Source organism: Notolepis coatsorum (genome assembly GCF_963971535.1).
Source record: "Notolepis coatsorum genome assembly, chromosome: 16".
In the NCBI taxonomy this organism is placed as follows: domain Eukaryota; kingdom Metazoa; phylum Chordata; class Actinopteri; order Aulopiformes; family Paralepididae; genus Notolepis; species Notolepis coatsorum.
In genome coordinates, this window is record NC_140180.1 from 115,046,354 (window position 1) to 115,118,442 (window position 72,089).

Here is a 72,089-nt window from a genome sequence, read left to right on the forward strand (position 1 = left end):
GTAATGGACACTTTAGTACCAGCATCTGTATTTATTCACGTTCATGCCTAGAGCTAACTTGCTCAGTCCTTCACTCCACCTGGTGTGTCACGCCGGGGCACATCACCCCGGTGTAACCCATGCTCTAGGTTAGAGCTCCGCCTACAGGCCTAGTGGAGACACCACAATGCCTCATCGGGTTGTATTGCTATTCAAACAGCGAGGCATCGAGCTAACGCGGCTAACAACAATGGACCCCCTCCCCACCTACCGTCACGAGACCTCCGCCATCTTAGCGCCACCCACCCAATGGCTGATTTGGGTCACGAGACCTCCGCCATCTTAGCGCCACCCACCCAATGGCTGATTTGGGTCAAAGAGTAATCTATAAAGTATTATATTTTACTCATACAGTATGTACATCCTCTGGCCTGTTTGTAGAACTTCCCTGTGTTGTTGACAAAGCTAACCCTATTGATATGAAGTCTAAATAACATGAGAGGATGCTGTCATTATTGCACTACTGTACTGAGTTACTTGCTGCTATGTTTCAATATTATAAGAAGAATTATAATAATACTTTTGAGTTTTATATTGTTTAAAACTTCAACAGCAGAAGCTTATATATATGCTAACCATCAAAACATTAAAGAATATTTGGAGCAATTCCATAAACCTTTCAATATCATAGCAATACCCGAAACTTGGTTTAGCTCTGAGAAAATAGTTGATTGATTGATTGAAAACTTTATTAACAGATTGCAGAATGGGTACAGTACAGTACAGTTTACAATTGTTAAGGGGATGCAGACCAGAGAAAGACTTTCGTCTTGTTTACATCAGGGTCCCCCATTTTCAATTCATCATAGTTGACATTGAGTTAAATGGATATGAACTCAATTATATTAACAGGATTGGGAAAAGAGGTGGGGGTGTAGCCCTTTATATAAAAAATAGCCTCAAATATAAGGTTGTAGAATGCATGTTGACTACCATTGACAACTTGATGGATTGTATCTCAGTAGAGATCTGAGAAACGTGTCCGTTGTGTATACAGAGCTCCAGATTCCAGCATTGAAGCATTCAAAGACTGCATGGAGGTGTTATTTGCCAAGACTCAGAAGGTTACATTCATCTGCAGCAGGGGTCTCAAACTCAATTTACCTGGGGGCCGCTGGAGGTAGAGTCTGGGTGAGGCTGGGCCGCATCAAATATTCCACAAAAAAAGGGTTTCAAGTATTCCAAAAAAAAGTACAACTGATCCAATCGTCTCAATCTTTAGCAATAACAATTCAGAACATGAACAGTTCTTCAGAACATGAACGGTTCTTCAGAACATAGGCTTCTCAGTGGTGTCAGTGGACTCATCCACAGCTATGGAAATGCACTGTGCATTTTTTTTATTCGATCACAAAGCTGTTTATTCTGGTTGCTGTGCGATCTGAGGGGGATTTGCTTTTGTTTGCCTTCAAACATGGTCTCCATCACTTCAGTCATACATTATTTTATTATGTATGCATCAGAGAGAGAATGGCTTCTTGCCACTGAGTGAGGACTTGGTATCTGTATGTCATATATGTCCTGATGAATTGAAAATGGGGGACCCTGATGTAAACAAGACTAAAGTCTTTCTCTGGTCTGCATCCCCTTAACAATTGTGTGTATTGAGCTGTACTGTATTGTATTGTACCCATTCTGCAATCTGTTAATACAGTTTTCAATCAATCAATCAATCAATACATGTCAATTCTAGCCTCCGATCCCATGACGTCATTTATCTCCTGCGGAGTGAGGATTATAAAATGAACGTGTTTTAAAGTGTGATGCTGTTTGTCATTTTAACAGCAGATACACTTTCTTAAATTCCATTGTCCCCGACAGAGCGTGTGACGGGGAGCTCGGACCAGCGTTTCCGTTAGAACATATTCGTGCCGGTCTGAGTGTCCTGCAAGATTTCTATCACCGGACATATTCGAGATATTCCGGTCAGAGTTTTAAACAGCAGTCTATTATAATCACATTTTTATGAGCTAACGAATTCCGTTATAATTGGACATGTGTATTAATTACATCAAGCGAAGAATGAGAAATTGATTTGCAGAATCAAATTACTATCTCTCGCCTCTCAAGTTAGTGCGATACGCTACCAGCATCAAGCTCCCGCCCCGCAGGCTCCCGCTGCAGCAGCTCTGTCACACGCACCCCCAAATGAATCTCGAGTCGACATCGCTTCACCTCGTTGTATCAGACACGTCACACATATCATAATGTTCAACTTCACGTATACAGTCATTAATATATTCCAAATAAAATAAGTCCCTCGATACTCCGTGCTGCTGCTGACTTGAAATAAAATAGACCGCGTATGTGGGCAGTCGGTCCGACACTAAACAGCAGTCTGTTATAATCACATTTTTATGAGCTAACGAATTCCGTTATATTGGACATTTGTATTAATTATATCAAGCGAAGAACTGAGAAAGCAGAGAGACGGCAACATTATCGTGGTTTGCGTGACGACTCTCTCCACCTCGCAACGACTTATTTGCAAAGAGTATGGCGCTGCAGAGAAGCTGATTCAGTGTTATTGGCTCTTTTCTGGGAACCGCACAGCAGCGCCCCCCACCCAACATTGGCTGAAAATGGCTGAATTGGAGTACTGCTGGAATACTGCATTGTGCTGATAGTGCTCTGGCTCTGCAGCTTCACAAAAGTTCGCACACCCAGCACTAAGCTCTCGCTGACGACATCGTTGTCATTATTAGAAGCAACGAGGAAACAAATGTAATGATCGTTTCGTTCATCGCATAGGCTATTTAATTTTAGCCTATTTTAATACAATTCAAATAATCAAATTGTGCTTAGACTCAGGGAATTATTTTCACCGGACATTAAGACCGGAGAGAGTAAATATGTCGGACTTCAACAGATTTTGCCGGTCAAATACCGGTAATTACCGGCTAACGGAAACGCTGGCTCGGACGGGATGTGTTTTGCTTGGTGTTATTATAGCATTAGCTGAAAAGCTAGCGTTAGCTACGTTACATCAAATCAGATGATGGCCTGTCCTTTCTCCAGGACCTGACACTCTGTCCGTCTATCAACAATAATGCACCCATCGTATATAAGTCAAGTAGCTACTGACTAGCGTTAGCTGACTAACGTTATCAAATGTCAATGTGAAAACCTTGCGGGGAAGACGAGCTAGGTTAGCTAGCTTAGCTTGACAACGGTCCCGTGGCTAAAGTTGGTGCTATTCATTATCCAGCAATAATGGCTGCAGACCTGCAAGCAAAGTACAGCAAGTTCCAAGTGCCAAAGGATAAGAGTCTCTGAGGCGGAGTCTCAAAAGAGAATGTTGAATATTTATTTTGCATCGAAAATCACAACATTCGAACGTCACTACTAGCCAGAGTCTCTGCGACTGCTACAGACAGAGTAGCGAGTGCAACACCGTCTAATGTCCGTGCGGATCATTGGAGTAGGGTATATCTGCAGTGCCGCAGCCCCATAAAACGTCCAACTCTCGCGCAACGACTCAGCAAACAGTTGCGTGCGGGCCGCATTAACACTACATTTTGACGTCAAGTAGGGGGCCGCAAAATATCATCCCGCGGGCCGCAAATGGCCCGCGGGCCGCGAGTTTGAGACCCCTGATCTGCAGGGATAAATCACTGTACATTCTATATTGCTCACTAGTATACCATATCTGAACTACTGTGTGGAGATTTGGGGTAAAAGTAAAACCATTTGCTATACTATACACTACAGTACGAAATAAATAAACTCATTCATTCAAGATATTGTGTGAGCAAAAGTATAGTTACTGGCTGTACAATACTGCTGTAGGCCTTTAATACTTGTCCGTGCTCTCGCCGTTGCGTTGGCTACGTTGACGAAAACGGTAGCGCTCCGCCACTACATTAACTTTCCGTGTAAAGAACTTTCTAATAACTGATAAAGCTGTGGCGTACTTATCATCTGCCACCGTCATTGTGTAGAAAAGTCTTTGTCCTTCCACTCCCAAACAATGGACGAGCAGGGCACGCTTGCGCGCGTCAGGTAGCTCCTTCTCGGACATGGCTAGTAGGTAATTTTTGAACGAGCGGATCCATGCCGTGAATGGAATGGCTGGCTCTCCGCCGTTTTGAAGAAAAGGTGCCGGTTGGCTTAGGTTCAACATCGACATCGTCGTCGCCAATATGTTATGTCGTAGTAAGAAGAAGTAATGGACACTTAGTAAGGCAATTGAGTAAGGCAATTGAAATATAACAGAACTTGCGGCATCATATTGTTATATTTTGTTGTAAAAATCTGCAGTACAGCTCAATACACACAATTGTTAAGGGGATGCAGACCAGAGAAAGTCTTCCGTCTTGTTTACATCAGGGTCCCCCATTTTCAATTCATCATAAATGTACAGTTCCCTTCCCCTTGTATATATTTACTGTATGTCACAAATGTAACAGTACTGCATTGAGTGTCATAAATGTCATTATGAATAAAAAATGGGGGACCCTGATGTAAATGTAAACAAGACGAAAGTCTTTCTCTGGTCTGCATCCCCTTAACAATTGTGTGTATTGAGCTGTACTGTATTGTACCCATTCTGCAATCTGTTAAATAAAGTTTAAATAAACGCATCTCGGATCTAAATAAACGCCCGCACAGTGCAATACTCCAATTCAGCCATTGGCAATTCAGCTATTGGGTGGGTGGCGCTGCTGAGCGGGCCTGAAAGCGCGGGGCCTGAGAGCGCTGCTCTGCGGCTCTGCAGTTGCATACTATTGCGTTTCGTTGCCCCATATAATTTCCTGATCAGTCACGTGGTACCGCCTGCGTGTGAGGCTTCCAATGTCTTCCTGGATTACTCTACAAACGCTTTGTGTGTTTACAGTTGTTAAGTACGAGTCATAAGCCTAGGTCAGATTGATAATCCCATAACTCATTGGTCCGCATCTCAACTTCAAGCAGCGTCCTGCGACGTCTGGGATGTCTAGGACTCAATGAGTCTATAAACTTCAGGGCTTAAACCCAGCCGACCCAGGCTCACACACATGCACCCCTCCGTCCCCCCCAGTCATACGGTTGATTGATTGGAGTTGCGGAGTATATTTTATTCTATTTTGCTTTAACTTACTCGGTTGGCCGTATTACCACTGTATGGCATTACTTGATAATCACAGTTATACAGAACCCACCTTTAGTCCTTATGCATAATCATATTTCTCCTTTTACTCCGTCTGGGGAAAGCCACACTCATAAGGTTTTTTACATCATAAATCAGGCACATTACTGGTAAAGTTACAATGCAAAAAAACATCTCCATGCTTACCAGTCGTTTTGGGAAGAATTGAAGCAAGTGTTGTTTCCAAAAGAAGATTGTTTTATTTTTTTTTAACAGTAGAAGATTACATTAAAGGTTCAGTTTCATTTTTATAAGTACACAGGTTTCAGCTTACAATGTATCAGGTCTCAGTCATCTCCACAAAATCTCTCAAAAAAGTGTGTTCCTTGAATGGGCAACAGTCCTTTTTATATTGATATTGTATCATATTTCCGATTGGTCTAAACACAGTGATGTCACAGGGATGTCATTTTCGTTTAGCAAACCAAAATACAATACATAATCCGTATGGACTCCTCCTCCTTTTTACTAGCGTTACTTTTAGTTACCTAGTGTTTTTTTTAAGTAAGAGAAAGTCCCTTATTTCTTCAGAACAAACAACTGCTTTGTCTGTGGTAACCACGTGGTATGGTACCAGGCAGTACCGGGCGAGGCCATCCATAAGATTTCTTATCAAGACTCCTTAGAGATGCCCTCCAGAAAACAGTTTTACACATCATTTTAGTATTATTCTCTACTGACAGTTAATTATAAGCATGACATTATGAAAACTTTTACTGTACACATTAAACATTTAATTGTTATATAGTTTTTAAGATTCTCTCTATCGTTTCAAGACTCCCTGTTTCTCTAAAACTTCACAACCTCAACCTTTAATTCCCCGGAGGCCCCATCACCTCAGACTATACATGTATGGCCGTCCTGCTTCCCTTCTGTAAGGGTTAACATTACACTCCTCTGCTTTTGTATCCTCAGGGCCACATTCCCCAGGTTAACTCCCCATCGCGGGCCTGCTCTCACAGACAACAGACACCTTCTATGCAGACATTAAAGGCTCAGTTTCATTTTTATAAGTAGAACCATCATTTCACTATCCTCCAACCAGAGTTCAGTTTTTAAAGTCTATAAAAGAATATACTGGTCATATAGGAATGAATCAGGATGTCAATTTCCAAAAGTGTCACTTGTTGTTCTGTGGCACTTCACACCCTCTCTGTCATCCTGGGAGGTCATTGTCCATCGTCAATTGAATAATTGAATAATGAAGCATATAATTACATGTGAAAAATAGGTATATACGGCTATATTGTTACATAAACAACAACAAATTTAGAAATAGAAATCACTGTTCTTTTTTAGAGAACAGGGCTTTTGCTTTTCTTGATTATATTTTTACCAACATTTTATTTTATTGGTAAGGTGTTGTTGGATACTTGGCTGACTTTCTTGTTTTCTTTGGCCTCTCGTACTCCGCCCAGCCTCTGGCTGATGGTGGTGAAGTACTTGTACTGGGGACCTCTTGTCTTGACCCCCCGGGTCGAGAGGTCATCGATCTTGGGTCTTGCAGGCTGTGACCTTTTTCACCTCCCCTGACTTCTTGACTGACCACACTCCTGTGCTCGGTGGAGGGCAGGACTAGATAAATCTTCGGATCCCTCCGCGCCTGACGGAATCCAGATTCTGTGTTGGTGTTTGTTTACTGTGAAAAAAGAAAAATGCATACACTGTATTGCTGCAACAATTACCAATGTGTTTACACAAATGGCTCAATAAAGGAATCTGAATCTGAATCTGAATGTGAGACGTGCTCATCTTAGGGTAAAAGATCAAATCCACCCTATAATATTCACAGCTGTTTCCCCAGCTCTCCACGGTGGCCCATGTCTTGCCGAGATTTGGGTCACCCGCTCGGGTAACCATGTAAATCTTCACCCAGGCCGGGAGAATACCGGTCCAGTTGCCTCCCACCAGAACATGGGCCCTACTGGATCTCACTTCTGACGCCCAGTCCAAGTAGAAGAAATCCTCGAATGGCATCCTGGTGAAAGGGTCAGAATAAGGTCTTCTCCCTGGTTTTATTCCCACTATGTCAGCCCAACTGGCGGGCAACTTAAGCTCTTCATTCGTCATCATTCTTCCATTTTCTGCATATAACTGAGATCGTTGGCTGTCGTCTATAACGTCCCATTTTCCTCTCTGGAGCGATATTTTCTTCAACCAGGTTGCTCCTAGGCCCAGAGACAGTGTATCCTCCGGTGATGTAATCGTAGTTGCTGGCTGGCCCTGGTCAGGCATTTTTGGTGAAACCAGGCTTGGTGATGATGACATGAGGGTCGCTCTCCTAGGAACGTGGGGGTCACGATCCAAAATACCCAGTACGCTATCACCATGTAGCAGAAGTTCGTCTTTTAAGATGGTATATTCCTTAACAGCCATCCTCCGTTAGTTGCTGTTGTGTCTATGCGTCTCAGCGTCTCTGACTAGTGTGCGAGAGAGAAAGCACTGGTCCTTTTTATCATCATTTCAGAAGAGGCGCCGTCATAGTTGAAGGCCACAGTCTCTTTTTTACATAATTTACGGCCCTCCCTGACCGGGAGAAGAGGCCCATATGACGTAGTAGATTTATTGTAATAATGACCCCTATTATCAAAATGCAGGGGAGGGCCCACCGCACAATCCCCAGAATGACCGCCCTGGCTGTCTGTATCATGGAAGTTGCAAAATTCCAAACATCTCCCACTCCATCCTTCACGGCCTCTCCTATATCTTCAGCTGCACGCCCGATAATGGTACCCAGTACTATCGCAAATTGAGTTATGTCCCTCCGTTTGCTCCATTCGTCCACATACGGTGCTCGATCCTGTGAACAGGACCCGTTTGTCATGTTGTTAGTATGTGAAAGGGGAAAAACACCATCCAGGTAGAATCCTCTTCCTGTCCATCCAAAATCTGGATTCAGCTTTCCTCCTGTTTCCAAATAATCAGATATGGGTTTCCATGGGGATACAAAGTCAAACAGGGCCTTGCTGCATCCCGTACAGGTGTTAAACAGATGTTGGTTGTTTCCCCGTCTGTTATTGCAGTACTGGGTATTGATGAAATTCCATCGGTTCAACAGGTATGCCTCTGGTGGCCAATAGTAAGGGAATCCTCTATCCAGGGTGTGTTCAAACAGCGTCGCTAGGGGTCCGCATTTTGAAGTTTTTGCCTGCCATGTGGCTTCATTCTGTTTAGCTCCTAGGCGCGCAGTGGGAGAAGAGCGGTAGCAGTTAGCCACTATCAAGGGGATGCCCACCTGCCGGGGGAATTTTGGGTCATAATACAGTGTTCCACCCCCCCCCGAAACTGCCCTCCATCTCATTAGGTCATTGGTGTCCCGTGAGGTTGGAGAGTCGAACCAATGCATATTACTCCATGCATGTTCTTGCGGGGGAGGGTTACGCACAATGTAGTACCTTTCTACCATTCTTCGAGGGTCGCATCCTATCTCCTGAGCCTTTGCCAGAGGGAGAGTGCCCCAATGGATCCACGTACTGTTAATCCCATCCCGGGATCTCCCCCTAGTCAGGGTCCTAGTAGAAGCTAGGTCTACCATAGCTGAGGTAGCCTCCTCCACATGTAGGTGCGGATAAGTATCCTTCTCTGTACACAGACTCTGATCATTCTGCGTACAATACTGTTTCCCCCATCTACCATAAGTAGTTCCGGGGTAGGCCCCGAGCTGGGCCCCCGTCGCTCTGAAGCTTGGTTCCAGACCCCACCTCATTATGTAGCCACTAGAGGTCTTTCTAGTGAGAATAAGAGGTGGGGGTAGTAGGATTTCGCCTAATTGTCTCTCTTTAATGTTCACCATAGCGAAAGGTAGCTGTGGATCCTTTTCTTTCCAATCGTGTACCCACTCCAATATATCTTCTTTTTCTGATCCATCGGGATTGAGGTTTGGATTAGGTTTGCTTTCTTTTGGGGGATCTTTGTTATTGCTCCCCACTGCCACTACCAATGCTCCGGGATATGGGGTGCTGGAATTTGGGTCTATATGCCTACCCACATTTAGTTGGAACCCCAAAACCTGAGCAGCTAACTGTTGGTGGATGAACAGGGTCAACTTGGTCTCTTCCGTATCTGGCTCCTTCTGCCAGCATGCCGCCACCAGGTTGACCTCCTCATCAGTGAGGCCTATTCCTGCATAGGCCTTCCATTCATTGAGGGGCCGAGTTGCCCACCTGCTGTGGTATCTGTCGTATGGTGTGGGTTCTGGGTACACTCTATACCTCCTCAAATAATTCCTGAAATTCACACGACAGGTGGCTTCATGGCCCAGAGTTCCATTCGAGTATGGGCGTGGGACCCCCATATTCCGTGCTTCTCGGCATATAGGGACTAATTCACCCGCTTCTCTCATCATTCTTTTTCCCACTTCAAGGGTGGTAAGACCCCTCCATACCTCATCAGTTTTGGCTAGGTTATCAGATAGGCAATCGAGGAGAGAGTCTAGTATTTGCGTGCCCCACTTTCCCTCGAGTTTCTCCACCTGGCTCGGGGTCAAGGTTGGGACGTCTGTGTACCATAAGGTCCTCCCCCCCGCCAGGGGGAGACCGCGCACCCATGGAAGTGTAGGTGGGTATGGTTTGATTTTTACCCGTCCTGGGTTGGTTACCGCCACAGTCCATTTGAACCATGTAGCGGTAGTCTGAAAAGGACATCCTCCTGCTTGGTCAGTAGCTGTGAGAGGTATATCCTGTTCAGGCCGTTCCTGGACCTGAGCCTCCGTCTGAGTGTCCTGTCTGGGGGTCAAGAATCCAAAAAAGGCCTCAACCTCTCGTTCCCATGCCGGGGGCCATTTTGTATACAGGGTCACATTGGTCAAGGTTGATTCTCCTGTGTCATCACTTGGTTTCCTGCCCAGGGTCACTTCTACTGCTCGGGTTCCATTCAGTCTGGTAGTAGAACAGTTAGATAATTCCTCCCAAGGCCCCCACTCCGGGTCACCCTGATACCTGGAGTGTGCTCTGACCCTGATGCAGGGGTATATCCTTGCCTCTCCCTTGGCTAGTTTCATTTTAGTTGAGATTTCGCCTCTGGGGTTAGAAGGGTATACTGCCGTCACCTCCGCTCCTGCCGCACCGAGGCATATCTCGTCCCTCTGAGCGGCCAAATCTTTCCATGTCATGTATGGATTACATCCCTCCTCTGGGTTTAGTAACCAGCATTGTGGTTCCAGATCAGGCAGTGAGCAGTCAGGGAATTGTTCCTTGGCCTGACCCGTGTCACTAAAAGAGGTAGATATATAGTCCGACCAGGCCTCCCATCTCTCTGATGCGTTTCTTGGTTCACACGGGACTTGAGTGACCATTCTATAGTGGGTCACTGGTATTCCTCTATGTTCCTTAACCGTTGGTTCTTCAAACTCCCATTCAGTACGAGTCCTGGGGTAATCAATTGCCCTTATAAATCCCAGGGTTAGTGTGATGGCGAGTACTACCAGAGTCACTCTTAGTATCCATTTACCTGCCACAGCCTTGGCGGATTTCTTGGGTTGAATCGCCAGGCTTGGTGATATCTCTTCTATGTTGGGAGCGGCCCTGTCCTCGGATTCATTGTCAGAATCTGACTAGAGCTGCCGCGATTACCGCATTACCGCGGTATCGCTGTTACATCACGGCCACCGCAGAGTAGGCTGAATATCGCGTCACCGCTGTTTTTTATAATAATAATAATAATTTACCCTCCTCTCGTTGGGCTTGCGGCTCTGCAGATATACCCTACTCGTCTATCGAGGTTCCAAGCGACCCTATTGGGTACCAGAAAAGTCACGTGAAACATTGCAGACCACTGATTGGTCAGAAGAGAGACTCGTCACACGTTTTTACGTCCTGAATGTCAGTTCATCACAACAGCTAATAACGTTAGCTTTAACTCTCCGCCGGAGTGGACTATCATCGCTCTTCAGGAGTACTAAACGAGACATAATGATTTTACTGTCTGCAACGAATGTTATAATAAAAGCCCTTCGTTCTATACACTTGTCTGATTGAAAACTTTATTAACAGACCGCAGAATGGGACAACTCAGAACGCTCTGAGCAAAGAAAGGAACTGAGATATGAATAGAGTATTGCTTGCTATGGTCCGGTAAATACGCTGATGTTATTGAACGCATAACTATATAATGTCAATGCCACAAAACGAATGCCTTTATTATAAAGTAGTAACTTTATAGTAATAATAATAAGAAAGGGTCGGGGGGGTGCCCGCGACACCGAGTGAACTGCGCATCCGTGTTTCACTTTCAATAACTAATGCGTGTTTGCCGAATCCCAAACAATATTCATGCTGCAAAGTCATCCTCTAAAGATAGACATTTAGACTAGAGGCAGGCTATATGCTATAAAGAGTAGACTACTACTAAAAAAAAAAATGCATTCAAACTTTTTTTTTAATTTTTTGTGTGCGTGCGGTAAAAACCGCGGCGGTAGGAAATATTTTGCAAATTTGTGCGATAAGGAAATAATCAATACCGCGGCAGCTCTAAATCTGACTGCTCCCATTCCCGGTCTATATCCATTGTCAAGCATGTCATGATCTCTCTTCGAGCGGATTCATCATTTGGGCGGGGCACCGCATATGCCCCTTTGTTTAGACAGGTCATGTGCTCATATATATAGTCCCTGCCCATATGCGTTGGTTGTCTGATTATGACTGGCAGGTCATGGTATGGTGGGTTGGGTGGTGCCCAATATTCTGATGTCGGGGTACCGGGTCCCAGTGGGTCTTCGGGACCAGGCCCACTGCGCATGGGTATGGGTTGTTCCCCGTACTCCGGGGCGACCAGGTTATAGGTGTTTGTGGTTTTCTTCAGGTAGGCCATATTCCCCCCTCTCGCCTTCCCTTCGCTGCCTGAGAAGAAAAGGTGAGACGGTTATCGCCTGTGCGCATCGAGCATGTACTACTTGGTCAAGGCTTCTGATCTTCGCCTGATGCGATCCCATATACTGGGCGCCCTCGAGCCTGGTCCCATGCCGTCGGGGTAGTGTACCCTCTTTGGTTTGATCATGGACCCCTTCCTAATGCTTCCGATCACAGGAGTGTCTTTCCCCGGGGTAATCTCCACAGAGAGGCCTCTGATAGGGTGTGGCATATGCCCCACACTCAGCGTGACAGAGTATCACCCATTGGTATTCTTTCCCATTCACGGGTCTCTCTGTATCTCCTGGGGATATAGACTTCCCTTTCGTGCCCGTTTTAGTTATTCCAGGCCCGTCCCTCACCAGTAGTTCTAGTGATAGGGTTTCCCGGAACCCTTCTCTGAGCTCTCCACTTATAGTGGTCAACCAATCGAATTCACCACCGTGTCTGTGTGCAGAGCTGGGGAATGGCAAGGAGATCAGTCCCGAGGTTAGTAGCACAGCCCTTTTAGCCAGCATCATGCGCACCAGGCTGGTTACATCCAGTAGAAGGTCATTTCCCTTTAGTCTATCATTGGTCATGACCTCCTGTCCCTTGGTGAACAGTCTTGACCTCTCCTCCGTATCCTTTACCCAGAATGTGTCTGGTCCTTTCACCAGGAACATCTTGTCCCCCCTTGAAGGCATTGCCCTGGGGAAACAGGTGTTTATGGTTTTCTCAAGATAGGTTTCCATCAGGCTGGCCAGGTTTTCCGTGCTGCCCTTGAAGGCTATACCTCCTCGGCCCGCGGCCCCTTTGCGGACTGGAGCATCCCCATCTTGCAGGTATCCACTGCCCTTTGTCAGGTATATTCCTGAACCTAGTTTCACTTCCGTATGGTCTTGGCATTTGGCTAGAGCATAACCCAGCCATGAGCACCCGCACTTGGATGCTAACTGTGGGGTCATAGGAGGGTACGCTGCCAGTACTATAGGGGGTCCGTATTCAATATAACATGCTTGGCAGACAATTATTCTGCATCCCCTCGGGCCCTCCTTTGGCCCAAAGGTGTAGGTATCATCGCCTGGGCGATATAGAGGTTTGTGATCCGTGGGGACCTGTTCTGGACGATTCCGTGACGGTCCGTGCCACAGTAGGTTAGTCACCTGGACGAGGCACAAGGTGCATTTATCCAGGTTGTGTCCCCGTTTTGTCCATCTGATTATGCTTCCTCCTGGTCCCTCCACAGGTTCTGCTTCCGGGGTGTCGGGGTGACGTACTAGTGATCTGTTATCCGACAGATACCCCTTTTTCGCCGCCTTAACTGCTCCATCAGCCACGCCCATAAAAACGCTGGCGCCTCTTATGTTTCCAGCGTCCCCATTCAAAGGGGACAATCCTGGCGCCATACAGATCAATATTTTGTGCCTGGCGCACTCCAAGGCGAAAGGCATGGACTCTCTAAGTCCCGGTACACCCCTTTGGGCCATCTTGCTTCCCGTTTCCTGTGGTGTAGAGCTTGAGATTCCAGCCATCTTCCCCTTTCTTCACCCGGTTTTGCGGACTTGATTTACGTGCACTATACCTAGGTCCTGCAATCTAAGTCGCCTGGGACTAAGTATTTCAACGATGGTATCTTTGCTTTCACACTTCTTGCTGGGATTCCCTGCCAGGGGTTTTCGGAGCACCCACACGGCTTCACCTAAGGAGAAGGGAGAAGAGACAGCCGTGTTATCTTTTGAAACACATCTCTTATCCTCTCTTCCCAAGTTCACAGCTTGGTGTATCCTAAGGAGGGAGATTGGTTCATCCCAGGATCGCAACATATCCTCCTTGATTATCTGCTCTTTTATAGAGCGCACAGCCCTCTCGGCCACTCCGTTCGTATTGGGCTGGTAGGGTACCGAGTATTGGGCCATTACACCCGCTTCCTCCAGTAGTGTCTTCACTGATCCGTGAGTGAAGTAGGTGGCATTATCCATCCTGAGCGATGCAGCCCTTGGCTCTTCCCTTAGGAACTGTGATATGCAGTTGCATATTACTGCAGCCGTCGGAGTGGGGATAGGGTACATTCTGAGTCTACCTGGCCCATTGTCCACTATCACCAGTCCCTGCTTGTGTTTCTTTTTCGTCCCCTCTGACATGGGTCCAAACACGTCGGCGAAAAAATGCAGCCCTGCTTCAGATACTGCTATTTGTCCCAGTGGCACAGGCTCAGGTTTTGTCCCTCTTACCAGCGCACATCGTTCACAGGCCTTCCGGATTGTTATCGCTCTTTGTTTCGCTTTAGGTATGTGAATGTGGTTGGTTCTTAGGTATACCAACATCCTCTTACTTCCAACATGTCCAAGGTTATCATGTACCAGTCGGATCATGTGAGTAGCCTCGTCCTCCGGTACTCTCACCGTGCCTTCCCAGGCTGTGGGCGTGACTAAGGCCAGTCTTTTGAGTTTTAGCCCGCCGACCTCAGGGCGGTTTTGGGCCAGGGTGTCGGCTTCTTTGTTTCCCTGGTAGTGGACCCCGGTTTCCTCCGTATGGCTTTTTAGCCATTTCCAAGCTATTTTCATGCCTCGGAATTGTTCCACTATGAGGGCCCTGAGGTCACCATGGGCCATTGGTCTGCCTGTGCTGGTTTCAAATCCTTTCGCTTTCCAGTACTCCAGGTTCTCTGTTCCTCCGTTGTAACAGTATTGGCTATCGGTTACAATAAGTAGTTTCGGTATGTGCTTCCCTTTGGCCATTATTATGCCCTCCAGTATAGCTGTTACCTCCGCCGTTTGGGCTGATCCATCGGTCCAGCCACTCGCTGTTTTGATGTTCTCATTGTTGTGTTTTAGAACATAAGCCCACTTGGCCTTTGTTCCGTCCTGTTTGTGCTGACTTCCGTCTGTGTAGAGTACCCAGTTGGGTTCGGCCTCAGGCTCTGTGAGCTTGGTTTTCGTTTCTAGGGGACACTTGGTTCCTGTTGTGATAAATCTCATTTTAGGATCTGTTAACATCATTGACCAATGTCCCCATCGTGAGGTCATGGCCCTCGAGCCTGTAATAGTTCCCTTCGAGGCACTCTGCAGGGCAGGAAATTCTGTGGTTACTATTATATCTTTGTCTTGAGCCAAGTCCTTCAGGGCATTCCAGAATCTAAATACTCCACATAGGATTCGTTCTTCTTCTGTATACCGCTCCTCCGTATTGGTGAACTGCATGGATAAAAGTAGACAAGGGGTCTTCCCCTTTCTATTCTGACATTTCAGAGTTATCCCTTGCGTACCCTCCACTTGTGGGAATACTTCCAGATGTTTGGTGGGGTCTCTTTTTTCCAGATCTTTGCAGTTTTCCAGCACATGGGTCTTGAACACCGTCCAGCCTGGCTCCACTTCCTCTATGGGGATGTTCCTATTCCTAGGGTTTTTTCCCTCGAGAGCTTTGCCTTTCAGTTTGTGGAGCGGGGATGCTTTTGTCGCATAGCCAGGCACATGGGTCATAATGTGGCCGCATTTTCCCATGGCAGAGTCCAGCTGACTCAGGGACACAGGCTTCTCTATGGCCGCTACCTGATCCAGGTATTCCCTGCTGACTGACTTTCCGGTGTCCGTGATGTTGAAACCCAGATACCTCAGGGTATGTTTCGCGATCTCGCACTTCTTGAGGCCTATCTTTAACCCGGCCCTGGAGAGGCGGGTCACTACCTGGTCCAGTAGTTCCAAGTGTTCTTGTTCCGAGTCATTGGTCCAATACACGTCGTCGATGTATATGGTGACATCCAGACCTCTTAGGATGTCCTCTATAACTCCTTGGAACACATTCGGGGAGTTCTTATACCCCTGTGGTAATACTGTCCATCCATAGGACAGCCCGTTCCAGGTGAACGCCGTCTTTTGGGTGGATAGGGGGTCGATAGGTACTGACCAGAATCCATTAGCCAGGTTATTGTGATGTTTCTTCTTGACTTGTTTAAAGAAGATGTGTACGGCCCATGGGGACATTAACGTGTGTTGTCGGGCCTTACAAATAAATTTTGATTTGATTTGAAAGTAGCCTTAAACTGTAGTGTAGACCTAGTAGTGTAGCCTATAGTGTAGACTAGGCATGTGCCGGTATGACATTTTGAGGGTACGATAACCTTGGGCAAAAATACCACGGTATTCGGTACATAAAAAAATCCCCCATTGAACAAAACGTCTTTTACTACAGTGCACAATAAGCTTTTCTGTAAGTGTTATTTATGAATGTGTGACGACTGTCTGTATTACACACAGAGGGAACTGTCTGACCACTTTTAAACTAAGTTCAGATTCAGATTCAGATTACTTTATTCACCATATTGCAGTACAAATGGAACGTGATTTGACGTTTACAGTCCATGCTTTTTTTTTCACAATAAAGAACAATACAACAGCAAATAAATAATTATAAGTAAAGTGCAGGACAGAACAGTGAGACAACAATAAGACTGTAAAAAGTGCAGTGGTAGGGGACATGGAAACAGTGCAGCACAGTTCGAGTCCAGAGGTCCAGCCCTAGCAGCTCGCCATAGAGGGGGGGAGCAGGGGGACAGAATATACAATACTTCCATTTGACATTAGCTATTTATGGGTGGAATATTCAGATTCTAGCTCACTAGATCAGTCACATTAAACTTTCTTTTTGTATAGCTTATAGGGGTGGGCTTGAGTAATCGATTGATAGATTACTCACGGCTATGAGAGAACTCGATCTTTCAGCCAACAACAGCCAGCTAATGAATGAATGCACTTACGAGAGACTGGTCAAAGAGGAATGGAAGCGCTAGCTAGCTTAACGCTAACGTTTAACCGCAACGGGCATATAGTAATTGCCACAGCTAACTGCCTGAGCAGCTAACTGTTGGTGGATGAACAGGGTCAACTTGGTCTCTTCCGTATCTGGCTCCTTCTGCCAGCATGCCGCCACCAGGTTGACCTCCTCATCAGTGAGGCCTATTCCTGCATAGGCCTTCCATTCATTGAGGGGCCGAGTTGCCCACCTGCTGTGGTATCTGTCGTATGGTGTGGGTTCTGGGTACACTCTATACCTCCTCAAATAATTCCTGAAATTCACACGACAGGTGGCTTCATGGCCCAGAGTTCCATTCGAGTATGGGCGTGGGACCCCCATATTCCGTGCTTCTCGGCATATAGGGACTAATTCACCCGCTTCTCTCATCATTCTTTTTCCCACTTCAAGGGTGGTAAGACCCCTCCATACCTCATCAGTTTTGGCTAGGTTATCAGATAGGCAATCGAGGAGAGAGTCTAGTATTTGCGTGCCCCACTTTCCCTCGAGTTTCTCCACCTGGCTCGGGGTCAAGGTTGGGACGTCTGTGTACCATAAGGTCCTCCCCCCCGCCAGGGGGAGACCGCGCACCCATGGAAGTGTAGGTGGGTATGGTTTGATTTTTACCCGTCCTGGGTTGGTTACCGCCACAGTCCATTTGAACCATGTAGCGGTAGTCTGAAAAGGACATCCTCCTGCTTGGTCAGTAGCTGTGAGAGGTATATCCTGTTCAGGCCGTTCCTGGACCTGAGCCTCCGTCTGAGTGTCCTGTCTGGGGGTCAAGAATCCAAAAAAGGCCTCAACCTCTCGTTCCCATGCCGGGGGCCATTTTGTATACAGGGTCACATTGGTCAAGGTTGATTCTCCTGTGTCATCACTTGGTTTCCTGCCCAGGGTCACTTCTACTGCTCGGGTTCCATTCAGTCTGGTAGTAGAACAGTTAGATAATTCCTCCCAAGGCCCCCACTCCGGGTCACCCTGATACCTGGAGTGTGCTCTGACCCTGATGCAGGGGTATATCCTTGCCTCTCCCTTGGCTAGTTTCATTTTAGTTGAGATTTCGCCTCTGGGGTTAGAAGGGTATACTGCCGTCACCTCCGCTCCTGCCGCACCGAGGCATATCTCGTCCCTCTGAGCGGCCAAATCTTTCCATGTCATGTATGGATTACATCCCTCCTCTGGGTTTAGTAACCAGCATTGTGGTTCCGGATCAGGCAGTGAGCAGTCAGGGAATTGTTCCTTGGCCTGACCCGTGTCACTAAAAGAGGTAGATATATAGTCCGACCAGGCCTCCCATCTCTCTGATGCGTTTCTTGGTTCACACGGGACTTGAGTGACCATTCTATAGTGGGTCACTGGTATTCCTCTATGTTCCTTAACCGTTGGTTCTTCAAACTCCCATTCAGTACGAGTCCTGGGGTAATCAATTGCCCTTATAAATCCCAGGGTTAGTGTGATGGCGAGTACTACCAGAGTCACTCTTAGTATCCATTTACCTGCCACAGCCTTGGCGGATTTCTTGGGTTGAATCGCCAGGCTTGGTGATATCTCTTCTATGTTGGGAGCGGCCCTGTCCTCGGATTCATTGTCAGAATCTGACTAGAGCTGCCGCGATTACCGCATTACCGCGGTATCGCTGTTACATCACGGCCACCGCAGAGTAGGCTGAATATCGCGTCACCGCTGTTTTTTATAATAATAATAATAATTTACCCTCCTCTCGTTGGGCTTGCGGCTCTGCAGATATACCCTACTCGTCTATCGAGGTTCCAAGCGACCCTATTGGGTACCAGAAAAGTCACGTGAAACATTGCAGACCACTGATTGGTCAGAAGAGAGACTCGTCACACGTTTTTACGTCCTGAATGTCAGTTCATCACAACAGCTAATAACGTTAGCTTTAACTCTCCGCCGGAGTGGACTATCATCGCTCTTCAGGAGTACTAAACGAGACATAATGATTTTACTGTCTGCAACGAATGTTATAATAAAAGCCCTTCGTTCTATACACTTGTCTGATTGAAAACTTTATTAACAGACCGCAGAATGGGACAACTCAGAACGCTCTGAGCAAAGAAAGGAACTGCCACAAAACGAATGCCTTTATTATAAAGTAGTAACTTTATAGTAATAATAATAAGAAAGGGTCGGGGGGGTGCCCGCGACACCGAGTGAACTGCGCATCCGTGTTTCACTTTCAATAACTAATGCGTGTTTGCCGAATCCCAAACAATATTCATGCTGCAAAGTCATCCTCTAAAGATAGACATTTAGACTAGAGGCAGGCTATATGCTATAAAGAGTAGACTACTACTAAAAAAAAAAATGCATTCAAACTTTTTTTTTTATTTTTTGTGTGCGTGCGGTAAAAACCGCGGCGGTAGGAAATATTTTGCAAATTTGTGCGATAAGGAAATAATCAATACCGCGGCAGCTCTAAATCTGACTGCTCCCATTCCCGGTCTATATCCATTGTCAAGCATGTCATGATCTCTCTTCGAGCGGATTCATCATTTGGGCGGGGCACCGCATATGCCCCTTTGTTTAGACAGGTCATGTGCTCATATATATAGTCCCTGCCCATATGCGTTGGTTGTCTGATTATGACTGGCAGGTCATGGTATGGTGGGTTGGGTGGTGCCCAATATTCTGATGTCGGGGTACCGGGTCCCAGTGGGTCTTCGGGACCAGGCCCACTGCGCATGGGTATGGGTTGTTCCCCGTACTCCGGGGCGACCAGGTTATAGGTGTTTGTGGTTTTCTTCAGGTAGGCCATATTCCCCCCTCTCGCCTTCCCTTCGCTGCCTGAGAAGAAAAGGTGAGACGGTTATCGCCTGTGCGCATCGAGCATGTACTACTTGGTCAAGGCTTCTGATCTTCGCCTGATGCGATCCCATATACTGGGCGCCCTCGAGCCTGGTCCCATGCCGTCGGGGTAGTGTACCCTCTTTGGTTTGATCATGGACCCCTTCCTAATGCTTCCGATCACAGGAGTGTCTTTCCCCGGGGTAATCTCCACAGAGAGGCCTCTGATAGGGTGTGGCATATGCCCCACACTCAGCGTGACAGAGTATCACCCATTGGTATTCTTTCCCATTCACGGGTCTCTCTGTATCTCCTGGGGATATAGACTTCCCTTTCGTGCCCGTTTTAGTTATTCCAGGCCCGTCCCTCACCAGTAGTTCTAGTGATAGGGTTTCCCGGAACCCTTCTCTGAGCTCTCCACTTATAGTGGTCAACCAATCGAATTCACCACCGTGTCTGTGTGCAGAGCTGGGGAATGGCAAGGAGATCAGTCCCGAGGTTAGTAGCACAGCCCTTTTAGCCAGCATCATGCGCACCAGGCTGGTTACATCCAGTAGAAGGTCATTTCCCTTTAGTCTATCATTGGTCATGACCTCCTGTCCCTTGGTGAACAGTCTTGACCTCTCCTCCGTATCCTTTACCCAGAATGTGTCTGGTCCTTTCACCAGGAACATCTTGTCCCCCCTTGAAGGCATTGCCCTGGGGAAACAGGTGTTTATGGTTTTCTCAAGATAGGTTTCCATCAGGCTGGCCAGGTTTTCCGTGCTGCCCTTGAAGGCTATACCTCCTCGGCCCGCGGCCCCTTTGCGGACTGGAGCATCCCCATCTTGCAGGTATCCACTGCCCTTTGTCAGGTATATTCCTGAACCTAGTTTCACTTCCGTATGGTCTTGGCATTTGGCTAGAGCATAACCCAGCCATGAGCACCCGCACTTGGATGCTAACTGTGGGGTCATAGGAGGGTACGCTGCCAGTACTATACGGGGTCCGTATTCAATATAACATGCTTGGCAGACAATTATTCTGCATCCCCTCGGGCCCTCCTTTGGCCCAAAGGTGTAGGTATCATCGCCTGGGCGATATAGAGGTTTGTGATCCGTGGGGACCTGTTCTGGACGATTCCGTGACGGTCCGTGCCACAGTAGGTTAGTCACCTGGACGAGGCACAAGGTGCATTTATCCAGGTTGTGTCCCCGTTTTGTCCATCTGATTATGCTTCCTCCTGGTCCCTCCACAGGTTCTGCTTCCGGGGTGTCGGGGTGACGTACTAGTGATCTGTTATCCGACAGATACCCCTTTTTCGCCGCCTTAACTGCTCCATCAGCCACGCCCATAAAAACGCTGGCGCCTCTTATGTTTCCAGCGTCCCCATTCAAAGGGGACAATCCTGGCGCCATACAGATCAATATTTTGTGCCTGGCGCACTCCAAGGCGAAAGGCATGGACTCTCTAAGTCCCGGTACACCCCTTTGGGCCATCTTGCTTCCCGTTTCCTGTGGTGTAGAGCTTGAGATTCCAGCCATCTTCCCCTTTCTTCACCCGGTTTTGCGGACTTGATTTACGTGCACTATACCTAGGTCCTGCAATCTAAGTCGCCTGGGACTAAGTATTTCAACGATGGTATCTTTGCTTTCACACTTCTTGCTGGGATTCCCTGCCAGGGGTTTTCGGAGCACCCACACGGCTTCACCTAAGGAGAAGGGAGAAGAGACAGCCGTGTTATCTTTTGAAACACATCTCTTATCCTCTCTTCCCAAGTTCACAGCTTGGTGTATCCTAAGGAGGGAGATTGGTTCATCCCAGGATCGCAACATATCCTCCTTGATTATCTGCTCTTTTATAGAGCGCACAGCCCTCTCGGCCACTCCGTTCGTATTGGGCTGGTAGGGTACCGAGTATTGGGCCATTACACCCGCTTCCTCCAGTAGTGTCTTCACTGATCCGTGAGTGAAGTAGGTGGCATTATCCATCCTGAGCGATGCAGCCCTTGGCTCTTCCCTTAGGAACTGTGATATGCAGTTGCATATTACTGCAGCCGTCGGAGTGGGGATAGGGTACATTCTGAGTCTACCTGGCCCATTGTCCACTATCACCAGTCCCTGCTTGTGTTTCTTTTTCGTCCCCTCTGACATGGGTCCAAACACGTCGGCGAAAAAATGCAGCCCTGCTTCAGATACTGCTATTTGTCCCAGTGGCACAGGCTCAGGTTTTGTCCCTCTTACCAGCGCACATCGTTCACAGGCCTTCCGGATTGTTATCGCTCTTTGTTTCGCTTTAGGTATGAGAATGTGGTTGGTTCTTAGGTATACCAACATCCTCTTACTTCCAACATGTCCAAGGTTATCATGTACCAGTCGGATCATGTGAGTAGCCTCGTCCTCCGGTACTCTCACCGTGCCTTCCCAGGCTGTGGGCGTGACTAAGGCCAGTCTTTTGAGTTTTAGCCCGCCGACCTCAGGGCGGTTTTGGGCCAGGGTGTCGGCTTCTTTGTTTCCCTGGTAGTGGACCCCGGTTTCCTCCGTATGGCTTTTTAGCCATTTCCAAGCTATTTTCATGCCTCGGAATTGTTCCACTATGAGGGCCCTGAGGTCACCATGGGCCATTGGTCTGCCTGTGCTGGTTTCAAATCCTTTCGCTTTCCAGTACTCCAGGTTCTCTGTTCCTCCGTTGTAACAGTATTGGCTATCGGTTACAATAAGTAGTTTCGGTATGTGCTTCCCTTTGGCCATTATTATGCCCTCCAGTATAGCTGTTACCTCCGCCGTTTGGGCTGATCCATCGGTCCAGCCACTCGCTGTTTTGATGTTCTCATTGTTGTGTTTTAGAACATAAGCCCACTTGGCCTTTGTTCCGTCCTGTTTGTGCTGACTTCCGTCTGTGTAGAGTACCCAGTTGGGTTCGGCCTCAGGCTCTGTGAGCTTGGTTTTCGTTTCTAGGGGACACTTGGTTCCTGTTGTGATAAATCTCATTTTAGGATCTGTTAACATCATTGACCAATGTCCCCATCGTGAGGTCATGGCCCTCGAGCCTGTAATAGTTCCCTTCGAGGCACTCTGCAGGGCAGGAAATTCTGTGGTTACTATTATATCTTTGTCTTGAGCCAAGTCCTTCAGGGCATTCCAGAATCTAAATACTCCACATAGGATTCGTTCTTCTTCTGTATACCGCTCCTCCGTATTGGTGAACTGCATGGATAAAAGTAGACAAGGGGTCTTCCCCTTTCTATTCTGACATTTCAGAGTTATCCCTTGCGTACCCTCCACTTGTGGGAATACTTCCAGATGTTTGGTGGGGTCTCTTTTTTCCAGATCTTTGCAGTTTTCCAGCACATGGGTCTTGAACACCGTCCAGCCTGGCTCCACTTCCTCTATGGGGATGTTCCTATTCCTAGGGTTTTTTCCCTCGAGAGCTTTGCCTTTCAGTTTGTGGAGCGGGGATGCTTTTGTCGCATAGCCAGGCACATGGGTCATAATGTGGCCGCATTTTCCCATGGCAGAGTCCAGCTGACTCAGGGACACAGGCTTCTCTATGGCCGCTACCTGATCCAGGTATTCCCTGCTGACTGACTTTCCGGTGTCCGTGATGTTGAAACCCAGATACCTCAGGGTATGTTTCGCGATCTCGCACTTCTTGAGGCCTATCTTTAACCCGGCCCTGGAGAGGCGGGTCACTACCTGGTCCAGTAGTTCCAAGTGTTCTTGTTCCGAGTCATTGGTCCAATACACGTCGTCGATGTATATGGTGACATCCAGACCTCTTAGGATGTCCTCTATAACTCCTTGGAACACATTCGGGGAGTTCTTATACCCCTGTGGTAATACTGTCCATCCATAGGACAGCCCGTTCCAGGTGAACGCCGTCTTTTGGGTGGATAGGGGGTCGATAGGTACTGACCAGAATCCATTAGCCAGGTTATTGTGATGTTTCTTCTTGACTTGTTTAAAGAAGATGTGTACGGCCCATGGGGACATTAACGTGTGTTGTCGGGCCTTACAAATAAATTTGATTTGATTTGAAAGTAGCCTTAAACTGTAGTGTAGACCTAGTAGTGTAGCCTATAGTGTAGACTAGGCATGTGCCGGTATGACATTTTGAGGGTACGATAACCTTGGGCAAAAATACCACGGTATTCGGTACATAAAAAAATCCCCCATTGAACAAAACGTCTTTTACTACAGTGCACAATAAGCTTTTCTGTAAGTGTTATTTATGAATGTGTGACGACTGTCTGTATTACACACAGAGGGAACTGTCTGACCACTTTTAAACTAAGTTCAGATTCAGATTCAGATTACTTTATTCACCATATTGCAGTACAAATGGAACGTGATTTGACGTTTACAGTCCATGCTTTTTTTTTCACAATAAAGAACAATACAACAGCAAATAAATAATTATAAGTAAAGTGCAGGACAGAACAGTGAGACAACAATAAGACTGTAAAAAGTGCAGTGGTAGGGGACATGGAAACAGTGCAGCACAGTTCGAGTCCAGAGGTCCAGCCCTAGCAGCTCGCCATAGAGGGGGGGAGCAGGGGGACAGAATATACAATACTTCCATTTGACATTAGCTATTTATGGGTGGAATATTCAGATTCTAGCTCACTAGATCAGTCACATTAAACTTTCTTTTTGTATAGCTTATAGGGGTGGGCTTGAGTAATCGATTGATAGATTACTCACGGCTATGAGAGAACTCGATCTTTCAGCCAACAACAGCCAGCTAATGAATGAATGCACTTACGAGAGACTGGTCAAAGAGGAATGGAAGCGCTAGCTAGCTTAACGCTAACGTTTAACCGCAACGGGCATATAGTAATTGCCACAGCTAACTGCCTGAGCAGCTAACTGTTGGTGGATGAACAGGGTCAACTTGGTCTCTTCCGTATCTGGCTCCTTCTGCCAGCATGCCGCCACCAGGTTGACCTCCTCATCAGTGAGGCCTATTCCTGCATAGGCCTTCCATTCATTGAGGGGCCGAGTTGCCCACCTGCTGTGGTATCTGTCGTATGGTGTGGGTTCTGGGTACACTCTATACCTCCTCAAATAATTCCTGAAATTCACACGACAGGTGGCTTCATGGCCCAGAGTTCCATTCGAGTATGGGCGTGGGACCCCCATATTCCGTGCTTCTCGGCATATAGGGACTAATTCACCCGCTTCTCTCATCATTCTTTTTCCCACTTCAAGGGTGGTAAGACCCCTCCATACCTCATCAGTTTTGGCTAGGTTATCAGATAGGCAATCGAGGAGAGAGTCTAGTATTTGCGTGCCCCACTTTCCCTCGAGTTTCTCCACCTGGCTCGGGGTCAAGGTTGGGACGTCTGTGTACCATAAGGTCCTCCCCCCCGCCAGGGGGAGACCGCGCACCCATGGAAGTGTAGGTGGGTATGGTTTGATTTTTACCCGTCCTGGGTTGGTTACCGCCACAGTCCATTTGAACCATGTAGCGGTAGTCTGAAAAGGACATCCTCCTGCTTGGTCAGTAGCTGTGAGAGGTATATCCTGTTCAGGCCGTTCCTGGACCTGAGCCTCCGTCTGAGTGTCCTGTCTGGGGGTCAAGAATCCAAAAAAGGCCTCAACCTCTCGTTCCCATGCCGGGGGCCATTTTGTATACAGGGTCACATTGGTCAAGGTTGATTCTCCTGTGTCATCACTTGGTTTCCTGCCCAGGGTCACTTCTACTGCTCGGGTTCCATTCAGTCTGGTAGTAGAACAGTTAGATAATTCCTCCCAAGGCCCCCACTCCGGGTCACCCTGATACCTGGAGTGTGCTCTGACCCTGATGCAGGGGTATATCCTTGCCTCTCCCTTGGCTAGTTTCATTTTAGTTGAGATTTCGCCTCTGGGGTTAGAAGGGTATACTGCCGTCACCTCCGCTCCTGCCGCACCGAGGCATATCTCGTCCCTCTGAGCGGCCAAATCTTTCCATGTCATGTATGGATTACATCCCTCCTCTGGGTTTAGTAACCAGCATTGTGGTTCCGGATCAGGCAGTGAGCAGTCAGGGAATTGTTCCTTGGCCTGACCCGTGTCACTAAAAGAGGTAGATATATAGTCCGACCAGGCCTCCCATCTCTCTGATGCGTTTCTTGGTTCACACGGGACTTGAGTGACCATTCTATAGTGGGTCACTGGTATTCCTCTATGTTCCTTAACCGTTGGTTCTTCAAACTCCCATTCAGTACGAGTCCTGGGGTAATCAATTGCCCTTATAAATCCCAGGGTTAGTGTGATGGCGAGTACTACCAGAGTCACTCTTAGTATCCATTTACCTGCCACAGCCTTGGCGGATTTCTTGGGTTGAATCGCCAGGCTTGGTGATATCTCTTCTATGTTGGGAGCGGCCCTGTCCTCGGATTCATTGTCAGAATCTGACTAGAGCTGCCGCGATTACCGCATTACCGCGGTATCGCTGTTACATCACGGCCACCGCAGAGTAGGCTGAATATCGCGTCACCGCTGTTTTTTATAATAATAATAATAATTTACCCTCCTCTCGTTGGGCTTGCGGCTCTGCAGATATACCCTACTCGTCTATCGAGGTTCCAAGCGACCCTATTGGGTACCAGAAAAGTCACGTGAAACATTGCAGACCACTGATTGGTCAGAAGAGAGACTCGTCACACGTTTTTACGTCCTGAATGTCAGTTCATCACAACAGCTAATAACGTTAGCTTTAACTCTCCGCCGGAGTGGACTATCATCGCTCTTCAGGAGTACTAAACGAGACATAATGATTTTACTGTCTGCAACGAATGTTATAATAAAAGCCCTTCGTTCTATACACTTGTCTGATTGAAAACTTTATTAACAGACCGCAGAATGGGACAACTCAGAACGCTCTGAGCAAAGAAAGGAACTGCCACAAAACGAATGCCTTTATTATAAAGTAGTAACTTTATAGTAATAATAATAAGAAAGGGTCGGGGGGGTGCCCGCGACACCGAGTGAACTGCGCATCCGTGTTTCACTTTCAATAACTAATGCGTGTTTGCCGAATCCCAAACAATATTCATGCTGCAAAGTCATCCTCTAAAGATAGACATTTAGACTAGAGGCAGGCTATATGCTATAAAGAGTAGACTACTACTAAAAAAAAAAATGCATTCAAACTTTTTTTTTAATTTTTTGTGTGCGTGCGGTAAAAACCGCGGCGGTAGGAAATATTTTGCAAATTTGTGCGATAAGGAAATAATCAATACCGCGGCAGCTCTAAATCTGACTGCTCCCATTCCCGGTCTATATCCATTGTCAAGCATGTCATGATCTCTCTTCGAGCGGATTCATCATTTGGGCGGGGCACCGCATATGCCCCTTTGTTTAGACAGGTCATGTGCTCATATATATAGTCCCTGCCCATATGCGTTGGTTGTCTGATTATGACTGGCAGGTCATGGTATGGTGGGTTGGGTGGTGCCCAATATTCTGATGTCGGGGTACCGGGTCCCAGTGGGTCTTCGGGACCAGGCCCACTGCGCATGGGTATGGGTTGTTCCCCGTACTCCGGGGCGACCAGGTTATAGGTGTTTGTGGTTTTCTTCAGGTAGGCCATATTCCCCCCTCTCGCCTTCCCTTCGCTGCCTGAGAAGAAAAGGTGAGACGGTTATCGCCTGTGCGCATCGAGCATGTACTACTTGGTCAAGGCTTCTGATCTTCGCCTGATGCGATCCCATATACTGGGCGCCCTCGAGCCTGGTCCCATGCCGTCGGGGTAGTGTACCCTCTTTGGTTTGATCATGGACCCCTTCCTAATGCTTCCGATCACAGGAGTGTCTTTCCCCGGGGTAATCTCCACAGAGAGGCCTCTGATAGGGTGTGGCATATGCCCCACACTCAGCGTGACAGAGTATCACCCATTGGTATTCTTTCCCATTCACGGGTCTCTCTGTATCTCCTGGGGATATAGACTTCCCTTTCGTGCCCGTTTTAGTTATTCCAGGCCCGTCCCTCACCAGTAGTTCTAGTGATAGGGTTTCCCGGAACCCTTCTCTGAGCTCTCCACTTATAGTGGTCAACCAATCGAATTCACCACCGTGTCTGTGTGCAGAGCTGGGGAATGGCAAGGAGATCAGTCCCGAGGTTAGTAGCACAGCCCTTTTAGCCAGCATCATGCGCACCAGGCTGGTTACATCCAGTAGAAGGTCATTTCCCTTTAGTCTATCATTGGTCATGACCTCCTGTCCCTTGGTGAACAGTCTTGACCTCTCCTCCGTATCCTTTACCCAGAATGTGTCTGGTCCTTTCACCAGGAACATCTTGTCCCCCCTTGAAGGCATTGCCCTGGGGAAACAGGTGTTTATGGTTTTCTCAAGATAGGTTTCCATCAGGCTGGCCAGGTTTTCCGTGCTGCCCTTGAAGGCTATACCTCCTCGGCCCGCGGCCCCTTTGCGGACTGGAGCATCCCCATCTTGCAGGTATCCACTGCCCTTTGTCAGGTATATTCCTGAACCTAGTTTCACTTCCGTATGGTCTTGGCATTTGGCTAGAGCATAACCCAGCCATGAGCACCCGCACTTGGATGCTAACTGTGGGGTCATAGGAGGGTACGCTGCCAGTACTATACGGGGTCCGTATTCAATATAACATGCTTGGCAGACAATTATTCTGCATCCCCTCGGGCCCTCCTTTGGCCCAAAGGTGTAGGTATCATCGCCTGGGCGATATAGAGGTTTGTGATCCGTGGGGACCTGTTCTGGACGATTCCGTGACGGTCCGTGCCACAGTAGGTTAGTCACCTGGACGAGGCACAAGGTGCATTTATCCAGGTTGTGTCCCCGTTTTGTCCATCTGATTATGCTTCCTCCTGGTCCCTCCACAGGTTCTGCTTCCGGGGTGTCGGGGTGACGTACTAGTGATCTGTTATCCGACAGATACCCCTTTTTCGCCGCCTTAACTGCTCCATCAGCCACGCCCATAAAAACGCTGGCGCCTCTTATGTTTCCAGCGTCCCCATTCAAAGGGGACAATCCTGGCGCCATACAGATCAATATTTTGTGCCTGGCGCACTCCAAGGCGAAAGGCATGGACTCTCTAAGTCCCGGTACACCCCTTTGGGCCATCTTGCTTCCCGTTTCCTGTGGTGTAGAGCTTGAGATTCCAGCCATCTTCCCCTTTCTTCACCCGGTTTTGCGGACTTGATTTACGTGCACTATACCTAGGTCCTGCAATCTAAGTCGCCTGGGACTAAGTATTTCAACGATGGTATCTTTGCTTTCACACTTCTTGCTGGGATTCCCTGCCAGGGGTTTTCGGAGCACCCACACGGCTTCACCTAAGGAGAAGGGAGAAGAGACAGCCGTGTTATCTTTTGAAACACATCTCTTATCCTCTCTTCCCAAGTTCACAGCTTGGTGTATCCTAAGGAGGGAGATTGGTTCATCCCAGGATCGCAACATATCCTCCTTGATTATCTGCTCTTTTATAGAGCGCACAGCCCTCTCGGCCACTCCGTTCGTATTGGGCTGGTAGGGTACCGAGTATTGGGCCATTACACCCGCTTCCTCCAGTAGTGTCTTCACTGATCCGTGAGTGAAGTAGGTGGCATTATCCATCCTGAGCGATGCAGCCCTTGGCTCTTCCCTTAGGAACTGTGATATGCAGTTGCATATTACTGCAGCCGTCGGAGTGGGGATAGGGTACATTCTGAGTCTACCTGGCCCATTGTCCACTATCACCAGTCCCTGCTTGTGTTTCTTTTTCGTCCCCTCTGACATGGGTCCAAACACGTCGGCGAAAAAATGCAGCCCTGCTTCAGATACTGCTATTTGTCCCAGTGGCACAGGCTCAGGTTTTGTCCCTCTTACCAGCGCACATCGTTCACAGGCCTTCCGGATTGTTATCGCTCTTTGTTTCGCTTTAGGTATGTGAATGTGGTTGGTTCTTAGGTATACCAACATCCTCTTACTTCCAACATGTCCAAGGTTATCATGTACCAGTCGGATCATGTGAGTAGCCTCGTCCTCCGGTACTCTCACCGTGCCTTCCCAGGCTGTGGGCGTGACTAAGGCCAGTCTTTTGAGTTTTAGCCCGCCGACCTCAGGGCGGTTTTGGGCCAGGGTGTCGGCTTCTTTGTTTCCCTGGTAGTGGACCCCGGTTTCCTCCGTATGGCTTTTTAGCCATTTCCAAGCTATTTTCATGCCTCGGAATTGTTCCACTATGAGGGCCCTGAGGTCACCATGGGCCATTGGTCTGCCTGTGCTGGTTTCAAATCCTTTCGCTTTCCAGTACTCCAGGTTCTCTGTTCCTCCGTTGTAACAGTATTGGCTATCGGTTACAATAAGTAGTTTCGGTATGTGCTTCCCTTTGGCCATTATTATGCCCTCCAGTATAGCTGTTACCTCCGCCGTTTGGGCTGATCCATCGGTCCAGCCACTCGCTGTTTTGATGTTCTCATTGTTGTGTTTTAGAACATAAGCCCACTTGGCCTTTGTTCCGTCCTGTTTGTGCTGACTTCCGTCTGTGTAGAGTACCCAGTTGGGTTCGGCCTCAGGCTCTGTGAGCTTGGTTTTCGTTTCTAGGGGACACTTGGTTCCTGTTGTGATAAATCTCATTTTAGGATCTGTTAACATCATTGACCAATGTCCCCATCGTGAGGTCATGGCCCTCGAGCCTGTAATAGTTCCCTTCGAGGCACTCTGCAGGGCAGGAAATTCTGTGGTTACTATTATATCTTTGTCTTGAGCCAAGTCCTTCAGGGCATTCCAGAATCTAAATACTCCACATAGGATTCGTTCTTCTTCTGTATACCGCTCCTCCGTATTGGTGAACTGCATGGATAAAAGTAGACAAGGGGTCTTCCCCTTTCTATTCTGACATTTCAGAGTTATCCCTTGCGTACCCTCCACTTGTGGGAATACTTCCAGATGTTTGGTGGGGTCTCTTTTTTCCAGATCTTTGCAGTTTTCCAGCACATGGGTCTTGAACACCGTCCAGCCTGGCTCCACTTCCTCTATGGGGATGTTCCTATTCCTAGGGTTTTTTCCCTCGAGAGCTTTGCCTTTCAGTTTGTGGAGCGGGGATGCTTTTGTCGCATAGCCAGGCACATGGGTCATAATGTGGCCGCATTTTCCCATGGCAGAGTCCAGCTGACTCAGGGACACAGGCTTCTCTATGGCCGCTACCTGATCCAGGTATTCCCTGCTGACTGACTTTCCGGTGTCCGTGATGTTGAAACCCAGATACCTCAGGGTATGTTTCGCGATCTCGCACTTCTTGAGGCCTATCTTTAACCCGGCCCTGGAGAGGCGGGTCACTACCTGGTCCAGTAGTTCCAAGTGTTCTTGTTCCGAGTCATTGGTCCAATACACGTCGTCGATGTATATGGTGACATCCAGACCTCTTAGGATGTCCTCTATAACTCCTTGGAACACATTCGGGGAGTTCTTATACCCCTGTGGTAATACTGTCCATCCATAGGACAGCCCGTTCCAGGTGAACGCCGTCTTTTGGGTGGATAGGGGGTCGATAGGTACTGACCAGAATCCATTAGCCAGGTTATTGTGATGTTTCTTCTTGACTTGTTTAAAGAAGATGTGTACGGCCCATGGGGACATTAACGTGTGTTGTCGGGCCTTACAAATAAATTTGATTTGATTTGAAAGTAGCCTTAAACTGTAGTGTAGACCTAGTAGTGTAGCCTATAGTGTAGACTAGGCATGTGCCGGTATGACATTTTGAGGGTACGATAACCTTGGGCAAAAATACCACGGTATTCGGTACATAAAAAAATCCCCCATTGAACAAAACGTCTTTTACTACAGTGCACAATAAGCTTTTCTGTAAGTGTTATTTATGAATGTGTGACGACTGTCTGTATTACACACAGAGGGAACTGTCTGACCACTTTTAAACTAAGTTCAGATTCAGATTCAGATTACTTTATTCACCATATTGCAGTACAAATGGAACGTGATTTGACGTTTACAGTCCATGCTTTTTTTTTCACAATAAAGAACAATACAACAGCAAATAAATAATTATAAGTAAAGTGCAGGACAGAACAGTGAGACAACAATAAGACTGTAAAAAGTGCAGTGGTAGGGGACATGGAAACAGTGCAGCACAGTTCGAGTCCAGAGGTCCAGCCCTAGCAGCTCGCCATAGAGGGGGGGAGCAGGGGGACAGAATATACAATACTTCCATTTGACATTAGCTATTTATGGGTGGAATATTCAGATTCTAGCTCACTAGATCAGTCACATTAAACTTTCTTTTTGTATAGCTTATAGGGGTGGGCTTGAGTAATCGATTGATAGATTACTCACGGCTATGAGAGAACTCGATCTTTCAGCCAACAACAGCCAGCTAATGAATGAATGCACTTACGAGAGACTGGTCAAAGAGGAATGGAAGCGCTAGCTAGCTTAACGCTAACGTTTAACCGCAACGGGCATATAGTAATGGCGAAGATATAAAGCATGTTAAAGACGCATTTATTGGATGCGTTGCTCGCGGAGTTTATAGAAACAGCGCAACTCCCAAGAGGAGTTAGTTATCACAGGCTGCAGAATGCAGGAAGAGCTGCCAAACAGCTCACGGTACACGTTGCACGTTTTGATTACGTCATCACAACAACACTTTAGGTTATGCACGTTACGTAACCTTGTTCTTTGACATTCGGTGATATATTTTTGGTGCTAAAAGCCTTTTTGACCATTTTCGGCCAATAATTATCGGCGGCCGAATATTCGGTGCATCCCTTAAAAAACACCATAAGGTCCAACAAATGTAAAATAAATGCAAAATAAATAATGAATGCAACACTCTCAGACATACCCCACGCGAAGGTAAGGAAAAACTCACTAAAACCTATCGATAGGAAAAAATGCACCACAGGCAATGTGGAGGAGAGAAACCTTAGAAGGGCCATTCAAGGGGGGATCTCCCTTCTTAGATGTCGGTGATAGTAGTGTTGAAGACAGACAGTTGGTAAGCATGCACTCATGTGTGTAGTGAAACACAGCTTAACCATCAACTAATTTGTTTTCATAAAACTATGACCCAAAAACAGTTCCCAACAAACAGAAATGTGTTAATAAAGCATATACAGTATGTAGTTCATATTAAAATATCATATCCTCTCTAAAGCTAATCGAATGGATATATCTATAGTGGAATAGACTGTATTCATATTCTATATTTATACCGTCTTGTTGCATGCTCCTGCCTGGCCTCCTGTTCAGCGCACACACACGCACACACATGTGTGTATACTGTATAGTCTATGTGCATACTGAATGAACGCAGTAGGCTTATATTAGGGGTGTAGCGGTACGTGTATTCGTCCCGCGAATTTACGGTACGGCCGTCACGGTGCGGTACGCGCAGCCATACGAAGAATACGCCCCACAGCGCAAACACACCAGTCGCACATGCAGGCACTCGCAAGGTCCATGCGAGAACAGCGAGCGTGGCCGAGCACACCAAGTCCGACTTAAGTTCAGAGCGGGCGAAAGTGCACGGAGAAAGGCACATTTACATTGGAACAACTGCAGGGTCATTACAATTTTACAGTTTTCTTTCGTTTTCTTGTTCGCCCCCAATAACGTTAACCAAATGAAACCAATGGAAAGACATACACACTGACTACCACGGCAAGCCTATAGAAAATTATTCTATTTAATAATAATTATAATAATTATCATAAATATAATATATATAAAAAAAATACAAATACTTTTTTTTTATATTAATAATAATTATTATAAAAAAATGTTCTGCTGTATTTGTATTTATTTATTAACACAGTTAAACAAAAGTAAAAACGATACATAATAAGTTATAACCATTGTGTACCGTTACACCCCTAGCTTATATTATTCTAAGGACTTGTTTTATTAGGAGATCACAGATGCTGCGCTGCCTATAGTAGTACAGTACGTACAGTATACATCTTAGCGTGACATCTCCACAGAGTCGGGTGTGAGCGGACCAGACTCGACGGTCATTGCACACCGGTGTCACACTGCTCGGCGTGTTGGTTGACATTGACCTGCATTAAATGTAGTAAACTGCCATGAGAAATGTAGGAAATGTGTACGCGGTGGTAAGCTTGACTGAAACCTCAAACGATTGCGGACATGCCGTGCAGAGTCCGGTCAGCTCACGCCCGACTCTGTGGAGATGTCACACTAAGATGTATACTGTACTGTATAGGCAGCGCAGTATCTGTGATCTCCTAATAAAACAAGTTTGAAATTTTGAAATTTTATTAGAAGGATAAACGATAAATAGTCATTAGAATAATATAAGCCTACTGTACATATACTATACAGATGTATGTTTATTTTGCCGCCATCTTTAGTGTTACATCCCCTCACACTCCAGTTCTCAGGCTGCAGCTGGTTTAAAAGCTAAAGTAAACCGGCTTCTCTGCTGGCTGTGGCTCCAGAGGAGTTGAACAGTTCTGGCTCTGCTAGTTTATTTTCGATCTTTTGGCGCTTTTTTGGTGGACAAACCACCGCACATGTGCACTGTGACTCGTGACTGGAGTCTAGCTCTGCTAGCACACATAGCCTACTGTGTACAGACGGTTTCAAAATGTATTTTAAATTAGAAAGCAAACAAAATAAATGGACAAGAGAAAAAGAAATCTGAATTTGGTCAGTATTGTCATTTGGACAAGCAAGGCCATTACTTTAAGTTGCAGGCAAGAAAGACAAGTCTGTCCACTGTCTCTGGTTTTAAAACTGCCCTGTTGCAGGTAAAAAAAATTAATAAAAAAAATCTTTTTTTTTCTTTTTTCGATATTCGATATCGATTATTAAAATATATCGCGATATTTATCGTTATCGTTATATCGCCCAGCCCTACGTTCAAGTGTTTTAGACCGGAAGGAGAGAAGAGAGACCGGACGATAGTTGTCTATGGCGGTGGGGTTCATGGTTGGTTTTTTTTATGAGCTTGGCGTGTTTTAGGGAGGTGGGGGCCACCCCCAAGTTGAGGGAGGAGTTGATGGTTGCAGTTAGACATCGGAGAATGTCTGGTTCTATGGTCAGGAGGAGTGGGGAGGGTAACTGGTCTAGCTGGCATGTAGTGGGACGGTTCGACGTTACCAGTATCAGGGTCTCAACGTCTGTAATGGGAGAAAAAGATGACAGAATGAAGGATGAGGTTCTCGATTCAGTATTTGGAAGGGGTGGAGAAGGAGGTGTGGATGTTCTCCACTTATGTAGGTTTTAAGAGCCTCCCAAACTATAGCTGGAGAGGCGGAGTTTCTATTTATCAATAAATACCAGTCCAACTGTTGGTTAATTAATTTGATAAAGTCTTTGTCGTTGTTTAGAAAGTTAGGAAACCTCCAGTGTTTGGAATTTGTGTGAGAGTCCCTCATTGCTATTTGGAGCCAAAGGGGAGCGTGATCCGAGTGTGTCATGGCTAAGTATTCGCAGGACGAAACAAGATTGAGTTTTGCTGCATGTATAAAGAAGGTGTCAGTCCTAGAGTGGCTGTTGTGCATGTATGAGTAGAAGCTATATCCACGTTGAGATGTATGCAGTGTTAATTTTGGCAGCTATTTTAGTTTGAGTCTTAGTCATGTGTCAAATGCTCCTTTTTTCGTTTTCATCATATTTAGTCACCTTCATTTATTTTTCGTTTAGTCAGTTTTAGTCAACTACAGGTCTGAGCATTTTAGTCTTAGTCAGTTTTAGTCTCGATTTTGTCTTTTTTGTTTTAGTCTAGATTTAGTCGACTGAAACGGATGACATTTATGTCAATTTTTCGTTAATGGATAAAAAGGCATTTTATTCTCTTGTAAATAATGCAATTCTATTTATTCTTTAAGTATAGTCTATCCAAAACCCTATCAGCTGATTCACAATAAGTTCAGTAGAAGGCTAGAAGCCCAATAGTAACCAAACCTTACTTGAAATGGTCAATAGATTCAGAAATAGTCAGATGGAACATATTCTGATTTAAATAGCTTATTTTATTTTTTTTAACCAACAAGGCAACAATAGGATAGGGTAAATACACAGTACACACTGATTGCAATTCTCCCTGGGACCTACAAATTTCACACACACGTCACACACATACATACCACAATGAAAACTATTAGTGCAACTTAGTTTACATGAATCGAAAAAAGCTAGATCAATTTAGATATAAAATATTTTTCCTTTACCAAAAGGTAAAATAACATGATTATTTTTTTTATCTCAAAGTATTTTTCTTAAATAAAAATATTTAAAACAATAAAATAATAATAATTAACAGCAGCCGGTCTAAATAATTTAAAGAAAGTAAAACGACCTCCTTATAACCGACATGGGGGCAAATTGGAGGCGAGTGGTGTTTTCCATTTATACTACATTCCAGTCAATTCCCTTTTGTCCGTCGAGTCGTACTGTAGATCGCTGATGTCACTTTAAACTTAAAACTTAAAATGGCAGCCTCCATCAGAGCATTACGCTAATGACATTAGCTTAGCGAACCTGCCACTGCACTTCTATGTGCGTAAAGTGTGCTAATAGTAACAAAATATCACAGCCCCTAAGACTGGGAGCGTTCTAACTCGACTGAGCATGTACCCAACATTATATGAAAAATAAAAAGTCATTACGATGTTTTAGTGTGCTTAAAGCGCTAAAGGGATTAATTAACAACTTATACTAGTAGGGTCCATCTCACTCTGTGTTAGTACTCATCTGTTTCTTTTCTTTTCATACCAACATTACCTTTTTCAGTAAACGTGGTGTAGGGCCAATTTGCCTATCTAAGCCAGAATACGTCTTTAACGCGCTCACACTACTTTGACTTGGGCTGTCTTGTTACTCACTGTTTGATGTTGTTGATGGTTGCGTCTTGATGGGTTCGAACCGGTTGAGTTTTATGGAAGGAGTTGTGCAAAAGTTTCAAATAATAATGGGACAAACAACGAAACAAAACAGGCTCCAGACTTGAACTAAAAGGTTTCAAAACAAACAGGCGCAGCAAAAGGGGTTCAAATAAACTCAATGATTCTAAACAAAGTCTTTCTTTCAGTCTTTCATTCAATCTGCGCTGTGTGTGTAGCGAGCGAGCGGTTGAAAATCTGTTTCTCGTCTGGCGTGCATCTACACACAGCTGGGTCCTAATTAACCCTTTATCTGCCAGGGATTATTCTGATCATATACCCCTATCTGCCACTGTTGAAAGTCTATGGAGATGTTCCCCTTCTTTGCAGGGCTATAACTTTTTAAATTGTATTGCTAAATTGACATTACTATGGCCCATTCAACGTCAAGTATCTATCGTTTAGGATGTAGCAACGTTCTACTTTTTCATTCACATATTCATACTAAAATATGGTCTAAAGTATAAATATATTTTTATCGTTTTCTGCAGCATTCTGCAGAACGTGATTTATAGCCATAAATGCATTATATTGATGATCAAATACAGTTTGATAGCGATCGGCGCCAGATATAAAAATGTCAAATGTACATGCTTCTAGAAGTTACTACTCATCATCTGATGTTGACCGGATGTCATCTGATGTTGACCGGATGGGGGGGGGGGGGGGTCGTTTTTAATTCCGTGGCCAACGTTAGATGATTCATGTAGTGTGGGTGATATGATCATCAGAGCAGTTTGTATCGAACACAGTAATAATAAACGCTGAAACTTACCCCAGTCTCCTCGGGCCGTTGGAGTAGAACGTTTCCTATTATGGGATGTTGATCTATTCTAGATGAACCATTTCCAGGTTGTATAATACTATATACGTCCAAATAACATTGTTTATTGAGTTAGGGCGAGCGATTGATTATCCAGTGTGTCGAGATGGAGCCCCGGGAGCTATAGCGAGTGACCAGACCGAATTTGGATGAGCACCACTTTCCAAATGGCCAAATGGCGCTCTTGAACCGTTGGAGAGTTGAGAGGAGATCAACAGGAGATCCCAAGTCTCCGCGGGTGAAATATGATTGCCATCACAGATTTTTGAAATATTGATCTCAATGACGTGTTACGGCGTCATTGGCAGATTACGCATGGCCGAGAATGACGTGTAACTCGTCCTTGGCGATTAAAGGGTTAATAGAGGACCATGGTGCCATTTTTCGAGGCGACCAGTGGCGGCGCCATTTAGTCAAAAACTATTAAATCAAATGAAATGGCTCCTGCATGTGGTCTTGTCCTTGTTGTATCCATGTGTAATGTTGATAGTAGTGGGTGTACACAGACGAAAGAGTATCTACGGGGGAGAGCAAGTCTGTGTCTGGGATATAGGTTCCAGGCTAATAAATGAGCTGTTCTCGCAGCCTAGCCATCCTCTTTAGCCTCTGTTGTCTTAAATGCTATGTTCTTTTGGTAGAACTCTTCGGCTGCCACAGGAGTGTTGAGAGAGTAGTGGATTCCATTCATGGTTATTATTGGTATAAGCTGTAGTCAAGAGATACCTGGGACGTGGTTTTTAGCCTCGCGTAGCTTGGCTTTTAGTGGGCCATAAACGGTGCAGAGCTTACCTATCGCCGGAAACGGAAATGAGAAATGATGAAATAATAACGTGAATTATTCTAAAAGTTATAATTATTTTGGCTCATCTTGTTTTAGTCGACATAAATTAAGAGAATTCGTCATGGTTTTTGTGTCCTCAGTTGTAGTCAACAATATTGCATAAATGATTTAGTCATGTTAGTGTCACATGATCTACATTAACGTGACGTCACGTCTCGTTGTCATCAGGGGGAAAAGATTAGCTGATGACCATATCTTGTCATAATTTTCGTTGACAAAATTAACACTGGATGTATGCCCCTCCCACCATATATCCAATAAATTAAGATCTATAAATTATTTTTAATTAAGGACCTTGGCTGCTGAGGTTAAAGGGTGGGGAAGGATTTATCCATTGTGGGGTCTAATATCAGGTTAAAATCACCGCCAATTATAAGCTCTGAGGGGGTGCATTTCACTTTAAGAAAAAGGTTCATAGATTTATTTGCCAATATGAAAGAGACTTACTAACCTGCTAGTTGTTTCTCTGGGTCCCTCACATGTGACTGGCTGATGCAACATCCTGTCCTTGAGGTGGTTTCAAAATAAAAGTCCCACAATTGTGTTTTCTTGATGGTCGCCCCAGATGATATTTCATAAAATTAACATATGCGGACAACATTTGTTTGTATATTATGATGGAAGTATATGTGCAAATGCTTCATAATTTTGTCAATGAATGCAAGACATGTTTGAAATTATGCCAAATAGGGCAAGGGAAATATTTAAATAGATTTAAAGTGATTTTAAGCCGGTTGTCCAAATAGAAGTCAATGCTGGACGGTCGCCCCACATGGACATTTGACACTTCAGATAGCAGAAAAATGACCAATAACTCAAATGTTTGGAGGAGTTAGAGTGGGTCTGTATATGGGGAAGGTATTAGAGATGGTAAGAAATTCAGTGGGACAGAAAAAATAGGCGTCACGTCATTGACCCACTTCTCTCTTCTCCAGGTACAATTGCTGCATTGCTCCCCAACAGCAAGCAGAGATATGAAGCCTTACCACTGTGACCAGTGTGAGAAGAGCTTCAGTCAGTCTGGACAATTAAAGATTCACCAGCGCTTTCATACAGGAGAGAAGCCCTACCACTGTGACCAGTGTGGGAAGAGCGTCAAGACCGCTGGAGAATTAAAGCAACACCAGCGCATTCATACAGGAGAGAAGCCCTACCACTGTGACCAGTGTGAGAAGAGCTTTAGGCAATCTGAACACTTAAAGATTCACCAGCGCATTCATACAGGAGAGAAGCCCTACCACTGTGACCAGTGTGGGAAGAGCGTCAAGACCGCTGGAGAATTAAGGCAACACCAGCGCATTCATACAGGAGAGAAGCCCTACCACTGTGACCAGTGTAAGAAGTGCTTCAGTCAATCTGAACACTTAAAGATTCACCAGCGCATTCATACAGGAGAGAAGCCCTACCACTGTGACCAGTGTGGGAAGAGCGTCAAGACCGCTGGAGAATTAAGGCAACACCAGCGCATTCATACAGGAGAGAAGCCCTACCACTGTGACCAGTGTAAGAAGAGCTTCAGTCAATCTGGAGCCTTAAAGGAACACCAGCGCATTCATACAGGAGAGAAGCCCTACCACTGTGAGCAGTGTGGGAAGAGCGTCAAGACCTCTGGAGAATTAAAGAGTCACCACCTCATTCATACAGGAGAGAAGCCCTACCACTGTGACCAGTGTAAGAAGAGCTTCAGTCAATCTGGAGCCTTAAAGGAACACCAGCGCATTCATACAGGAGAGAAGCCCTACCACTGTGACCAGTGTGAAAAGAGCTTCAGTACCTTTGCACAATTAAAGATTCACCAGCGCATTCATACAGGAGAGAAGCCCTACCACTGTGACCAGTGTGAGAAGAGCTTCAGTACATTTGCACAATTAAAGATTCACCAGCGCATTCATACAGGAGAGAAGCCCTACCACTGTGAGCAGTGTGGGAAGAGCGTCAAGACCTCTGGAGAATTAAAGAGTCACCACCTCATTCATACAGGAGAGAAGCCCTACCACTGTGACCAGTGTGGAACGCGCTTCAGTACATCTGGAAACTTAAAGATTCACCAGCGCATTCATACAGGAGAGAAGCCCTACCACCAGTGTGAGAAGAGCTTCAGGCAATCTGAACACTTAAAGATTCACCAGCGCATTCATACAGGAGAGAAGCCCTACCACTGTGACCAGTGTGAGAAGAGCTTCAGTACCTTTGCACAATTAAAGATTCACCAGCGCATTCATACAGGAGAGAAGCCCTACCACTGTGACCAGTGTGAGAAGAGCTTCAGTCAGTCTGGACAATTAAAGATTCACCAGCGCATTCATACAGGAGAGAAGCCCTACCACTGTGACCAGTGTGAGAAGAGCTTCAGTAACTCTGGAAACTTAAAGAAACACCAGCGCATTCATACAGGAGAGAAGCCTTAACCCAACCCCCTGAGGTCTAGAGTTTCTAGCTCCACCTTCTCAGAATATTCTCTTTTTTTTTTGTTACATAATGTATAATTACAGATTCATACCTTCAAAATAAGCCATCAATTGTCAAATTTGAGACGATAGTTTTCAATCAATGTCCTATCAAACATTCTGGTACAGTCATTACCAATTTGCAGCAGGAGGCTCTGAAGAGAATTCAGTGAATTCAGCTAATGATACGGGAACTACACTCCTTCCCAGAATGCAATGTGATGTCAATGTTAATTTCAATGACTAATTCACACCATGAAACAAAGGCCCAGCAGGGAACAATTACGGCTGAATGGGGGTATAGTGTGTGGGGGGGGGGTTAGGATGATTCCAAGGGCCCAGCAAATGCCCCAAATTTTTTTATAGATTGGGGGGCCCACAAATTGATTCTTTCATGGGGCCCAGAATCTCCAGCTACGCCCCTGTGCGCGCACCTTTCTACTCTAGAGCTGTCATCACCGTGATGCGCGCTTGAATGAACTGCGAGATAACTCATAACTCGTACACACACGCACTCTGTCTGCCATACAGTAGTTTATGTTGTTTTAGCGCGACGTGGGTATATACACGGGCGAGGATGAAAGCATGTTAGACTACTTTTAATACATAAATTAACGTTCCGTCGGGTCCCGTGTATTCTCGATAATAATAATAATAATGCAGGACCTCTTAAGATTATATTATCAACGACAGACAGTGAGAAACACAACCCCCCCCCTCTTGCGTTGAAGAATATGCATATTAGATCACTCAGTGATTAACACCTATGCGCTGTTTGTGTGTGTGCGCGCCCCATGTATGTGCGCTTGGTGACGCGCGATGTAGTTCTTATCGCAAATGGAGATTATTACAAGCATACCATCTAGCAAGAATTAAACGTATTTACAAGTCGTATTAGGTTTAGCAAGTTGGGGGACCTATACCTTACATGTCAAAGCACTAGAAATGGCCATTTTTCTATTTTTATCGATTTCTGAAAAGATGTCCTTTTTGAGCATTTAAGAGGGATTCTAATTTCTTTTGTTGTCCGCCGACGGGTTCAAAGCTCCAGCGTGACTCCTAAGGGTTAAGCCCGACAAGACCGGTCCCAAAATCGTCTATTTTTTTCCCAAGCGGTGCGTGCGTTTTGCGAATCTGATTGGCCACTGACGTTTCTGGTCATGTGACATGTGCGCCCAATCGCGGGACGCGGCCATTTCCGGCTCTTAACAGCCTGCAAACTACCTAACGCCTAGTTTATCACTGGTTAAGCTTAGGCGACTCTTTCGAAGTTGGTTATGGTTAGAGTTTGGAATCAGGGCTGGCGTTCTATCGCCCTGCTCTAACACAAACTCTAACCTTAACTAAGCTTAACCGGCGAAGAACTTGCCGTCACACGATTGGTGCGACCAGAAACAGCAGTTGCCAATCAGAGCGCTAAACGCGAATGCGGAAGCATGCACCGTTTGGGTAAAGATATGTGGCTCCCCAAAATGACATCACGTCATAAATCAACCTCTCCAGACTGTCTGACAAAAGTATAGTTTTTTTTTCTCAAACGTATTCAAGTATAAACATCATAACCATGCCACAACAGCAGTTATAATGTATATTATCATCAATACGTTAGTTTACAAATAGGTTAAAGTGTTATTAGATCGATTTTCGTTTTTCTGTTTTTTAGTTAGCAAAAGTCAGCCATTTTGAAAAATTGACCGTCCGGAATTGTCGTTTTTTTTATGCCATTTTGAAGAGGACATCGAGAGCTATTAATGAGCATTGAATTTCTTTTTATATATATCTTGTTACTCGGGATAATAACTAACTGCGCTCCAATATATGCCAATAACGTTACGTTTTGTGGTGTATAATCCTAAAATGTCTTTTTATTCATACACAAGTAATTGCTTGCAGGAAGCTAGAATCCGTTGGGTAGTGTAGTTTTTCGAAATTCCAAAGCTCATTGAGAGCTCTGGATGTCCTCTTCTCATAATGACTACACCGCTAATTCAAAATGGCGGATCTCCACGGAAAATTACATCACATTTCAAAGACAAAAACTTCACTAACTGTTTCAGCGCCAAGCACGAAAAAAGTCGGGTTAACTCGCCATCGCTTGAGCGCCAATCACGAGAAATGTTGAGTTTTAATCGTTATTTCTTTTATTTGCTATATCCATTCATTTTTCATCCATCCAGCCTGACGTTATCATTGGGAATGGGTCTGAGCTCGCAAAAGGCCAATACCGCCGCCTAACGCCTTGCGGCCGGTATTGCACATCATTGGAATCCCTCTGGCTGGGGCTGTGCATCGATCTAAGAAGTCCGGTCCAGGGCCCTCATTTATCAACAATGCGTAGAAAGTGTTCTATTTCCGTTCCTACGCACAGAATTTAGAATGTGTGTACGCACAGAAAAATTGGGATTTATCACACGTGCGTACACAGGTCCTACGCACACCTGCAAGTACTCCGTGTTGATAAATGCCACTTGTTCTATGCTTCGCGCTCGTGCACGATTTTAAGTATTTGCATATAGAACCGCCCGTAATTAACCATAATACGGTAATGAAACACCCCCATGAAATGTGGAAAAATGGACTAAACCGAGCGAACGCGTGTTATGGGAGAAACACTAATAAAGACCGTTGACCACTGTTTGCCGTTGGTGTCATTAATAACCATGCTGGAATTTTTCGTTTAGTTTGATTAATACCCAGGGATTAAAGTTCTCCGTCAATTTGATTCCAAATCGTGACGAATTTTCCGTCAATTTTCTACCTACATATGATTTGTAGAGGCATACAATCTATTTTGATGTCGGTAGGTAGCCTATATAAATTATATATAATAGCATAGCCTACATTATGCAACAGTAATTTGCGCATAACGCAGCATGGCACAGACACGTCACACGGAGCCCCGTGAAGCCTGCATACAGTAAACTAACTTGATCGTTAATATAACTGTTGTCCTTGTATCTTTACGCTTATGAAAACATTTAATAATATTTATAGGCTATAGGCCCTCGTTTGGCCATAATAGCCTATTCTCAAATGGCTAAATCTCCTCGCTGACGGACCCAGTATAGCCTATATCAGCGATTCCCAACCTGGGGTCCGCGGACCCCTTGGGGGTCCGCCAGACCGCAGATGATTTGAGGTCTATTTTCACAAGCTTTTCTGTAATTTTTTTTTTCTTTCAGAGAAATATTTAATTAGCATATTTTGTATCATCAGAAGCATGAATAGTCTCTACTACAATAAAAAAAAAGATAAATAAATAAACATCTAGACATGATTTTTGAACGTTAACAGTACGCGAATCAGTTGACTGTATCACTTTCCGTAGCACGCTGCATCCGCTGTCAATAAGCAACACGCGAACAGCAGCAACATGTGTGACAAACGAAAAAAAGGTTAGGACCTACAGCAATCGCGATAATTACATAACCATGGGCTTCACTGAGGGACCAGACAAGTTCAAGTTTCTCAAGTTCAAGTTTCTTTAATAGTTGTCATACAGAAGTACAGAATACTTTCATACAAAATGCTTCTTACTGTTACGCTCCAGAGACTGTGCTAGACAAGATAGTATCAAATAACATAGTATAGCATGTAATTTAGAAGAAGAAAATGAGGTCACAGTGTTCGGTATAGACATATGTACAATGTTCTGAGTTACCATATAATATACAATACTATGCAGTGTACTAATGTACAGTACTATATAGTGCAAAGCAGAAATGGGATGAGGTACAATTTAGGTACAATTTACAGTAAGGTGTACGAGTTGTAGTGCAATCCTTCATCAATAAATATAAAGTCTGGGGGGTGGGTGCTACAGTGTGTTTGTTTAAAGTGGGTGTGTGCTATAAAGTGTGTGGAGTGGGTGCTACAGTGTGTCTGTTTAAAGTGAGTGTGTGCGTGTGGATGTGTGTGCTATGTGCGTTTGATGGTTGTTGTTGTGTAGTGTTCATTGTTCGTTTAGCAGTCTGATGGCCTGGGGATAGAAGCTTCTTCTGAGTCTTTCTGTGCTCGCCTTGAGACTCCGGTATCGCTTGCCTGACCGCAGCAGTTCAAAGAGGCAGTTGTTCGGGTGACTGGAGTCTTTAATGATTCTCTTAGCCTTGCCCTTGCAACGCTTGTTGTAAATGTTCTGGAGGGTGGGGAGCCCCCCTCCAATTGTGCGTTCGGCTGAACGTGTCACTCTTTGTAGTCTGCTTCGGTCTTGTGCAGTGCTATTCCCAAACCAGGAGGTGATGTTGCCAGTCAAGATGCTCTCTATTGTACATGAGTAGAAGTTCTTAAGGATCTTCTGACTGACTTGGAACTTCCTTGGGCGCCTGAGGAAGTAGAGGCGTTGTCGTGCCTTCTTCACAACACTGTCAATGTGTGTGGTCCATGTCAAGTCCTCGGATATGTAGGCTCCGAGGTACTTAAAGCTGTTGACTCTCTCAACCGGTGCCCCGTCGATGCTGAGGGGGCTGTAGTCCTTGACCCCCGACCTCCTGAAGTCCACAATCATCTCCTTTGTTTTGCTGACGTTCAGGGAGAGGCTGTTTTCCTGGCACCATCCCGCCAGGACCTTGACCTCTTCCAGGTAGGCCCTCTCGTCGTTGGCAGAGATCAGGCCCACCACCACTGTGTCGTCAGCAAATTTGATGATTGTATTGCTACTCCGCTGAGCCACACAGTCGTGTGTGTACAGGGAGTAGAGGAGGGGACTCAGAACACAGCCCTGGGGGGCCCCTATGTTGAGGGTGATGGATGAGGAGGTGCAGTTGCCTGCTCTCACCACCTGGGGTCTGCCAGTCAGGAAGTCCAAGACCCACTGGCAGAGGTCATAGTTCAAGCCCAGGTCCCTGAGCTTGGCTATGAGTATGGAGGGGACTATGGTATTGAATGCCGAGCTGTAGTCGATGAATAGCATTCTCACATAGTTCCCCTGCCTCTTGTCCAGGTGTGATGCTGCTGTGTGCAGCACATGGGCTATGGCGTCCTCCGTGGACCTGTTGGGGCGGTATGCAAATTGCAGGGGGTCCATGTTGATGGGGAGGGAGGAGCAGATGTAGCCCTTTACTAGCTTCTCAAAGCACTTCATGGCTATGGAGGTGAGAGCTACAGGGCGGTAGTCGTTGAGGCAAGCAGGCTTGGATTTTTTGGGTACAGGGAAACGACCTGAGTGTGTGATTTGTGGAGAAAAGTTGGCAAACTCGAGCGTGAAGCCCAGCAAGCTGAAGAGACATCAGGCGATTAAGCACCCAGAAACAGTTGGGAAGGATGCAGACTTTTTTCTGAGGAAAGAACAGTCTCTCAAGGCGAACAAGCCTGTTGATGTTAGAGTAGCGTGGAGCAGGGGTGGCAGTGATTTACAGAAGGCTACCGAAGCCTCCTTTGAGTGTTCGCTTTTAATTGCAAAAGCAAAGAAACCGCACAATATTGGCGAGGAGCTCATCAAACCAGCCTGCATCAAAATGGTTGAGAAACTGTGCGGCCCACAGGTGGCGGATAAACTAAAATCAGTACCACTCTCGAACAATGTAGTGATAGATCGAATTGATAAGATGTCAAGTGATTGTGAGCAGCAGCTGTCAGAAAAGCTTAGAAAGGGTCAATTTGCCATACAACTTGATGAAACTACAACTGTCGCAGACGAGGCTGTGCTCATCGTTTATGTGCAGTATATCGAAAATGAGGATCTGAAGCAGGACATTCTCATGTCAGTCAACCTTACTACCACCACTCGAGGTGAGGATATTTTTACTGCAGTAGATTCTTACTTCATGTCCCAAAACCTCTCTTATGATAATTTAGTTGCATGCTGTTCCGATGGAGCTGCCTCAATGATGGGAAAAAACAAGGGATTTAACAGTCGCTTGAAACAGAAGGCCCCCCACTGCATAATATTTCACTGTATGATCCATCGCCAGGCACTGGCCAGCAAAAAACTGTCTGACGACCTCAGTGAAACACTCGCAACTGTAGTCAAAGTTGTTAATTTCATCAAAGGACGCCCCACCAACAAGCGTCTATTTGCGCAGTAATGCGAGGATGAGGCACACCAAACGCTCCTGCTGCACACAGAGGTGCGTTGGCTATCACGGGGCCGAGTGCTTGTGCGCTTCATGGAACTACAAGAGAAAATAGAAGAATTTCTTGAAACGAATAACCCCGCGCTTTCAGAGAAAATGACAGAGTCATTCTGGATTAAAACGGCATACCTGGCTGACATCTTCACTCTCTACAATGAAACGAACAAGCGTCTCCAAGGCGCAGAGGCCAACATCATGCAATGTAAAGAGGCGCTCGACGCATTCGTGCGTAAACTGGAGTATAGAGTCGGGAAAATGGATAAGGGAGAGCTGCAACAGTTCCCCTTACTGCAGAAGCAATGCAGAGATAACACTGTTCCCGTGTCTCTTCGTCGTGAGTTTACCAGCCATATGATCGCATTGCAAAAAGAGATTAAATCACGGTTCGCTGACACAGATGAATATCTATCCAAGGAAGCGTGGGTATTGGATCCCTTCATTGCCAAAGTTGAGGATGTGGAATACCTTGATTGCGAAGATGAGCTCACGGACATCCAGGTCGACTCTGTCTCAAAGAAGTATTTCCAGGTATGATAATGTATGTAATGCGTGTGTGCATGTGTGTGTGGTCTGTCTGTGTGAGTGTTTGTGCCTGTGCGTGTGTCTGTGTCACCGTTCTACCGTTGATATCGTATTGGATGTATAGGCTATTCTGCGTCTAATGTAGGCTAGGCCCTGTAATAATAATAATAATAATAATAATAATAATAATAATAATAATGTGGACATGAGTGTTGGACACATTTAGCCTAAAAATATTTCATCCATTCCTCCATTACAGGAGCACGGATTTAAGAAGTTCTGGATAGTGAAGGGATCCATCATTGCTCCGAGGCTCGCACTGCATGCCACCACCAGGATTATACTCCCGTTCAGTACCACATATCTATCGGAAACGGCTTTCAGTGCACTTGTCGCCATCAAGACAAAAGCGCGCAACAGACTTGACGTACACAATGACTTCAGAATGGCTGTCACGCACATTACACCTGACATCTCAGGCCTGGCAGCGCACATGCAGCCCAAGGTTCACATTAATGAACCTTCGTCACACCCAGCTAGGACAGAATCTCTCTGCTACTGATTCGAATTTCCTGTCTCATATTTAGTTTAATTTGTTGCATTGATTTGTTCCATAAATGCAAACCGTTCACCATTCGGGCCTGATTTGAGAGGATGAATACAGGATTTGAATATTGGCCAAACATTTTGAAATGCATATGGTGCAAGATGAGATTTGTTGATTGGAGGCACAAGTTAAAGAAGCATAGTGGGTCTAATTGTGATGCATATGCCTGTGTATAAGCAGTTTGTTATTAAAATGACAAAAAAAAGGTATTAAACCCAGCTAGGACAGATTCTCTCTGCTACTGATTGGAATTTCCTGTCTCATATTTAGTTTAATTTGTTGCATTGATTTGTTCCATAAATGCAAACCGTTCACCATTAGGGACTGATTTGAGAGGATGAATACAGGATTTGAATATTGGCCAAACATTTTGAAATGCATACGGTGCAAGATGAGATTTGTTGATTGAAGGCACAAGTCAAAGAAGCATAGTGGGTCTAATTATGATGCATATGCCTGTGTATAAGCAGTTTGTTATTAAAATGAAAAAAAAAAAAGTATTTTATGGTATCTTATTAGGAGGGGGTCCGCGAATTTCATCAGAGATGTTTGGGGGTCCCTGCGGGAAAAAAGGTTGGGAACCACTGGCCTATATCATATATGTCTCCAAGGAATCGTGGGGCTCTGGGGAAGAAAGGTTGGGAACCCCTGCTATAGCCTATATCCTTTATAATGTTATAGGCTATTTTATTTACAGTAGTCTATTTATGATTTGTTTCCATAGCCGGTCTCAGTTATGCTGTGGCTGAGACGGATTGGGATTAATGAAGCTGATAGGAGACTGCTTCTCGGCTACGAATTAAAGCCACGATTGAAAATAATGTACTTCCTTTCTTGACAATAGTCTGTCAGGTTAGGATTATAAGTTGGGGTATTTTGTTGATGTTTTATTATTACTCTTGTTTTGAGCGGTTTTGTGTTTTATTGTAAGAACGGTAGTCAGCCTTTGTTGGTCCGTTAGGGGTCCAGTGAATGAAGTAAGGTTTCTTGTTTAGTTAGACATTTAAAATGTATTATATGGCTAGGTTTCTTGTTTAGATTAGGCATTTAAACTTTTATTATATAAATATGGTTTCTCGTTTAGTTAGACGTTCACATTTTCTTGGTTATATGATTTGGGTGGGACTAGGGATAGCCCCAAATGGGGGAATGTTGTGGAAAATGTGTATACGGGGTGGACTAGTTTAATATAGGTCAACTAGCAGTGCTCAAAGACACTAGGGCGACAGTCTGGCTGATGTTCTTAAAACAACCTCAAGTATGGGACAGATAGGGACAGATAGACATTTCGAGTAAATCACATCTTGTTCTTTTCTGCTTTAATCTTGACTCCAGCTTTGTCTCAGGGATGATAAACCTTTAGACTTATCTTCTGTTTGTATTCTCTCTCCTATGTTAAATCTATGTGTCATCTTAATGTACGTCATGTCATATCTGATATAATATGTCACGTCATCATATCTGTCATGTTGGGGCAGGACTGGGAAGGTATTATCTGGGGGCACGTGGAGTTGGGAAGTCAGAGTGTTTTTCTTCAAGTTATGGTGACCGTCTGCTAAATCCATAGCTCTTCTGTTAAAACTTCTTTCCTTAAATAAATTGCTTGTTGAAATTGGAAATAACGTCTCCTGCTGTGTTAACGACTACTCAGCCACAACACTAGGCTAAAGACTAAAGGCGATCAAGCTTTTACAGTCTTCCACTGTAAATTAGGTCTGCCCAGACCCTACAGAGTGTTAAGGCACAGCTGAAGACTCACCTGTTTTTATTGGCTTTCTGAGGCTTGGTAAGCCACACATCCCTTGGTCGTGTCGTGATTGTTTTTTTTAAACTTTATTGTAGTTATATGACTTTGTGTGTACTGTATTTTTTTTTTTGATCCACTTTTTCTCCCATTTTTCTATATTTTCTCCCATCCCAATTTTCGTATCATCCAATTCAACCCTCCCCTGTCACGAACGCTGTTTCTTGCCTCCCACAAGCCGGCTGCAATGTGGACTAAGTCATACATAGCACAAGTCCCCTCCGGTACTTGAGGTAACAGCAGTCGCATCTTTTCACCTGCGCAGCTCGATCTCTCAGTGTCGAGGAGTAACGCGTGGGAGGCTCACGCTGCCCCCGACACTTCCTGATTCTACTGCGCAGGCGCACCAACCGACTTGTAGGAGTCGCTTGTTCACAACGTTCGATCCCCACCCTTCAGTTTTCCCTCCCCGTAATACGGCCAATGTGTATTACTGCGGACGACCAGCTAAACTGAAAACAATGTGGAGAGCTGGATTCGAACACGCGAATCCTAGCGTCTCCACACTGGTGGCGAGTGCCTTGCCCACTACACCACCTAGCCGCCATGTGTACTGTATTTTATAGTATTTCTGTTTTTGTATTGTACAGCACTTTGGTACAACTTCTGTTGATTTTAAATGTGCTATATAAATAAAGTTGACCTTGACCTTAACTCATGGCGTTAATAGAATCGGGCGTTAACGCGTTAATACTGTGTTAACTTTGACAGCCTTAACACTGACACTTGTGATCGTTAGAATCGGGCGTTAACGCGTTAATACTGTGTTAACTTTGACAGCCTTAACACTGACACTTGTGATCGTTACGAAAGAAACATCGGATTAACCCAAGATTGGTAACATAGAGTCTTTACCTCACATCTGATGTACTGCAAAAAGATTAATCCAATTCCTGATCGCCATTCCAAATATTGATCGCGTTTATTGATCCAACGTTTCTCAACCAAAACACATGAATCCACGCTGGTCCCCCAATCCGTGTGTTATAACGTTACTCTTGCCCGAGAAGGAAAACCTGGGCCCTCATTTATCAATGGTGCGTACACACAGATATGTGCGTAACCCGTGCGTACGATAATTTCTAAGCAAAGTGTGGGACTTATCAATTTGAACGTGTGCTTGACTTTGTGCGTATATCTACGCACAGCTCAGACCATGCGTACCTGGCGCCCAGCGGTCGAATATGAAGACTGCACGCACCATGAGACGGACTTTCATTCATTCGTTTACTTTCAACACTGACGTGTTCATATGATCCGTAACTCATTATAGTTCATTGTAAAATAGCGACATTAGTGTAATTATTGTCAAACCCTATAAATATAGCATTTGGAATAGGTCTTTCTTTCCGAATGAATGCAGCATGGTTTATATGTGTGTGTGTGTGTGTGTGTAAATGAATGAACCTAAATATGTAGTTTGACTGATAGATACACAAAATGGGTTTATATATGTTGATTTAATTTGGTTGTGTTGATGTTTCCATTTTTGCAAAATGGGTATATTCTGTTTGGATACATTCATGATCATCACAATCTACCAAATGTTTTTAATATTTTTTTTTCTTTTAATTTGGATGTTCATTCATATGTTACATGTCAGTCCAGGGACCTGCATATACCTTATTGTGGTACTTCCCTTAGGCAGTTCTCAGTGAGGTATAGTGGGTCCAATCTTTGGAATGCAGCTGATCCTATGCTGAGGAAATATCCATCTCTGCTTATTTTTAAAGCAAACTACAAAAAAATTCTCATATCCAAAAGTAGTAGATAGATAAATAGGTCATACATGTAGGTATGCATTTGGTTATGTGGGTGGGTGGTTATGTATTATTATGTATGCAGTATACAGTATATGCATGTATGTACTGTGTGTATGTATGTTTGTGTTAACACATCTTTTGAAGGTATTACTGGTGTTTTTTTTTTTTTAAATATATTTTTATTTCATTTTTTGGAAGAAAAGGCAGGACATACAATGCACATACAATGCACATAAAACATACATTTAAATTATTTGCCAATTACGTGCATTGGCTTGCCCCTTGCCTCATTTAAAATAAAAAACTCCTACCCCCTAACCCCTGCATCAACCACCGTTGACAAAGTAAATAAAATAATAATAATAATAATACTAATAATAGTAACCCCCCCCCCCCAACCCACCCCGTCATAGGCCTGAGAAGAAAATTAATTGAACAAAAAATGTCAACAAAGACCAAGAAAATATAAAAATTAAAAGGAATTATACAGATATAATTAGTTATGTCCTGCTAGCTATATAGTGAAGGTCCTAACTTGATATAGAATATGGTGCCAGCTATCTATTGTTTGATATCTTGCCCCATTTAATCTAGCTGTAGATAGCTCCATTGTTACCACATCAGCTAATAACTGCAGGCCTGTACACTGCGATGATATGATCGCAAATTGCCCCCTAATTTGGTCCGTGCAAGTTTAAAATAATATCTGGGGGCAAGCTTGCGAGTGGTGATTTCAACCCTTCATTCGCATTTCACTCCTAAATTAATCCATACAAATTGTAGTAAAACATTAGCCTACAACCAGGGCTGTACAGTGCAATATAATGTTGCGGTTGTAATTTCATTAGACAGACCAGCGCGGACCTTTAATAACATGCAATTTAATTGACACGAGCAATGAGCTAACGGTAGCTGCTAACCAAGGTTACCATTAGTATTATGCTAAGCTAACTAGCGATCTCTGCTAACCCTGGAAAACGGTCAAAGCGGACTCCACAAGACTAGTTCCATTCGTGAGGAAAGGGGGTGGGTTATATTGACAACGCTTGACAACAGAAGTTTAAACATAACTTCATATTTATTGGTTATTCATTCCTGTATATCATTGAATTTCCATCTCCGTGTGTCTCCATCTCTTCCTGTTTACAATACATTCGAGTGTGACGTCATCACCTACGGCAGCTTAGACTATCAAAACGCGAAGGGGGGGGCTGGCTCTCTTGTTCGTTCTCGCCCCCTCTCTCTCTCTCTCTACCTTCAATGATTTAAAGTAGCCAAATGTTACACACAGTATAAATACTAACTGGATAGTTGATGATATAAACATTTAATTTCATTATCTGAAATATTCTAAAATCATTAAGTCTGTGTGATTATTATTTTCTCACAGTAGTGTGTGTATATATATATATATATATATATGTGACCCCGACCAGTGCTATAGCCTACATGTCTATTTTTTCATTTTCCAGATTTTTCCAGATTGTGAAAGTACAGAATGTAAGCTTTCAAATGATGTGTCATACTTTGAAATCTGAGAATGTTATTATTGTGATGTGCTAATTTTAAATCTTGTAGCAGTCTTTTTTCCCCAGAGACCTAAGCAGAGAAAACAGCTCTTAAAGATTTGACACCTTTTGCCAGGATTCTGCTGGGCGTAAACAATACCTCCCAGCCACACCTCTCCCCTGAATAGTATTAACATAATTAAGTGCTGTGACAGTCATGCTGACAGATCAGATACAAAATCAAACATTTTCTATTGTAGTAGTAATATAACTACTAGTCTGAATAATGTATATTTCAGTTATTGAATTGAAAACCTTTATTTATGTATTCCAATATCTGTTTTATTGATTAATGATATATTTTGAAAGAATGCAGGTTATAGCTGTATAAAACAAATGTCTGTCCCATTGTACCAATCAATGGGATATATTGCATGTTGGCTATAATGATTTTATAAAAAAGAGAGAGATTAAATGCATGGCCATATATTTATACATTCATGTGACATCACAGCATATTCTTTGTATAGCCCAGTGTTTCCTGAAAACAGATATGTACAGTGTTCAGGTTATACATCTATCATTACACAATTACAACCAAAATAGGAAGAAATTATGTTGACCGCAGGGAATTGTAATGCATAGTTGGTAGAACTGGCCAGCGGAGTGATAGACACAAGCCTCATTATTATCATTATCATTGTTCCAACCTTTCATGTGACAACTGGATGAAAATCAGCAGACAATATCAAATCAATTCAAGAGGTTTATTAGTCACATACATACCAGGGCATACAGTGAAATGCGGGTGGTCATGCCCGCATCGATTGTGCAATAATACTAATAATAAAATACATAAACAGGTAATAAGAAGGCATAAGATGTGCATGATAAAAATAGACATGCTAATACAGTTTCAACTCTGTCATTATGCTATACTACAATAATCTAAACTATACAAGAACCACATCGGTTCTTTCCTTTAAAGTGACCTTTCCATTTAGTTTAAAGTGACATTTTTTTTTATTCATTGCATATCATACCAGGGCATACAGTGAAAAATCGGGTGGTCATGCCCGCATCGATTGTGCAATAATACTAATAATAAAATACATAAACAGGTAATAAGAAGGCATAAGATGTGCATGATAAAAATAGACATGCTGTCATTATGCTATACTACAATAATCTAAACTATACAAGAACCACATCGGTTCTTTCCTTTAAAGTGACCTTTCCATTTAGTTTAAAGTGACATTTTTTTTTATTCATTGCATACCAGGGCATACAGTGAAATGCGGTTGGCCATGCCCGCTACGATTGTGCAATAAAACAATAGTAATAAAAATATAATGTACATGTATGATGTACCGGTACAACAATACAATTCTTCTATGTCCCTATGCTATACTAGTACTACTATACTATCAAGTCAAGTCAAGAATGCAATAATAAGATTCCAATAGGATGAGAATGCGACATTGTGCAATAATACAAGTAATAAGAACAAGTAATAAGAATAAGACATATCAGGTATATGTACATGAGTTTTACAAAAGCTTTTACTCTACAAGAACCACTCCTGTTCTTGTTTAATTTTTTTAAAGTGACCTTACATTGTGAGCGTGTGCAGCATGAGTGTGTGTGTGTGTTCATGTTAAAGTGACTGCTAGTACAGTGTGTGTGTGTGTGTGTGCTCTACATCCATGTGTCTAACATCGTACAGTCTTCTTGTTCTGAGGTGCTCTAGATGTTGGGAGTGGGCATGTAATGTCTTTTGCGTCATCAGAACAGTATTGTCTTATCTCCTTATAAAGATATTCCTGTCGGTCATTGTCTAGACCAGGTGGGGGGAGGACAGGAAAACCAGAGATGGTTGGGTAGCGTTTTGGGTCTTTCAACAGCTGAAACGTGAATGGCTCTGTATCGTCACAGTGTAATTTCGCCGTCACCATGCCAGGACTGTTGGCATCGAAGCTGAAGTGCTGGTATTTCTTTATTTGTGGGAATCTTTTGAAGAAGCCTCCGAGATGTTGCTGCCAGTCGTGGCTTGGAACATAAACTGTGCCATCTTCGCGACCGACAAGTTGGGGGATATTGACTCCTTTCACTGCAGAGCTTTTCCTGACGATGTCTGCGATGCCTGCCAGGGTGTCGACCGCAGTCTTCCTGTAAACCTGCTTTATCAAACCAAAGCACCAGTCGGGGCCAAATTTAGTGTGGCCTGCAATTAGGAAGTGGAGAGCAAGCTGCAGGTGAAGTTTGTGAATAGTACGCCACGCAAAATACCACAAGACATAATTGTTTTTATTTTGCCCGGAGCAATTGTCGCAGTGCAGGTCCACTGATTTTTCTCCAACTCCATAGTTGGTGAAGAAATGATCCACATAGCTGATAACGGCATTGCTGCCTTTACCAGTTGACATCCCTTCATCAATTAGGTAATTCACTTGCTTCGTCAGCCCTTCACAGTGGACACCAAACAGGCCACATTTGCGCGGTGTTTGAAAAAAGATGGGACCCACTTGAAAAGGGTGAGATGGAAAATGAACCTGCAGGACAGAGAAAGAAGAAAAAGAAAAAAGGACATTGAAATAAAGGACATTGAAATAAGGGAACAGGGGAGGAAATTAGGCCACTTTACTAGCCAAATGCAAGTATTTTTTATGTTTGGCGAGTGATTCATGAAAAAATACTGCTAAAACTATAAGGAACTATTTTTACATAAAAAATTCTCCTCTCTTTTCCTATTCTCTCCTCTCTTCTCCTATTTTCTCTCTCCTCTCTCCTCCCACTCATCTTATCTAAATACACTCCAAATACAACTCAAACGTTCCTGTAAGTTTTCCTTTAACAACAAAAAGCAACATTATATTGGATATTCACCTGCTGTGCGTAATCAAAGCTGTAGTGCATCGTGATATCTCTGCTTGCAGGTGGGGAGGGGCCTAGCGACTGATCCATGTTCTCGGCGCATGTGCGCTTTGTGGCGGCAGTCATCTCCTGCAACAGCTCGCGTTCTCTGTCAACAAGGGCCAGATGTTTTAACTGCACCTGGATGAAAGCATGAATGAAAGAAAACGTTATTTAACAGATTGCAGAATGGGTCCAATCGGTTTTGGTAAATTAGCTCAACCGACAGTTTTTTTGAACAAGACAGGGCAGATCGTTCTGAATTTTCCTTTCGGCGCGCCTGGCACTTGCAGTGGAAAGAGTTTATCTTTCCGAGTTCCTCTTCTATTTCGCCCTCCACCGTTAAACCAGACATCTTTTCAACTGATCGCATGGTCGATTCAGCTGAAAAGCCCAATGCTACAGTTTCAACGCAAAGGTCTCCGTCTTCCTCTGTTTCACCATCGTCGGCAGGTTCGATTGGATCTGGGACAATTTCATCTGCGTCTTCATCTGCGTCTTCAGTCTCTTCATCGTCGGATAAAAGAGCTGGTGGCGGCTCACCTTCCGTGATGATCATGTAGTCCGTGATGTGGTCACTCATCGTCGCCGAGGAGTCTATACTCATTCCATCTCTTCCTCTATTAAGAGCAGCTGATAATTTTTGTGCGGCCATGTCGATGTTATCTAAGCAGCAAAAAAGTGTTCTCTGGGCTACAGGTGCTGTGAATATAAACACCACACCGTGTGGGGGCGTACCTCACATCAACAGCAGCCTTTCACATGCAAAAATAGGACAGCCCGAGGGAACTGCCCCCACAGCTTCGTGAGAGACGATCAGAGTATGTCTCAAGGAGCCATTTTTAAACACAATTTAAACACAATTAGAGTTATTATATATGTTCGCTGTTATACTAAATATGTTCTTCAACCCTCGAACTGTAAGTATATATATAAAAAAATAAAAAAATGAAATGAAAAAAAAAATAAAATAAAAAATTCTTTCTCTTCTCGTGAGGAACCTGGGTCGCCGAGTTGTAGGCGCGCACGCTGGGCGGAGTCACATATATGTGTGTGTGTGTGTGTGTGTGTGTTTGGCTAAAGTGGATAGAAAACACAGTACTGTGTAAAAGGCACCCAAGAGTTTTTATATAAATTGTCTTAGATGTAAATAATTTTTTTTATTAGTGTGTCAGTAGACTACTCTTAGTACATTTTCATTAAATAATTTTTTAAAGCATCTTCATGGTTTAATAATGCAAACATATGTTGCAGGGACTTATTATAATCATCATATTGGCGTGACTGTATGCATCAAAGGGTTAAATCAAGCATTTTAAAGTGCTTTAGAGTCAAGTTAGACCGCGCTCTCAGTATATGACACTGGGTGCTGAAATCCCAAACATTTAAGCAGAATAAAGCCGAAGGCCGGACCAGCACTCTCAGATTTAAAAAAATTGTTTTTAATGGCAGCCTATAGTACAGACATGTTTCGGAACAGGTGTTCCATCTTCAGTGTAATAGGCTAGCAGTGATAGCTTGTAAAAATGGGAGCTATATACCATGTGGGCAGGAAGTGACATCATAGAGGTGAGCTTGGGAATGCTAGTGAACTTTGACCTCCAGAGTAAGGACTCGTTAATGTAGCATGTTGCAAACAAATTTTTACCAGAAACTTAAATAAGCCAAAAGCAAACACAAAATTCTATAAGCAAAGAACCACTACAACAGAAGGAAAACTTTTCTAAATTCATAAAATAATAATAATATACTCATGAAAATAAAAGTAATAAAAAGTCACTTGTAGGAAGCAGGATAACAACATTTTTTCATTCATTCCCTTTGGTACAGAGCCATTAATCAAATGAATATAGTAACCTGTCTCCCCTCTGAGGGCATTGTAGACTAACAAGTCCTTTAAACAATAAGATTGCATTAGGAGAAAATAGAGATACGGTACACTCTTAAGCAAGGACATAGTGGTGCTAATCACTCAAATAAACACTTGAAATGTCAGTAGATGTGTATATCTCCGGGACCGATGATCCTGTCTTGCTTACTCCTCCATGGTGGCCGTCCGGAAACATCATCTACGGAGGGAGCACAGCGGATACATCTCCTTCTTAGGTCGGTCTCTGGGCTGCCTGGTAGGCCTGCAGAAGTGCAGGAGGCACCAAGTGTGTAGATAGTCCCGTTCGTCTCCTCGTCTCCCGCATCTCTTATGCCGCTCGATGTCATGCCTTGGCAAAAAGCAGGCCCCTCAGGATGATGGCATCCTGCCAATCGTTAATAAGGGTCACGCCATGGAGTAGGATGTCTCTTGACTCCATCGTTGTAGCTACGAAAGCTGATGTAAATCCACTAGGGACAGGGTGGACTGTAAACTCTGGAGCTGCAGGTCTCTAAACTACCAAAGTAGCTATGTATCAAAAGTCAAGTTAGACCGCGCTCTCAGTATATGACACTGGGTGCTGAAATCCCAAACATTTAAGCAGAATAAAGCCGAAGGCCGGACCAGCACTCTCAGATTTAAAAAAATTGTTTTTAATGGCAGCCTATAGTACAGACATGTTTCGGAACAGGTGTTCCATCTTCAGTGTAATAGGCTAGCAGTGATAGCTTGTAAAAATGGGAGCTATATACCATGTGGGCAGGAAGTGACATCATAGAGGTGAGCTTGGGAATGCTAGTGAACTTTGACCTCCAGAGTAAGGACTCGTTAATGTAGCATGTTGCAAACAAATTTTTACCAGAAACTTAAATAAGCCAAAAGCAAACACAAAATTCTATAAGCAAAGAACCACTACAACAGAAGGAAAACTTTTCTAAATTCATAAAATAATAATAATATACTCATGAAAATAAAAGTAATAAAAAGTCACTTGTAGGAAGCAGGATAACAACATTTTTTCATTCATTCCCTTTGGTACAGAGCCATTAATCAAATGAATATAGTAACCTGTCTCCCCTCTGAGGGCATTGTAGACTAACAAGTCCTTTAAACAATAAGATTGCATTAGGAGAAAATAGAGAGATACGGTACACTCTTAAGCAAGGACATAGTGGTGCTAATCACTCAAATAAACACTTGAAATGTCAGTAGATGTGTATATCTCCGGGACCGATGATCCTGTCTTGCTTACTCCTCCATGGTGGCCGTCCGGAAACATCATCTACGGAGGGAGCACAGCGGATACATCTCCTTCTTAGGTCGGTCTCTGGGCTGCCTGGTAGGCCTGCAGAAGTGCAGGAGGCACCAAGTGTGTAGATAGTCCCGTTCGTCTCCTCGTCTCCCGCATCTCTTATGCCGCTCGATGTCATGCCTTGGCAAAAAGCAGGCCCCTCAGGATGATGGCATCCTGCCAATCGTTAATAAGGGTCACGCCATGGAGTAGGATGTCTCTTGACTCCATCGTTGTAGCTACGAAAGCTGATGTAAATCCACTAGGGACAGGGTGGACTGTAAACTCTGGAGCTGCAGGTCTCTAAACTACCAAAGTAGCTATGTATCAAAAGTCAAGTTAGACCGCGCTCTCAGTATATGACACTGGGTGCTGAAATCCCAAACATTTAAGCAGAATAAAGCCGAAGGCCGGACCAGCACTCTCAGATTTAAAAAAATTGTTTTTAATGGCAGCCTATAGTACAGACATGTTTCGGAACAGGTGTTCCATCTTCAGTGTAATAGGCTAGCAGTGATAGCTTGTAAAAATGGGAGCTATATACCATGTGGGCAGGAAGTGACATCATAGAGGTGAGCTTGGGAATGCTAGTGAACTTTGACCTCCAGAGTAAGGACTCGTTAATGTAGCATGTTGCAAACAAATGATGTCTCTATGATGTCACTTCCTGCCCACATGGTATATAGCTCCCATTTTTACAAGCTATCACTGCTAGCCTATTACACTGAAGATGGAACACCTGTTCCGAAACATGTCTGTACTATAGGCTGCCATTAAAAACAATTTTTTTAAATCTGAGAGTGCTGGTCCGGCCTTCGGCTTTATTCTGCTTAAATGTTTGGGATTTCAGCACCCAGTGTCATATACTGAGAGCGCGGTCTAACTTGACTTTTGATACATAGCTACTTTGGTAGTTTAGAGACCTGCAGCTCCAGAGTTTACAGTCCACCCTGTCCCTAGTGGATTTACATCAGCTTTCGTAGCTACAACGATGGAGTCAAGAGACATCCTACTCCATGGCGTGACCCTTATTAACGATTGGCAGGATGCCATCATCCTGAGGGGCCTGCTTTTTGCCAAGGCATGACATCGAGCGGCATAAGAGATGCGGGAGACGAGGAGACGAACGGGACTATCTACACACTTGGTGCCTCCTGCACTTCTGCAGGCCTACCAGGCAGCCCAGAGACCGACCTAAGAAGGAGATGTATCCGCTGTGCTCCCTCCGTAGATGATGTTTCCGGACGGCCACCATGGAGGAGTAAGCAAGACAGGATCATCGGTCCCGGAGATATACACATCTACTGACATTTCAAGTGTTTATTTGAGTGATTAGCACCACTATGTCCTTGCTTAAGAGTGTACCGTATCTCTCTATTTTCTCCTAATGCAATCTTATTGTTTAAAGGACTTGTTAGTCTACAATGCCCTCAGAGGGGAGACAGGTTACTATATTCATTTGATTAATGGCTCTGTACCAAAGGGAATGAATGAAAAAATGTTGTTATCCTGCTTCCTACAAGTGACTTTTTATTACTTTTATTTTCATGAGTATATTATTATTATTTTATGAATTTAGAAAAGTTTTCCTTCTGTTGTAGTGGTTCTTTGCTTATAGAATTTTGTGTTTGCTTTTGGCTTATTTAAGTTTCTGGTAAAAATTTGTTTGCAACATGCTACATTAACGAGTCCTTACTCTGGAGGTCAAAGTTCACTAGCATTCCCAAGCTCACCTCTATGATGTCACTTCCTGCCCACATGGTATATAGCTCCCATTTTTACAAGCTATCACTGCTAGCCTATTACACTGAAGATGGAACACCTGTTCCGAAACATGTCTGTACTATAGGCTGCCATTAAAAACAATTTTTTTAAATCTGAGAGTGCTGGTCCGGCCTTCGGCTTTAAAGTGCTTTAGAGGAAATGTCAAAATATCGCGATATCATTTAGAGGCCATATCGCCCAGCCCTACTATAATGGTAAAATAGTTATTTAAAAATGTGCCCCTAAAAAATATTCTTTGCCCCTAAATTTCTCATTTAGGGGCAAGTGTGCCCCTAGTGAAAAAGCTTAGCGTACAGCCCTGAACTGTTTCCAGTGATTAAAGGGCAGAGAGTGTGGAGCTTGCCATCGCAGCGCCAATTTTTTTTTTTGCAGCAGTACTTCCTGCCAACCAAAATCGTCTCTGAACAATACTTAAAGCTAAAGAATCATCATCATTAAGGAGAAGTAATTTGGGACAACAGGGAATATGTTTTTGTAATACTTTAGATAGATAATTAGTTATCTGTTCCCAGAAACGTTTAACTGTGGGGCATTCCCACATCATATGTGTAAAACAGGGTTCGTACTGGTGCTGGAATTCCTTGAAAATGCTTGTATTTCAATGTGCTGTTTTCAAGGTTTTAAATGTGCTTGAATTGTGTATAAAGTGCTGGAAAGTTACTGAAATTGTAATTGCACTTTATACTACTAATAAATCGCTATCTGACTGAATAGTTTGGTTTGTTTAGACAAAGAAATAAAATAAGTCGGAGCGATTCGAGTGAGCCTATTTTGCAATCGCCTTTCACGCAAAATGAAATGTGGCTTGGCTCTACCCGTAGTGTTTTTAGCTGTGCTATCTGAGAACAGCGCGCGTGTGTGGTGGTCAAAATGCCGGGAGGCTGCCGTTTTAATGAGCTCTGGCTCGAAGATATCAAATATAAGTCATGGTTAAAAATAGGAGAACATCCTCGAGTAGCCGTGTGCAAAATATGCAGAAAGGACTTGAAGATTTTTACAATGGGGGAGAGTGCACTTTCGAGTCACATGCAAGGTGAGCTAATAGTCATATTATTAACGTGTCTCAGCCTGGCTCGACACTACAAGTGCTCCACACCGGTCTGTCTCCGTAAATGTTAGTTTTAAAAATACCACTTCAATAATCGAAATAGTCAAGTAACAGGCAGAATACACTATTGGAATTACAAACTTGTGTTTACCGGACTCTGTTTTCACCGCAGTGTTTTGAAATACGCAGCATGTAGCAAAGCCTTAACGTTAGGCGAATCAACGTTATTCCCTTCCATGTATTTCAAAACACGAAAACTTGTGTATTGAAATGGTATTTTATTTTTATAACGGAACATTTACGGAGACTGGTGTGGAACTGGTGTGGAGCAGTTGTAGGTTGGAACGCAGTAACGTACTGTATATGTGTATGTCATAAATGTTATGATGAATTGAAAATGGGGGACCCTGATGTAAACAAGACGAAAGTATTGCTCTGGTCTGCATCCCCTTAACAATTGTGTGTATTGAGCCATAGTGTATTGTACCCATTCTGCAATCTGTTAATAACGTTTTCAATCAAACGTGACGAGCCAGGCCAATTTTAGCATGTTTATTTATGGAATATGCAATCTTGCCCCATTTAATCTAGCTGTAGAAAGCTCCATTGTTACCACATCAGCTAATAACTGCAGGCCTGTACACTGCGATGATATGATCGCAAATTGCCCCCTAATTTGGTCCGTGCGAGTTTAAAATAATATCTGGGGGCAAGCTTGCGAGTGGTGATTTCAACCCTTCATTCGCATTTCACTCCTAAATTAATCCATACAAATTGTAGTAAAACATTAGCCTACAACCAGGGCTGTACAGTGCAATATAATGTTGCGGTTGTAATTTCATTAGACAGACCAGCGCGGACCTTTAATAACATGCAATTTAATTGACACGAGCAATGAGCTAACGGTAGCTGCTAACCAAGGTTACCATTAGGATTATGCTAAGCTAACTAGCGATCTCTGCTAACCCTGGAAAACGGTCAAAGCGGACTCCACAAGACTAGTTCCATTCGTGAGGAAAGGGGGTGGGTTATATTGACAACGCTTGACAACAGAAGTTTAAACATAACTTCATATTTATTGGTTATTCATTCCTGTATATCATTGAATTTCCATCTCCGTGTGTCTCCATCTCTTCCTGTTTACAATACATTCGAGTGTGACGTCATCACCTACGGCAGCTTAGACTATCAAAACGCGAAGGGGGGGGGCTGGCTCTCTTGTTCGTTCTCGCCCCCTCTCTCTCTCTCTCTCTCTCTCTCTCTCTCTCTCGCTCTCTCTCTACATTCAATGATTTAAAGTAGCCAAATGTTAACAGATTGCAGAATGGGTACAATACACTATGGCTCAATACACACAATTGTTAAGGGGATGCAGACCAGAGCAATACTTTCGTCTTGTTTACATCAGGGTCCCCCATTTTCAATTCATCATAACATTTATGACATACACATATACAGTACGTTACTGCGTTCCAACCTACAACTGCTCCACACCAGTTCCACACCAGTCTCCGTAAATGTTCCGTTATAAAAATAAAATACCATTTCAATACACAAGTTTTCGTGTTTTGAAATACATGGAAGGGAATAACGTTGATTCGCCTAACGTTAAGGCTTTGCTACATGCTGCGTATTTCAAAACACTGCGGTGAAAACAGAGTCCGGTAAACACAAGTTTGTAATTCCAATAGTGTATTCTGCCTGTTACTTGACTATTTCGATTATTGAAGTGGTATTTTTAAAACTAACATTTACGGAGACAGACCGGTGTGGAGCACTTGTAGTGTCGAGCCAGGCTGAGACACGTTAATAATATGATCCATTAGCTCACCTTGCATGTGACTCGAAAGTGCACTCTCCCCCATTGTAAAAATCTTCAAGTCCTTTCTGCATATTTTGCACACGGCTACTCGAGGATGTCCATCTAATCCTATGATGGACTATGGATAGGTAAAAAAAATAATAATAACTAAAAAAGAAAAAAACTATCATCATTTATTTTTCGTACATGGAATTACCACAGTCCAAACGGTACATATTCATATAATTCACCAAAAATACCATGGCCGAAAGGAACAGGAAGAAGAAAAAATCTTATATATACCTGCCCCTACACACACACAACACACCGATAGACATATTGTGTAAAACCAAACAGAATATACCCATTTTGCAAAAAAAAAATAAAAATGTAACATCAACACAACCAAATTAAATCAACATAAATAAACCCATTTTGTCTATATCAGTCAAACTACATATTTAGGTTCATTCATTTACACCAGGGCTATTCAACTAAATTGTTCAGGGGGCCACATTGTCAGAAACCCAAGGGGCCAGGGGCCGGACTGCCACGGCGCCTCCCTGTGCTATGAATATATGTACACTTGACACAACACGCAACCACATTTTCACAACTTTTATTTAACTACATTGCAAAAGTAGTATACTTTTCAAAAAAAGTGCTTCATTTATGTGCCACATCTGCAACATCTCCTGCAGAAAGTGCTTCATTTATGACTGTGCAACAACTGCAACATCTCCTCTTCAACATTTCAATATAAAAATAAAATAAAAAACAAACAAGTGCATGATGTGCATCTGAACATTCTAACATCAACACTTGAACAAAAAAAAACACATTTATAGTGCAGCTGAGCTTATGAAAAAGTGCTTCATGTCTGTGCAACAACAGCAAATCACAGCATCTTATTAGCACTTATTGTCCACTCTTAACTCTCAAACATCAGGGGGGTGGGGGGCAGACAGGCCTAGCCTACATACACACATCTAATGAGAGCGATTGCACTTCTTTGACTGGGCAATGGCAGAGAAAGAGGGTTCATAGGAAGTGAGGGCTACCCGCAAACAGTGATGCAAATGCTCATTTGTCAAGGAGGCACGTTGCTTGTTTTAATGGCATTCATGTGAGAGAAACTGGATTCACAGGTGTATGTTGAGCCAAACATTGTTAGCACAGATATTGCCAGCGTTTTTATTTTGGGGAATGTCTTGACATGAATACACTTTATCCAAAATGTTGTGGTGGATTCATCAAGTCAAGAGTTTTAATTGTCACGGCATACAGGTATACAATGAAATGCGGCTGGTCTTGCCCGTGACGATGTGCAATACAGTGGTACAACATATAATAGAATCCAATAAAAATACAGTGGTACAACATATTAATAGAATCCCGTAAAAACAACAGTGCAATAAACAGGTACATGGTGTGCCATCTCGGTATCTGTACATAGTATTTACAGAGCATATAGGACATGCTAGGTAGCTTTAGTAGTGCAATACACTGTTCCTGATGTTATACTAATTTAAAGTGGCCTTTCCTCTGGCCATAAGTGTGCGTATGTGCGGCATGAGTGTTAAAGTGGCTGCTAGTGTGTGAGCGTGCTCAGCGTGAATGTCGTGTATGTGCTTGTGTGTACTTGTGTGTAGATAGTTCAGTTTCTGTGTCTCTCAATGTTCATTGTTCAAGGCTCTGATGGCCTGGGGGAAGAAGCTTAGCCTAAGCCTCTCCGTCCTAGTAGCTGGGGTTCGCAGGCGTCTGCCTGACCTCAGCAGCTGGAACAGGCTGTTATTGGGGTGGTGGGGGTCTTTCATTATCCTGCAGGCTCTGGATTTGCACCTCTTGTTGTATAGAGCCTGCAGGGGAGGTAGCGCAATACCCGTGGTACGCTCGGCTGAGCGCACCACTCTCTGTAGGGCCTTCTTGTCCTGTGCCGTGCTGTTCCCATACCAGGCAGTGATGTTTCCGGTCAAGATGCTCTCTACAGCTCCTGAGTAGAAGGACTGGAGTATCTTCCCCGATACTGAGAACTTCCTTAACTGTCTCAGGTGGTAGAGGCGCTGCTTCGCTTTCTTTACTACTGTGTCTATGTGTGTTGACCATGTCAGATCCTCTGAGATGTGGACCCCCAGGTACTTGAAGCTGCTCACCCTGTCCACGGTAGCCCCGTTAATCATCAGTGGTGTGTGTGTCTCCTGCTGTCCTCTCCTATAATCCACGATCAGCTCCTTGGTTTTACCAATGTTCAGGAGCAGGCTGTTGTCCTGGCACCAACGTTCCAGTACCTCAACCTCCTCTCGGTAGGCCTTCTCGTCGTTGTCCGAGATCAGCCCCACCACCACCGTGTCGTCGGCGAACTTCACTATGGAGTTGGAGCTGAACTTGGCCACACAATCGTGTGTGTAGAGTGAGTACAGCAGGGGGCTTAGAACACAGCCCTGGGGGGACCCGATGCTCAGGGTGATGGTGTTGGAGGTCTGACCCCCCACCCTGACCGCCTGGGGTCTTTCACTCAGAAAGTCCAGTACCCAGGCGCTCAGGGCGGAGCTCAGACCTAGCTCGATCAGCTTGTCCACCAGTCTGGTGGGGACTATGGTGTTGAACGCTGAGCTGTAGTCAATGAACAACAGTCTCACATAGCCCCCCTTCTGACGGTCAAGGTGGGAGAGAGTGCTGTGCAGTACCTGGGAGACCGCGTCGTCAGTGGACCTGTTTGTCCTGTATGCAAATTGCATAGGGTCCATATCACTGGGGAGAGAGGCACAAATGTGGTCCTTGACCAGCCTCTCGAAACATTTCATGACCACAGAGGTGAGTGCCACCGGTCTGTAGTCATTTGGGCATGTTGGGGAGGGTTTCTTCGGTACAGGGATGATGGTAGACATCTTGAAGCAGGCAGGGACTACTGACTCCGCCAGGGATTGATTATATATGGCGGTGAACACCGGGGCAAGCTGGTTTGCACAGGACTTAAGTATGCGTCCTGTTATACCATCTGGACCCGCAGCCTTCCTGGTGTTCACCTGCATAAATGCTCTTCTCACACTGTGTTCCGACAACGAGAGAGCGCCCCCGCCCCCCCGCGGTTGCCCCCCCCCTCCACAACAGCCGGTGCGCCAGTGACGTCACTAGCCAGAGGGCTAGTGGCGACACTGTCTACACCGAACCGAGCGTAGAAGGAGTTGAGTTTGTCCGCGAGAGAGGCGTCGTCGCTCCCCATTCATTCTCAAGTGCCTGCTTCAGAGCAGATGATGCTTGCATGTCAATTATTTCAAGTTGCAGGAGACCTTCATCAATGTGAAGTGATGCAAGGAACTCTTGTCCTTTTGTGGAAATAGCAGCTACATTGGCAAATGGGTTGCTCACAAAATGCATCAATTCTCTGGACATGTCAAATTCATCAAATCGACTTGCAAAGTTTTCCCTCAATTTATCAATGAAATCTGTCATTAATTGAGTGACTTTTGGCTCAATTGTGCGTGTTAACGTTGACATGAAAAGAAAAAAAAATATTAAAAAAAGAAAAAAAAAAAAATTATTATCATGTAATCTTTGGCGGGCCGGTCAGAATCATCCCGCGGGCCGGATCTGGCCCGCGGGCCGCCAGTTGAATAGCCCTGATTTACACACACACACACCCCCACACACACACACACGTATATAATGTATTATACTTCTATATACTATCTAATTTTTATTTTATTATAATATAACTAAATCATACTATTTATTCTACACCATATTGGTACAGTATTATACAATATTTTAATATATTATTATTCTATGTTACGCTGCTATATACTATATTACTATACTCATACTGGCCTACACTGCTACGTCATCCTGACACGCTAAACTGCAATATTATACTAAACTGTGCTATACTGTCTATGTATCTTTTCTTTGCACAACCTTTTGAAGTGAAATATATTATTGGAACTCTTTTCATCGTTCTGCAAGGAGTTCCATAGTTTGATACCTATAACTGAGGTGCACCTTTGTTTTAAGGTTGTTCGTGCAAATTGGTGTTTAAAATTTAATTTCCTTCTGCTGTCATCTGGACAGGGAACGAACAACCTCTGTATATTTGCTGGTAATACTCTGCATTTTGCTCTAAACAAAACTAATAAAGTCTGTATTTCAGCTAACTCTTTAAGTTTCAATAGTCTGGATTTAATAAATAATTCGTTGGTATGTTCTCTTGAATCTACATTGTGAACTATTCTTACTGCTCTCTTCTGTAATATAAATAATGGCTTTATGTTGCTTTCATACGTATTACCCCACACTTCCACACAGTAACTCAAATATGGTAGGATGAGTGAACAATATAATATTCGCATAGAATTATAATCAAGCACATTCTTTGCCTTGTTCAAAACAAAAACACTCTTGGCTACCTTATTTTTTTATGTACATTATATGTGGCTTCCATGTCAATTTCTCATCCAACATAACACCCAAACATTTTAACTCAGATACTCTTTCAATATTAACTCCGTCAATACATAATGCCACATTGTCCTTCTTTCGATTAGTAAATATCATAAATTTCGTTTTTTCCAAATTTAGGGATAGCTTATTGTTATCAAACCATATCTTAAGTTTACACATTTCATTTACAATGTCATCTGCTAATTTTTTAAGGTATTTTCCTGAACTGAAGAAATTTGTATCGTCAGCAAATAAAACAAATTGCAATATGTTTGACACTTCACATATATCATTAATATATAAAATAAAAAGTTTGGGCCCCAGGACCGAACCTTGAGGGACACCACATTCAATATTCATACATTCAGATGTGTAACCAGAGAGTTGTACATATTGTTGTCTATTTTCAAGATAGCTACTTAACCAGTTCATCGCCACCCCTCTCACACCGTATGTTTGTAATTTAGAAATTAAAATGTGATGATCTATCGTATCAAATGCTTTTTTAAGTCAATAAACACCCCTATTGTGTAATTCCTCTCATCTACTGCTGTGGTTATTTCTTCATATATATTCATTAAGGCTAAGGCTGTTGATCGATTTGCCCTGAATCCATACTGACTCTCACTCAGCAGGTTATTCTTTTCAATAAAACTATCTAATTTATGAGCAAACACTTTTTCAAGAATCTTGGAAAATTGTGAAAGCAAAGACACTGGTCTGTAGTTGGTAAAGCTGTGTTTGTCCCCAGATTTAAATAGAGGAATAACCTTTGCTATTTTCATTCTGTCTGGAAAGGTGCCTGTTTGAAAGGAAAGATTAAAAACATGACACAGGGGGTTAATTATACAATCAATGGTCTTCTTCACAATTATGTCAATTCCATCACTGTCAGTTGATGTCTTATTTTTTTAATTTAATGCTATTTCTATAATTTGTCTTTCACTCACATGTCCTAGAAACATAGACTGCAACACTTTACTTTCCCCTGTCCAGTCTTTATTTGCTTTCCCTTCATTATGACTTTGGATATTCTTAGCAAGGTTTGGGCCTACATTTACAAAAAATTAATTAAATTCATTTACCACTTCATTCACGTTTTTAATAACCGTATTGTTGTCATTAATGAAGTAATTGGGTAAATCTGCAGATACAGCTTTGCTTCCAATGACATTTCGTAAAATCTTCCAAGTTTCTTTGATATTATTTATATTTTCCTTTAAGACATTATTATAGTGTTCTTTCTTTGCATTTCTAATTATAGTAGTTAATTTATTTTTGTAAGCTTTATATTGATTTTCAGTCTTTTTTGTTCTTAATTTGATAAAATCTCTATAGAGTTTGTTTTTCTTTTTACTTGCATTTTGTAAACAAATAAGAAACAGCAATAATAAATAGTACTGATAATATCGCCTATAGTAGCATTTTATTTAACCATCAAAATATGGTGACTATGAATGTGTGATATTGTCTATATCATCTGTTAAGTATTTTGTTAATGCAAGTGTTTATATACTAAACTATAGTAAATTTAGTTTTTTTTGTATTTTATTTTTTTATTCTTTTTTAAAACAAACATATAAACAAACATGACAACACACGATAAGATATACAAGCATTAATTGTCAGGGCACATCCAATGAGATCACATTTTGGTTAGTTGTTTTATATAAGATATACCCATAATACCTGTTATCTAAAAAAAACCCTACATACATATGCTCAGCTCGAAACCCCCCCTCCCGGACCCCACCTTGAGAAGTACCTCCACTATCCCTCGCACCTAACCAGACACTACCATTATAAGCTAGCTTTTATTCTCTCCACCACTTCTAACCACATTGACATTTTGGATTCATTGAGACCCAGAATTCTTGCTGTAGATATTTCATGGTAAATTACATCGAGATATGTAAGAAACCAAACTTTACGGCACATTTTTTCCGGTTGAAACCAGCGTGTGCGATCAGCTTTTTGGCTACTGTGATACCCGATAAAACCAATCTCTTTAGCTGTGGATTCACTGCAAACTCAAAAACATCATTCAACAGCAATACCGAGGGGTGTACAGGTATATTCCAAGATACGAGTTTTGATATTTGTTGGGTCACATCCTTCCAGAATGCCTTAACTGGTGAGCAGTCCCAATACATGTGCATAAATGTCCCTTCGTCCCCATTTGTACATTGGGTGCATTTGGAATCTTGTTTGAGCCCCATTCGGCAGTAAATTTAGTTTGAGGAGAATTTTAGTAATGGAAAAACAAATGAAACGAAAAAAAACAGGAAGAAAACAAGTAATTAATAATAATAATAACAAAGAAGGTAGTAATATACACGCTAGACTAAATATTTTTTTTTGCTGGAAAACTCAAATGACAAAACGATTAAATGTAATATATATATATATATATATATATATATATATATATATATATATATATATATATATATATATTAGTGCTGTCAGGCGATTAAAAAAATTAATCTAATTAATTACAGGATTTGTAATTAATTAATCTAATTAATCGCATTTTAATCGCATAACCATTTTATGCCTGATATTCTATATTCTATAATCATATTTCAAATTGCATGTGTCCGGATGGCAGAATTCAGTACTGTATCTACAAAACCTTCTGTTTAATCATCTTCCATCTATTCATTTGCTTAGATTTTTCAGGTCTGGTCAATTTGAGCATAGTGTTATTCACAGTCAAAGATAAAAAAATGTTTTTATTGATATTCTCATTTGGTTCATTACAATTGACTCAAGCCTAGTAACAGACACAGTATTTCTGACACTGGGAATACATTCCCTGAGATCCATAGATGTCCCTAGAATCAGATACCAAGAACATGCAAATGGACCATATAAAAAAAGTCTGTAATGTGTATTCTACGTTCTTATGGAATGAATGAGATAAAAAAAAAAATATTATAAAAAAAGAAAAATATATTTTTTTTTGTAATTAATTTTGAGTTAATTTTCATAACGCGATAATTTGCTGTGTAATTAATTAATCTAATTAACGCGATAAACTGACAGCCCTAATATATATATATATATATATATATATATATATATATACACACATACGCCTATGCAAAGGAAGTAAACAAAAGAAAGGGGGAGAAAATAGAACATAAATATTATTAAGTAACCAATATTTAACATAAAAAAAAGAGTGTGGAACGACTATAGAAAACCTTTATATGGAGCATATGCAAGTGTGTTACCAACCTAATTATTATAAAAAACATTGAAACAAAACAAAAACAAAAAAGCCTATTGTTGAAGTAATGAGAATTTCAGATACAAAATTATAAATAGTAAATATACCAAAAAATCTCCCCAAAACACCAAAACAATAAATATTAATGACCTATAGTTATAGCACTAACGAAATTGTGTATGCCTAATAGTAATCATAAAAAAAAAAAAAAAAAAAAAAAGCTGAATAGCCAATAATAATAATTATGATGAAAATTAAAACCAAAGATGTAGGCTATAAACTGTAGATGCCTAGAAAAGAGAGGGGATTTGCAATAAGGCCTATTAATAGTGAACCATAAAGCACCAATAAGCTACTTACTATAGGCCCTCTTTTTTTCTCTCTTTTTTAACCCTACAAAAAATTTTGACAAAAAGCCTGTTTATATGTATATATATAAACAGGAGAACTGCAAGCTATAGCAAGTGGGGGGGAAAAAAGAGAAAAAGAAATAAGGAACCCCACCTCATATAAGCAACAGAGAGGCTAATGGACAACATTTGTGTCAGCTAAGCCGGTGAAAAAAACATTCACTACGCGGAGGAAACAAAATACTGTCTACCGCATCTGGAATATACAGCACAGCACGACCAAACGGATAGAAAAAAAACCAAAGCCGAAGCATCGACTTCTACAGGACTCGGAGGTGCACCAGCCAAACAGCAAAAGCTGGATTTCTTTACTGGATTTAAACTTTACTACCCACACTTGAAGTGCTGATGCACTCTGAAGGACACCCTGCAGGACACGACTGCAGGCCTTCCAGATGCCATAGTGCCGGTATGTTCCACCTTTGAGTTAAACATCTTTTGCATTGCACTATTCATGAACATGAAACACCATACTGCAGTAGGGGAG